Here is a 72,089-nt window from a genome sequence, read left to right on the forward strand (position 1 = left end):
TTGCACACTCTGCCGGTACTTATTTTTAAATGCACACTTGTCCTATTTTTATCTACCATTATAAATATGTGTGACTATATTAATTTCCAAGCATATGCATTCACTTCAAAGATTTCCATGCACTATTATTTCCTCACAGTATTAGCAATAATTGATTGCAAGCAAAATCTGAATAGTGTTTTTTTTCTCTCACATGTACAAAGAAATTGTTCTTATCACCCTTTTTAGGTTAGCCTTATACAACATCTTTTAAAGTACCACTTATTATGCTTAGGGAGAAGCAAATACTTTAAACTATGTTCCTGGGTTTTTTTCTCTGTAATCAAATTATGATCCAAATGTACTTCATTCAGAAATGTGATTGGTTACTTAAGCTAGCCTATGTACTTCTACTATCTTTTTAAAAAATCTTGATTTCCTGTTATTACACTCATATTTCTCCTGTGAACTTTAGACTGTAAAATAAATGCTTTGTCCTTACTTATTTTCTAGTTGATTTTCCTTCACCTGTCCTGAATATTGTCAGGAATGTTTCTAATTTAAAACCAAAAGAATCAGGGGCTGATTAGAAGACAGGAAATTGGAGGATTAAACTGTCTGGTTGAACTTCCTTTACTTATCAGCACTCAGTAACTCACCCTGGATTACAAACTCAACAGGACAATTTTTGCAACACATTGTTCCTTCTGGATGTTTACATATATACGGTGCATGTGAGGGAGTGTGTGTCTGCATGTGTGTCTACATACACAGACTATGTGTGTCTGTGTGTACATTCATGAGTATGAAGAGAAAAGAACCAGCAGCTGGTAGTTATAAGTAGATGTTTTTACGTGGAATAGTTTTTAAACCAAAGGGGTTTATACTATGAGCATGAAGGTTCATTCCAAGACTATCATCCCAGGATATTCTCAAAACTTTCTTATTAAAACATTTCTGTGAAACAAGCAAATCAGGAAATACTGATTTGGGAGAAAGCAAGAGGCACTCGTTTGGAAATAAAAAATAAATGGCCGTAGCCCTTACGCCATCCATCTCTCCTCAATTCTGCTCAAAATTCTGAATACCCATATTATTAAGTACAGAAGGTGTCCCAAAAGGAGCAAAGGAGTTAACTAAGAAGCTTCCAAAGCTGTGTTGAGATCTCCTTGGCACCTACAGAGAAAGGAAATCTAGCTTACAGCAGGTCTGACGGGTCCAGGTGAGCATATATTGTAAAATGGGTGTTTGGCAGGGAATGAGATAACAAATCAGGACCAGAGGGTAAGAATTCATCTTATCCCATTAGGCCATTTAAAACTGAAAAGAAATAATAAAAACAAACCACCGTCCTAGATTTTTACCATGCCATATATATATTTGCAGAGCGGTGTTCCAGAAACTATGCTGAGAATTCTTTTCCCTGACCTCATTCTGTTCACCTGTCTTGCCCTCAATAAGGTATCTGTTGATTTGGCTTAAGAGAGCTCTAGAATAGCATGTAACAGTTTTTCCCCAGCTTCTAATTGAAATGGTGGGTTCTACTGAGAAAAATAGAAGATGAGGAAAAGTGGAATGTATGGTTTGGCAAAATGAGTTGGTCAGTTAGACCGGTGGACCTGGTAGTGAAAACTTGGGAGCTTGTTCCAACAGTCTTTGATTTATTCACCAAATACGCATCGAGCCCCTACGAAAGGCCAGGGGGGAAGAGAATCAGCTGCTGCCTCTGCCAGCTGCCATCATTCAAGCTTCAAATGTACTAGAGAGCCAACCTCTCCGTACCTGAGGATTTCATATTAACAGATAGCATTGATTGAACATAAGCTACTGCCGGAATCTGGTTTAGGTACTCCACATATTTTTCTAATTAATCCTAACCATAAACCTATGAAGTGAGCATTACTGCCCCACTTTATAAACATACAAGGGGACCAGGACTCCAAAGAGGTTGCTCGTTGCCCAAGGACGTGCACACCTAGAAGGAGCTGCTCACACTGCAAGAGTCCACTGACTTCAGGCTGGACTTGTCACAAATGAATCGATCCTTTTGAGTGCTAGAATGTAACAGAATTCAGAACTTTCCAGGATTAGCACCATCCATTCCTATGATGGTATTGTGGGGGCACAAGCCTGTTGGCTAAAGAAATGGAGGCAGAGAAATTAGAATGGGTCGAAAGCAAGATAGGACCCAGGCCCTGTTCCAGAAGAGTTGTGGGAAACAAGTTCCTAGTTTGTAATAGAAACATCCTGAATCATCACGGACTACAGAAGCTCCTACTCTGATGCATGTGGTCATTTTAAAATACACCTTTTCATCAGAAGGATGGTTCCGGGAAACTCTGTGTGTTTTAAGTCCTTGCTGAATGTTAGGGACACTTTTTTCTGTAAGCAATTTGATTTTTATTTAGCAGATCTTTCACTTGCAATTTTAAATGAAACATACCATTTTAAAAAGGCCATCCTTCCAAAGAAAGATTCCTGGTGTTTCAATCACTCTAATAAGCAGAAATGCCTATATAGGACATTATTACTGTTTAATATTTTTCATTGCCACAGGAATTGCTAATTGAAGGTTTATTCCAACATAGTTTTCTGTAAGAGAAGACACAATGTAGAATATATATTGCCTAATGGCAAAGATCTTAATACAGTCACTACAAGTAAACATCTATTTTCCAGACAACTGCTGACTATAAACAATATGTCTCAGCCAGAGCTCTTTAATGGTGCCACATGTTAGATTTTTTATTCCTCATAATCCAAGTTCCTTTTGTGATCCTTGATGCGCACATGATATTACCCTGCTGACTGTTTGAAATGGATGATAATTGGGAATGAAGACCAGGTCAGAGGTAGGGATGCCTAATCCTGGGCAGAGCAGCCCTCCACCAAATCAGAGTGCAAAGCAGGCTCAAAGAGGGAGGACTGGCACCCAGAAGCTGAATCAGACATTCAGTAAATGTGGCTGACCCTTCTCACATCGGTAGATACCACATTATAAGCACCATCTCCCCACAATGACCAAGTGTAGACAAAATCTGTACATCATCTAGGGTATGTTCCCAGGATGGCCTGATCTTCCCCCCCACAGGCCCACGTATTCCTCCTCATCCACCCTCTCCTTCACAGATGCATAACCTCTAGTCCTGCTGATGAAATGTCTCAGCACCTGGATTTGATAAGCTCCCTTCAAATGTTGAAAAGATAAACATTGTGGGCTAAATAATTTATGGCATCTATTCATTTAAGAATCAATTAAAATCATCATAAATTGCTTTATTGTGTTTTATTTTAAGCAAAACGGCAACCTCAATTCTCATTTTTGTAACCATGTGAGAAACGACCTGGTAACAGGTGCTGTGGCCTGGACTCAGGCCCTAGTAAATAGGAGGGAGTCTTTGAGCACTTGTTAATAAGTTGCCCGACACTGAGTTACCGAGTCTTGTTGGTAGAACTGCAAAAGAAAGGGACAAGTGCAAAAATCTGAGGGGGGAGATTACCATAGGGGAACTGATAACATTTCTCAACTGAAAAGTCAAGAAATAACAAAGTCTAACTAACACAGGGAGGACACAGACACTAATATCTCCAGACCAAGCAGGTGAACTCAGTGTAAGACAATGAGACAATGGACATAGGGGACAATGGTGGGGTTGGTGACAAACCAGAAAGTGATACCTAATTACCACTAACCAACTAACCAACGGTAGCAACAAAACTGTAATAACCAAACAAAACACACCTGCCACCCCGGGCCTAAAGCTAGTGAGAGTACACCATGGATCAAAAGCTGGAATGGGAATCCAGCATCCAAGTGTTTCATTCCACAAAAATCAAAGAACTGAAATGCAAATACCCCAAAGAGAAGGATCGTGGTCCCCAAAACCATACAAGCTACACTGCAAGCTCACCCATTCACATCTGATCCTTTTTTCCTGGCAAACTTCCACAGGGGGGAGAAGGGACACAGAAGACCACATAAGTTTCTAAAATAAGGAAAGTGGTTAGCAGGAAGAGGACCTGGGAGATAGTGGAGGACGCACACGGAATGCAGAGCAGAGAGCCTGGTGGTTGCAGAGGCCCCCCTTGCTGAGCCTCACCTGTCCACTCCAATTCCCTCTACTCTGGCACCAGATTTCTCCAAGTGGCTTTAGCATCTCGAGGGGCTCCTGGGCTGTGGGTTTCAGAAGACGCTTCTTCACTAGCACACAGGCTGATGCCCATGCCCATTTTTTTCCAGCCAGCAAACTCTATCTTCCCATTAGGCTCAGGCCTTCTCCCTGAAGCCTTCCCGGATTCCCTAAGGAGAAATGAGTCACTCCCCTCACCCACCCACCTGCCTCACAGCCCTTTGCTCACAGTATCATAACACCAGTTAAATTATGTTGGGGTTAAAAAAAAAAAAATTATGTTGGGGTTTTCTTTTTTACCATCCAGGCCCATGATGTTGCTTCTTCCTTAAGAATAAGGTCTAAATAGCCACACTTCTATGTCTAACTTGTGGCAAGAACCCCCCGCCCCCAAACAGTGGTTTCATGCAGTTCAGCAGGAGCAGTTGGAGATGTGAGAGCAGCTAAGGCTCGTGGGCTTTCCAGGACTCTGCCTCCCCCCAGCATGAACCTCTAGACTACAGGAGATCGTTCAGCCAACTGCTGCCCTGCCAGGTATTTGTGGAGATTTCAGACTACCCTGCGTTGGCCACTTGCTCTGTGTAGACATCAAGCCCCCAAAGTGCTCTGCACACCTGTGAGCTAATCCTCAAAACATTCCTGTGAGATCAGTATCTTACCTCCACTTCACCTATGAGGAAACCAAGGAGGGGTGAAGAGGCCAGACAGGAGTTAAAGGAACCCTAAAGCTGTGCTTTTCACTCCGACGCTGTCATGACACCTACATGCCCAGCACTGTCACCCTCTAACTCAAGCTCCAAAAGGCTCCAGGATAATTAAATGGAGGCAAAGTTCCTCTCCATTTTACAGAGGAGAAGGCTAGAGCCCCAGAGGCTCAATTTCCCTGCAAGTCCAAATCGTCAGGAAGCCTGGGCCCAGAAGTGGGGTCTCCAGTGATCTTTCTACTAAATACCCATGGTGGCAAATCACAGTGTACGGCATTGTTTCATGAAAAGCACGCAAGCATTTTCCCCCTCTGAGGATGACAGGAGATTTTCATTGTTTTTCTTTCTGCTTTCTCTGTATTTGTTCTTCCTTCTGCGATGAACACATGTTATTTATTTATAAGATTGATAATTAACAAAGTCATACTTACAGAAGATATTAGTCTTATTCTCATCGAACTCATAAAAATAGCAGTAGCACCAGGCAAATATGCACGGATGTCAGGAGAACTTGGGCACTGAGGATGTGCATATTTTTGAGTGATGCCCATTTCTTTCATTTAATTCTGCATTTAATTAGTATTGTTAACATTCCCTTTGCGGGACATCAGGGTGGCTCAGTGATTGAGCATCTGCCTTTGGCTCGGGGTGTGATCCCAGGGTCCTGGGATCGAGTCCTACATCGGGCTCCCCGTGGGGAGCCTGGTTCCCCCTCTGCCTAGGTCTCTACCTCATGAATAAATACATAAAATCTTAAAAAAAAAATCCACTCTCTTGCTTACAACAGGTCATGTACTTTCTTCTCATTCTCCAGTGTAACAGCAGTCAAAAGCCCGGATTTCAGATTCAGGCAGACCTGAATGAATCCTGGCACTGCCTGGATAAGCTATGTGACCAGACAGTGACTGAAAACATTCTGAATAGGTTTCCTGAAACTGGGAAGTATTATCATCATAGTGCTCTTGTGAGGATTCAATGAAACAATGCGTATTACACAACCCAGACATCTGGGGGGCATCCTACTATCCTCTTGCTCACTCCGAATATCTAAATCAAAGTAAACTCTGTTGAAATTCCCTCCTAAATAATTCCTAAGTCCATCCACTTTTCTCCACCTCCACCACCCTCCCCCAGTCCAAGCAACCATCTTGTCCAGCCCACATTAACACAGCAGCATCCTAACTGGCCTCACTGCCCCTCTCTCTGCCTCCTGAAATTTATTCTTCACATTTAAGGCCAAAGGACCTTATCAAACACAAGTAATCTGTCATTTCAATGAATTACCCTGTCTCTTAAAGAAAAAATCTTTAATAAGGCCTGTATGGTTTTGACTCTCCCAGCCAGTCTAGGGCCGTTCTTCTTCCTCAACCTATTCCAGCTGGTTAGTTAACCTTTTCGTTCCTCAAAATCCCCCAAATCCCAGATCTGATACATATTCTTTTTCCTTTCCCCAAGACACAGTATTCTGCTATAATTAACATTTCTCTACTTTCCCTTCTCAGTATGAATATGGCTTTGTCAGGAAGCCTTCCCTGTCCTCAGACTGTGTCAAAGAGCTCTACTGATTTACCCTCAGAGCCCTCGAGACTTCCCTGCAGGGCACTTAGCACTGTTGATAGTTACAACATCGTGTGATGATTTGGCTACTTTCTGTTTCTGTAAACTCCATGAAAGATAATGTTTTGTTCAAATGTGTATTCATGCACCCAGAACAGTGCCTGGCACATAGTAGGTGGTAAATCAATACTTAGTAACTCAGTGAGCAAATGAATGGTATAGTGCCTGCCATAGCGAACACTAGATAATGTTAATTATTACCATAACTACTATTTTCCACATACAGAAAGGTGTTTAAAAGTGGACTAAATCTCCTTTATATGCCCTTTAAAGGAAATTCATTTCTCCTTAGTAAAATAATTAGAGAAGTAGAAACTTAAATTAAGAGCTGAGGTTGGGGCAGCCCCTGTGGCTCAACGGTTTAGCGCCACTTTCAGCCCAGTGCCTGATCCTGGAGACCTGGGATCGAGTCCCACGTCGGGCTCCCTGTATGGAGCCTACTTCTCCCTCTGCCTGTGTGTGTCTCTCTCTGTCTCTCTCTCTGTGTCTCTCATGAATAAATAAATAAAATCCTTTAAAATAAAAAAAATAAATTAAAAAAAAAAGAGCTGAGGTTTAATTTAACCTGAGGTTGAGCCTCCTTGGCTTTGTCATATACTAGGAGTGAACCTTGGCCATGTGATTTCACATCTTTGATTGTTGAGTTAATACCATTGACTCCAATGAGTTAATACCACTCATGTGATTAGCATGGTGTTCGGAATACAGCAAATATTTAGTAAATGGTTTATTATTACTCTCATTAATATATATAACCCCAAATTTTCTCTAATTAATTTGTATGCCCTTTAAAAAGCCCCTTACCCTCTCGGGTTGTCAGCTTCGTCATCTTTAAAATAATAATGTCATCCTCACATGGTTTCTATTTTAAGGATCAAGTTAATAAGCAGTAGAAAGTTTCTGTGAAAATTACAAAGTGTGATAGATACATAAGACACTGCTGGGGATCCCTGGGTGGCTTAGTGGTTTAGCACCTGCCTTTGGCCCAGGGCGTGATCCTGGAGTCCCGGGATAGAGTCCCGCATCGGGCTCCCGGCATGGAGCCTGCTTCTCCCTCCTCCTGTGTCTCTGCCTCTCTCTCTCTCTCTCTCTCTCTCTATGTCTATCATAAATGAATAAATCTTTAAAAAAAAACAAATAAGACACTGCTAGTGTCAACCTTATGAAACACAGGCTCCAACTAAATACAATCAATCAAAAATTCTCATGGGCTTTCCTTTTATCCTCTCTTCATGCCAGACTATATGGGAAGAAGGAGAGTGTAGTTCAACACACCTACTCAACAATGACTTCAAATAGTTACTAATTAATATTATATGCATGAGTCTACGTGGAAAGAAAGAATTTAACGTAGTCTAAAAACATACATTTTAGAATGAGAATGCCTATATTGAATCCCTTCTCCACAATTTCCCAACAATGAGACCTTAGGCAAATTGCTTAATCTGATCCGCTGTAAAGTGGGACAAATGATAGTACCTGCCTCACAGGTTGTTGTAAGAATTAAATTATGTGATCTGCCTAAATCATTAAGAACAGTACCTGACATATGTTAGACACATAAAAAGGGTCACCCATTATTAAGATTATTGTTTTGTTTTCATCCTCACAACCATCATCATCATGTTGATTATTACTTTTTAGGAGATCGGTGTTCAGAGGCCTAGGAAGATAGCAAGGCAGGTAAAGAATTTTTTGAGACAAAAAATTGCTCCCCTAATGTATTACATTAACTTATTGTGCCAACTCAGTTTGGTCAACAGAAATCCTTGCAAAATATTCCCATTTTACAGATTAGAAGCTGCACGGTTAAGTAAGTTACCTAAGGTTGGTTCAAAAAACTAGTAAGTGACTCATCCAGGATTTGAACTCTGATCCAAATGTTCTCATGTTCTCAATCATCTGGCTATACCACCTAATTCAATGTGTTGCTGTATTAAGGTTTGCTGTTTAAAAATTTTTAGCTATTAATCATATGATTAATATTTTTCCACATGGAGAATAATAGTCACAAAGCTATCATTAGGATCCAGGGCTCAAGGCAACATTAGTAAAGATTTGGAAAGCATAACAATTGACCCCCTTTAGGCACCCTCTCTCAGTGCTGATTCAATGGGAAGAATTGGAGATCTCTGGTTTAAAAGGACTTCTAGCTAAGAGTCTCTTTCCAATGTCCCAATACTTAAGCTACCAACAGAGACAAGATTTCTTAAAAATACTGATAACTGGGAATCCCTGGGTGGCTCAGCGGTTTAGCGCCTGCCTTTGGCCCAGGGCACGATCCTGGAGTCCTGGGATCGAGTCCCGCATCGGGCTCCCAGCATGGAGCCTGCTTCTCCCTCCTCCTGTCTCTGCCTCTCTTTCTCTATGTCTATCATAAATAAATAAATAAATCTTTAAAAAAAATACGGATAACTTGTTCAAAGAATTGACCCACTAACAATTCTGGTGGTAAGTTCCACTAACTACCCATCTATGATATTATTAAAATGTATGATTAATGGCCCACGATTAATAAAAAAATAAAATAAAAGGCCCACAAGCACATGACAATATGTAGGAAGATCTTTGTCACTTCCATGCTGTCTTTCTATTGGTTTAAAACACAAGTCTACAACACATGGATATAACCATTCCTCTATTGCCACTAATATTTCTATACTCATTTAAATAATGCAACTACTGCAAAAGAACTGAGTAGTGGTAGCAGGGAAGTTGGTGGTAATACTATGCATCCTCTGAATTGTGGTCTCTTTAATAAAATGCAAAAAGCAGGAGTGAAAAAAAGGAGAAAGCCAGTGTCCTCACATGCTTGGAATTGTAGTTTTATATATTCCATCTGCTCTGAACATTAAGGAGTCAAGACATGGGATAAGAAGATATTCTTATCACAGACCAGCAGAGTAGTAGGAAGATGTTGATACACTGGAAATCAGGCCAAGACATCAATCTGATACACAATTAGAGATCTGGGAAGGGGATTTCACCAGAATCCAGTTGGAGAGGAAGGGGGTGGGGGGCAGGAGCAATCCACATACCTTATATGTACGGGAAAAAAAATAGATCTATATAATTCTCTCCCTTATTTGAAGTTGGATAATTAAGAAGAACATACAAAAATAGAAAGCATTAAATGCTTATGAACAAGAGTAAAGAGAGACTTGGAGGAAAAAAAATCTTGAGAATCATTAAGTATAGAAACAGAAAAAAATAGAAAATTTTCTATTTTCTGAAAAGAGTAGAATGTCATTGGAAAGATAATATATGATGAAATAAAAATAGAGCATAAAATTTTAAATGAGATTGACTAAATCAGTAAGTCCAGAAAATTAACAGTATTAAGTCTACCATACAGCAGAATTAACACTATGTAAATTGACCCATTAATTTCAAAGTCAAACTTTCTTCTTTTTTATTTTTTTAAGTAATCTCTACACCCAATATGGGGCTCGAACTTAGAACCCTGAGATCAAGAGTCACATGCTCCACCAACTAAGCCAGGCAGGTCCCCCCAAAGTCAGACTTTCAATAACTTTCTTAGATACACACAAGTTACACAAAGTATGAAACTCATGTGACAGAGATGACACCTATCCCAGAACCTGATGATCCAACTCAAAGATTACGCTGGTGTTTCCAAAGAAAATAAAGCAAGTGGACAGGAAGCAATAATCAAAGACATAACAAAAACAGAAAACAAAACAAATTAAAAAAAAAAAAAAAACAACTTTCAGATCCTGAAGGGGGAAGAGATGTCATAAGACATTTATAGACTGAGCCAAATTTACTGCCTTTCAGGCAAAGATCAATGAGGGATCCATATCTAGCTCAGCCTGGTCTTCAGAGGTGGCAAAAAGATTCTACCAAATTGGATAGGAGAGGAATAAAAATTCACCAAATGCCTCATTTCACATAGAAGAGATTCTAAAATCCCATGTAATTGTTGATTCTGATAATTAGAAAAATACAAAACATGGGCACTTGGGTAGCTCAGTCTGTTAAGCATCTACCTTCGGCTAAGGTCATGATCCTAGGGTCCTGGGATTGAGCCTCATGTTGGGCTCCCTCCTCAGCTTCTCTCTCTCCCTCTCCCTGTCATTCCCCATCCTTGTGCTCTCTCTCTTTCTCTGTCAAATAAATAAATAAAACCTTTAAAAAAAAAAAAAGAAAGAAAAGAAAAGGAAAGGAAAGGAAAGGAAAGGAAAGGAAAGGAAAGGAAAGGAAAGAAAGGAAAAAGGAAAGGAAAAAGGAAAGGAAAAGGGAAAGGAAAGGAAAGGAAAGGAAAGGAAAGGAAAGGAAAGGAAAGGAAAGGAAAGGAAAGGAAAGGAAAGGAAAGGAAAGGAAAGGTAAAACAAAGCCTGGCTTGGGAAAATTAAAGTTCAGTTGAAAAGAGGATATGCACTTTCTCAATTACTAAGGAAACAAAAAACACACACAGCATTCTGTATATGCGAACAACCCCCCAAAACAAAAGAAATAACAAAAATTGAAAAAGGAACTAAGTCATGTAGAACAGAATGACAGAAGTTAGCAAAGCCATCTAAATGGCAATAAATGTATGTGGTTAAATTCTAATATTAGGAAACAAAGAGTCTCAGATTGTAGTAAAAAATTAAATCCACATATCTGCTGCCTCCAAAAGACAGACCTAAAACAAGTGTCCATATTAAAAATAAGAGGAAAGGCAAAGAATTATTTAATAGAATAAAATTAAAAACAAGAAAGATAACATTAACTTCTGGCAAAGTAGTCTTCAAGGCAAAAGTAATTAAGTAGAGAAAAGTAGATTATTTATATTATTTATATTTATAAACTAGAGAATAGCATAATGAAGCTATGGTAGTAATTAATGCATGTATGCAGCAATTAACCTAATATCAAATGATATAAAGCAAAATTGATTAGAAAAGTGAAGAGAAACTGAAAAGAACACAATTTGTATATGAAACTTTTTTTTTTTTTTGTATATGAAACTTTAACACAGATTTATCCACTTTTTTTCTAGTTCAGTTAGACCAGCCAGAAATAGTGACATGGAGAATACAAATAAATATAATTAATAATATTAAGGCTACTAAACAATGTTGACCCCTACAAACATAGAATATGCTGTCTTTAAAAGCATCTATGAAGCCTCTACTAAAATTTTTTATGTCATGCAGGTGCATGGACATGTGCACACACACACACACCCCAATCAATTCCCCAAGTGGAATTGCACAGGCTTTCTTGTCTAGCCACATGCAATGAGGCTATAATGTAAGTACAAAAATAGTCAACATCATACTTAATGACAAACAAGAAGCATTCCCATTAAAGTTAACAGTGTAAGGATGCCCCAAATTACCATTATCGCTTAATGTTATCCTGGAAGTTCTGACCAACTCAAAAGATATGACACAGAGGGACACCTGGGTGGCTCAGCGGTTGAGCATCTGCCTTTGGCTTAGGGCATGATCCCAGGTCAGGGATCGAGTCCCACACCAGGATCCCTGTGAGGAGCCTGCTTCTCCCTCCACCTGTGTCTCTGCCTCTCTCTGTGTCTCTCATGAATAAATAAATAAAATCTTTAAAAAAAGATATGACAAAGAAATACAAGATGCAACTATTGAAGGAAAACAAAACTATTATTATTTTCAGGTGATCTGATTAAATACTTAGAAAATCCAAAAGAGCCAAATGAAAAGCTGTTGCAATTAATAAAATAGATTACTAAAACTAGTATAACATTATATGCCAACTATACTTCAATTAAAAAAAGATTAGGAAAGTGATGGCTACAAGCTAATTATATACAACAATGGTCAATAAAAAGCATAATGAAAAATGACTCCATTCCCCAATAGTAACAAAAACAAAATCATAATGCACCTAGAAGAAACCCTGACAAGTCGTGTACACAACCTAAATGAATAAACCAGAAATCACTACTGAGAAGATTTTAATAAGTCTGTCCCCAGCATAGAGCTATAACGTGGTATGTCATAAACATTGAAGATACAACAGTTTTCTCCCAAATTAATTCATAGGCTCAATGCCATTCAGGTCAAAATCCTGATATATTACTCTAATGCTAACAATATATATAGCACCAATATATTACTTGTTTGTTGCTTTGTTAAAGTTTATTGGAATTTAAATAGCAAAGAATAAACAGTTTTATTTCAAAATTCTACATAAATATAAGAGATGAAGATTACTATCCTCTTCATTAGAAGAATTATTATGCCAAGTTTCAAGAATGATATTATTACCAAATAAGATATATTAGGTTTCTAATATGGAAAATACTTTGCTTGCTGAGGATAGGGACCCTTCAGAGGTATAGGAAAAGCCTGAGATCTCCTAGAGACTCAGGATCATAGGCATGGCCCAACTCAGCTAACCTTGCAACGGCCTACTGTGTTCTTTGGTACTTGGATTAAGTCATACTCATTGGAAATCTGTGACATAAGCGTAATTTTCTCCATTTTATCAATGACTTTATTGAGATACAAAGAGATTTTGTAACTTATTGAATGTATGTAGATAACAAATCAGAAGTTCAGACAGCTCTCTCTCAGATTGCAGAAGCTACAGACCTTGATACCCGGACAGCAGTTGGCCGCGGTGAGAAGCTACTGCACGCCCTGTAGCAGCAGAACTTTCTCACTGCAAGGAAGCTCAGTACTGGAATGTCGGACTTCATGCTTTGTCTCCTCGAGAGCCACACATATCAGAGTAAAAGGATCCTTAGCTAGCTAACACAGAGTCAAGGTTGGGATTGGGATCAAGTTTGGGCTAGAGTTCAAGCTAGGTTAAGGTAATTAGGTTGAATTTAGGATTACGGTTAGCATTGCAGTTGGAGCTGGATTAGCTAGGATTTGAGATAGGACTAAGGTTTCAGTTCAACTTAGTTTTAGAGTTAGGTTTAGGGGTAAGTATAAGGATGGGCAGAGAGCTAAAAGAAAATTCGGTATCCAGAAATATTTTTTCAGAACAAGTGACAATTATTGCTAAATGTGGAAGGTTGGTTAAGTTATATGAAGATTTGCCTTGAGGGCAGAGGCACCTACTTAGAGGAAAAGCAACACACAGAATTCAGATGAGGGAAACAAATTGGAGTACTAGAAGAGCCATTCATTCAGTATGACCTGTGTGAGGCATCCTGGGGACAAGACCATCCTGGGAGAAGTGCAGTGGCAGCCATCTGAAGGTAGTTCTAGAAGTGCTAAGGAATCATTTTAGAATTTTTTTTGTATATTTTTTATTGGAGTTCGATTTGCCAACATATAGCATAATACCCAGTGCTCATCCCATCAAATGCCCCCCTTAGTGCCCAACAACCCAATCACCCCACCCCCCACCCATCCCCCCTTCTACTACCTCTTGTTTGTTTCCCAGAGTTAGGAGTCTCTCATATTATGTCACCCTCTCTGATATTTCCCACTCATTTTCTCTCCTTTTCCCTTTAATCCCTTCCACTATTTTTAATTTTAGAATTTTAAAGAGGAAAGTAATATGATTCATATTTTAAACAATTGCTCTGGCAGCCGTGTGGAGGATGAATGGGAAGGAACTGAGATTCTGGGCACAGAAGCCACCAGAACACGTCATATACCCTCTCTGACCTACCATATGTCTGTAATTTCTCAATCACGCCCCTGCACAGCCTCTCTGCTGTTCCACCATCAGGACAAGTACACATTTGCCTCAGAGCCTTTGCACTCTCTTTTCCCTCTGCCTGGAATGCTTTTCCTCCAGATATCCAGAGTGTGCTCCCTTAACTCATTGAAATCTCTACCCAAATCTCATCTGATGGGTGCCTTCCCTGACCACCCGAGCTAGATTAGCTACCCCACATACACCTAATTTCCTTGCCAATTTTATTTTCCCTCCCTTGGGGTTTTCACCATTAATTTATTGTCTCTCTATCCCTACTGAAATAGAAGTTTCAGGAAGTCAGGGCATAGTCTCCCTCACTGCCATATCTCCTATATCTACAAAAGCACTTGGTACTTTGCACATGTTTGATAAATATTAGTCAAATAAATAAATTTTGTAACTATTGAATGGCTATGATATACCAGGTATCTTACAGTAGGAGACACAGACAAGAGAGCAGGTAATTAAGCTCAATGCAGTAACAGGAATGATAGAAGTTTGCAGAGGATGCTAAAAAAAGAAACCAAAACCCAGTCTGGGGACTAACAGAGATCACTTTAAGAAGAGAGGGATCTGGAGCACCTGGGCAGCTCAGTGGTTGAGCGTCTGCCTTTGGCTCAGGCGTTGATCCCGGTGTCCTGAGATCAAATCCCACATCAGGCTCCCTGCAGGGAGCTTGTTTCTCCCTCTGCCTATGTCTCTGCCTCTTTCTCTCTGTGTCTCTTATAAATAAATACATAAAATCTTTTTTAAAAAATGGAGTAGAAGAAGGGAGGGATCTGAGCAGAGCAGAGTCATAAAGACCAAATAGAAATTCACCCAGATGGAAGTGGGAACATCTCAGAGAAGTAAACAGAACCTATAGAAGCATCAAGATGAAATAGGAGTGGAAAGAGCATCCAGGGTGATCCACCCAATGTGATTAGCACAAGAGCTCAAAGACCAGGCAAGAGATGAGCTGCTGAGGCAGGTAGAGGATACGGTATGTTAAGGAACTGCTCTTCATTTTCAATTAGTATTTAATTAGTAGTAGTTTCATTGTCAGATTTCATGTTCCATCCACTTGTACCACTCAAAGTCTTTAAACCAACCTGTCAATGTTAAGGTCTGCTCTGAAAACACACAGTTGGATTTTTTTTTTTAAGTGAATATCCTTGGGGTACCTGAGTAGTGCATTCAGTTAGGAATCTAACTCTTGGTCTTGGCTCAGGTTGTGATCCCAGGGTCATGATAACTCTTGGTCTTGGCTCAGGTTGTGATCCCAGGGTCATGATCTCAGGGTCATGAGATCGAGTCCAGCATTGGGCTCCATGCTCAGCACAGAGTCTACTTAAGACTCTCTCTGCCCTCTTCCACCCCTGCTCACATTCTCTCTCTCTCTTTCCTTCAAATAAATAGATAGATCTTTAAGTGAACAGCCTTTTCTATACACCTTTCCCATCCAGAAATTGATTTTCTCTGAAAGTTCAACCCTTAATATGCTGACTTTTCCAAAAGGAAGGACACACTCCGTGCTTGGAAGGAGTCGAATCAGGAAAACTTAAACATTATCTATAGACCCCTTGCCTTTCCTGAGCAAAATCATCCCCGTTGGTTGATCCTCTGGGCACTTGTCAATATCCACAAAAATATCTCAATCAGTATTTTTGGAGAGGAGTTGGTCTACTTGATTTTACTAATTAGCTGAGAGTTAACCAAAGACCCTTTTGACTTCCACTCTGGAGACTAAGATTCCTGTAAAATAGAATAGCTTATTTCTCTTCCCAACAGGGCATTATGCTGAAATTTTATTTAATTCCTGAGGATTTGCAGAGCTCACAGTCATTTTTCTGAGCATAAGTTGGTGGCTTTCAGTTTAGAAAGAATTTAACATTTATTGAGCACTAAACTATGTACCAGGCACTGACCTGACATTTTCAAACACAAAGAACTACACTCTTAAATCCTGTTATCCCCATTTTCCTGACAAAAGAACTGAGACTTCAAAGACTTTAATAAATTTCCTTTTGTCATAAAACTATCCCAACGTGGCCCCAAATCCTATGGTCTTTCCTATGAACCTAAGCTGAAGACAAACCCCCTAAAAGTGGTTCTAAAATAGGGCATTATCAGCACATCCTTCAACACGTGCCTTGAAGCCCCAGATTCAGGTGGGGTGGGGAGCAAGCAGGTATGCTTTGAAATGCCTTCCTATGTAATTTTAATAAGGCAGATAATTTGAGAAAAAAATTCTGATTTCAAATTCTGCCCTTATGGTTGCCTATTATCCTATTATAATAATTAGGAAACAAGAGAAAAATCCACTCAATTTAGTTCAGAATAATCTGTTCCTTCCCTTTACAGCTGTCTACAGGCACTTGAGAGTTATGGCAACCCTCTCCTGTGGATCAGAATTCTGAGGAGATAAAAATACCCTAAGTTTCCCCACCTAAAAATGGGGACACTTTCTCTAGCTGACCTACTTGCCTACCCAGTTCTTTTCCTTTGAGTCCATGGCAGTGGAAGCTAAATAATCTGCCATTTTATGCTGTTCATGATATTTTTCTCAATCATCACACACAGGTGTGGTAGGCAGTCATCTACATGCTATAATCTGAGGCGCAGAGTCTAAATTCTTTTATCACAAACTATCACATGGTTGACATGCCACCTGCGGGCACAGCATGTCCCTCCCCTTATGAGTGAATTAGTTTACCAAGTCATCAGCCTTCCTTCTTGGGTCCTGGTGAAGTCCAAAGGCTGACTGAGCAAATTTGAGTGTTTGGGTTGGTTCACTCACCTGCACATACCCACCTGGCAAGGAGAAAGAAGACAAAAAGGAAAAGGAAGAAGCAATTGGGAAACAGAGGCATAAATAAGTCTCTAAACCAACCACTTCGCTTTTCAAAGACCCACTCATTGATTCTATTATTTTACCTCTGAAGCATTTTTGAAATTATTTTTTAATTAAAGTATAATTAACATAAAGTGTTATATTAGTTTCAAGTGTACAATATAATGATTCAACAATTGTATACATTTCTCAGTGCTCACCAAGATAATTATACTCTTAATCTCTTTGATCTACTTCATCCCTATCCCAACCACCTTGCCCGTACAACCACCAGTTCATTCTGGAGTTCTGATATTTAAGAGCCTAGGGTTTTTTGTTTGTCTTTTTTTTTCTCTCTGTTCATTTGTTTTGTTTCTTAAATTCCACACGTGAGTGAAATCATATGGTATTTGTCTTTCTCTGGCTGACTTCTTTCCTGAGCAACCTCTGAATCACATTTAATATCACAGAATATTGTTCTTGTTGCCCAGTGCCTGGTATCTGTGCATAGAGAAGCAGCCAGAACCTAACCGTTCAAACTTGGTGCATGCTAAGTCTGGTGATTTTTATTTCACCTAATTGTCACTTGAAATATTTTCTTCAGAGCTTCCACTCTAACTTTGGAAGGCAGCATTCTTTGGATGTGCCACAATAAGAAGTGTTTTCTCCCTTTGGAGATGAAATCAACATAGGTCACCCTATGTGAGTGTTTCATGTCTCCAGCAACCATCTCCAAAGAGCATAGACAGATGGCACAGCCATTCCCTACAAGCCCCCTGAAATCATTTCAACAACAATTCTAGTTATTTTAGAAGCATCTTTTTTGGGTTGCAAATACACCATTTAAAACCCAAATGTCTAGAGATAGTGTTGGTCTTTATTATATTAAGCCAGGTCTTGTGAAAGTATATCTTGTAGAACACTAATTCCTAATTACCTGGAGCAAAAAAAATTATGTGATTCAATAGGTTAGGATTATGCTTAACCAGGCAGATAAATAAACTTATTTACTGATTGCAGAATTTTGGTGTCTTTAATATGCTATTGTGCTTTGTGATTCTCCAAGAGCAATGTTATAATAAGCAGTATTGCTCAATCTTGCTGTGTGGCCTTGGGCAAGTTTCTTTATTTTTGATGAGTTTTCAAAATTAGGAAATTAAACTCGATCACTTCGATGGTACCTTCCATCTTCCAATTCCAAAAAACTATGACACTTTTTAACTGAAACAAAGTTTCTCCTAGAAATATTACTTATCACTCTTTACCATTATCCAATAAAAATCTCTTCTCTGCTCCCTGTGTTACCGTGGTGCATCAGGGCAGGATGGAGGCTGTGTCTTAGAGAAACTTTATAATCACTTCCAACTGGCTGAAAGAGAATGAGAGCAAGAGGAGAGAAAGGGAGAAAGAGACAGAGACAGAGGAAGACTGCTTGGACCATTATCAATTGCGATAATAATAAAAACTGTAGCTCTTTTTGTTCTTTACCCACCCCCACCCCCCAACCACTTGAGTGTTGATCTTTATCTGAAATTACAAACATTTTCTATGACAATTTGCTTCCACCCAGCACATCTGGTATCTGGCCAGAAACTGTAAATTGATGCCCCCCACTCTAGTGTCTGTCTTGGGAAGGGGGTTTGGGGGATGGGGCAGCAGAGGAACTGTGGCTACAGAGACAGACGCTGTTGAGACATTTAAAATGCACGCTCCCCTAATGGGAAACAGAGCAGACTGTGAGAGAGAAGGGGAATGAGAGAAGCAGCTCACCATGCATGGGCGGGGGCGGGGGGGGGTGGTACTGGGGTGGGCAGTGCACAGCTACCAAAGGCTCGGAACCCAGCAGGGAAGCCTGGGAGGATGGAACAGGAGTGGGATCGCCTGATAAGATAGCGATAGAAAACCAAGCGATAAAGAGAGTCTGGCCTGCAGGAGCCAGTCTGGAAGGCAAGCAAGGAATCGCCTGACATGGACAGCAAAGGGGGACAGAAGCCTGGGCAACCAGAGAGCTCCATAAGGGGGGCAGGGGAAGGACGCTGAGGTGCAGGGTGGCATGGAGGGATCCCATAGGAGCACTGTTACCTTGCCAGCTTCCAATCAAGTTGTACATCTTTTCCTTAAGGGGAAACCACTGAGGCATTCAGCCCACCGAGCTAGTGGCTGGTTGGCTAAGATGTATTTAACCTTGCTGGTGGACAGATTTTCCAGAAGAAATTTGGCTCAGGGAAAAAATTGCTGTTTATATCAAGGTGTCGTTATAGAAAAAGAAATCAGAAGGCATCCCAGGCCCAGCTTTTGTGACTGGAGAGCCTTAGGCAATTAACTAAAAGTTTTCTGTACATTCATTGAGTTGTTCAGCAAGAACTTACCAGAAAACCTATTCTGTTCCAAGCTGGAGTGAAAGGCCACATGCTAAAGGATACAATGGGAAACAAGACATAGACTATGGTCTTAAGGAACTTTGAGCAATTTCCTCATGTGCAGACTGCACCAAATTCCTGCCTTGCTTCTTCTGCAGGTTTCTTGGGAGGATCTTAGTGTCAATCGTGCACTAAAAGATCAAAAACAATACAAACAGGAAGAGATTAGTATCATCATCCATGTCATTTAAAGTCCTAATACTTTAGGTATGAAGTAACCAAAGTTCAGTTCTGCACCTTTGCTCTGAATGCCTAAATTCTCTTGATTCCCAAACGATCCTACCAAATACCACTTACCACGAAAGGAGTTAGTCTACATCTTCAAAAAATCATTAGGCATCTGACTCTGATGTCCTGTATTAATGTCCTCATTGTAACTAGGGAGGAACTAGCCTCAGGGCAATGTCCTTTAAGTCAACCTGGAACAAAAAGTATTGCTCTGTCTGGCGTGGCACTCATGTGCAAAGCCAAAGGCAATGTGGAAAGGAAAGCAGCTCTCTAACCCAAAGACTTTATGCTCAACATCCCCAGACCCACTCAAATTCAAAAGGTGTTCAAAACAGAGATTGGGAACTCTCAGCCCTGTGTGCCAGATGGTGGAACCTACCAACAGGCTCAGGAAACACCACACCCTTGGGGTTGTGCACCTGCCATCCACTTCCCCATCCCTGGGAGCTTGCCAAGGGGCCATCAGCACCCTCACCAAGCATGCTTTTACTATGATGGTGGGGCACTGGGAATTTGTTAAAGTGTCACAAAAGATCAGCCCTGGTCCACATTTACAATCATTTACACACTTCCGCCCCACTGCCTGAGGACCATGAGGATAGGTTTTTTTAAACTAAAAATTCATAACATAAAAATGGTAAAAGAGGTAAAATATATATAACATAACATAATACTTATCATCTTAACTTTTTCTAAGTGTACAATTTACTGGTAGTAAATATGTTCACGCTGTTGTGCAACTGTCACCACCATCCATCACCAAAACTTTTTCACCTAAAACTCCATTCCCATAAATAAGAACGTCCGAATTCCTCCCTCTCCCCAGTGCCTGGTAACCACCACTGACCTTCCTATCTTGATGAATTTAACTATTCTAGGTATCCCATCCAAGTGGAATCATATGATATTTTCCCTTTTGTTCTTGCTTTTTCACTTAGGATAGTGATGTCAAGATTCATCCATGTCATAGCCTACATCAGAATTCTCTTTCTTTTTGAGGCTGACAAATATTCCACTGTCTATAAATACTATATTTCTTTATCCATTTATCTGCTGATGGACATTTGGGTTGTTTGCTCCTTTTGGCTATTGTGAATAATGCTGCTATGAACACGGGTACAAATATGTGTTGAAGTCTTTGCTCTCAATGTTTTAGGATATGTATATGCCTAGAAGAGGAACTGCTAGATCATATAGTTAATTCCATTTTTAATTTCTTGATAAATCGCCCTACTGCCTTCCACCGTGGCTATACCATATTACATTCCCAACAGCGATGCACAAGGGTTCCCATTTCTTCATGTCTTTGCCAGCACTTACTATTTTGGGAATTTGGTTGGATTGGGTTAGGTTTGGTTTCTGAATAATGTGACATGTTCAATCTTTTATGACACTTAAATAATATGATGTGGTATCTCATTGTGTTTGATTTGCATTTCCCTAATGATGTGTGCTGTTGAGCATCTTTCCTTATTTTTATCGAGAATAGATTTTGAATCAGGACTTCACATCGTTTATAGAATTTCCATCACTCACTGCCACCTCTTCTAAATGAGTAGCAAGTCTCTCATGAGTTCCTCCTCTAGCTGCTCATAGTATGACTTTCCCAGTGTTACTTCTTACCACTAGCCCCAGACCTAATCACTGTTTACCAGGCTAACATCAGTATATTTGCATGCCGTAAGCTCACATAAACCAGAGGGGATGGGAAGACTCCATTGAGTCTCCAGCTCAATGCCTGGGAAGACTGGCTACTATTCTAAAAGTTGCCACCAATAATCTATCAATGAACCAATGTGTTTTCAGAGAACCTAGAGTCATTTCATTAATTCATTCATCCATTTGATAGACTTTTGTTGAGCATGTATTTTTGACCAGCACTGTCCTAGCTACTGAGAAGATAAAAGCAACTATGATATAGTCCCTGAGACTTTGGGAGAGCTTGGTAAAAGCTGAGTGAAGTGAGATCAAGCCAGAGGAACAAAGGTAACCTAGCACTGCTGTGTGCGGTGCATAATTGCCTGGTACAGCAGTTCTCCATAAAGAAATCATTTTAAAAGGAATTCTTTTATTTGCTACCTCATTCTCTTCCTATATTAATTAGGCCATAGTAATCCACATAAATAATATCTTGTCCTCGAGCAGTCTAAGCAATGAAAAGAGCATGGACTCTGGAAACAGACCCAGCATCCAAAAGCATTTCCAGGGCAGCCCAGGTGGCTCAGCGGTTTAGCGCCGCCTTCTGCCCAGGGCGTGATCCTGGAGACCTGGGATCAAGTCCCACGTCGGGCTCCCTGCATGGAGTCTGCTTCTCCCTCTGTCTGTGTCTCTGCCTCTCTGTTTCTCTCATGAATAAATAAATAAAATCTTTTAAAAAAACAAAAACAAAAAAGAAAACAAAAGCATTTCCAGTGTGACCATGAAGAAGTTATTAAACTCTCTTTGCCTCTCTTTTCTCAGAAGTTTTAAAAGGGGTTAGAGCTTATGAAATGCTTAGCACAGTGCCTGGTACATCATAAAAACCTGCCAAGTGTTAACTATTATTGTTTAGCTATTATGATTATTAGATAAACAGATCCTTTTATTACTTTAAGGGTTCTTTTTTTTTAGATTTTATTTATTTATTTATGAGAGACACAGAAAGAGAGGCAGAGACATAGGCAGAGGGAGAAGCAGGCTCCATGCAGGGAGCCCGATGCAGGACTTGATCCCGGGACCCCGGGATCACGACCTGAGCCAAAGGCAGATGCTCAACCAGTGAGCCACCCAGGCATCCCTATTTTAAGGCTTTTTGTTTTTGTTTTTGACACGAGAAGGGAGGAGGGAGCTTTAATTCATGGGTATTTTTTTCCTCCTTTGGCTATAATTGAGTCTCCTAAAAATAAAAAACAAAGGACTTCCTGAGGCCCCGTCTAGTGTTTCTATATATTTCACATGTGCTGGGTCTCATCAAGAATATAAGAATGATCCGTCCCATAGATACATATTTTTATAAATATGATTTTGGCAAATGAGTATTTCTCCTTTAGACACTCAGATCTAAGAAGCAAAATGATTTTTATAATTTCTAAAATAATAATAATAATAATAATAATAATAATTCCCAAGAATCCATTGGGTCAAATTCAGAAAGGTTGTCGCTTACTGAAGACCAACTACAGTAAATGGAAGCCCTACTTCAGGGGACCCGAACCTGGCAGGAAGTTAATAATACTTAAGGAAATCCCCAAACTGGGACAGGCTCACTGACTGTAGAGGTCCATGTTCACTGGGAAGCCTCTGTGGTAGATGCCTGTGTGTGTGTGTGTGTGTGTGTGTGTGTGTGTGTGTGTGTGCTGATTTAGGCCTCAGATTCCCAAACAGTTGTACTTGGGTTAAAATTTAGCAGCTGAGAACTTCAAATGAAAGCTTAGTCCTGGGTAACTCTGCCACGAAGCACACCTGTCTGCACCAGATTCACATTTGGGCTGCTTCACGAAACCGGCCAATTGACTTCCCTAAGAACAGCCCAGGAGTTTGGATCACAGAGGGTACAACTTGTCAGTTTTAATTCTAAGCTGCCCAGGCTTTACCCCTGGTAATAAAAACGTCCAATTCAAGAACTCAGTCCTCTGGCTTGTGACTTTCATTTGTTGGTGTTCCAAACTCTATCCAATAGAGATACCTAGAAGAAAGTGTGAGATCATTATTCTTAGCCACAGTTCTATTCGGCAGTTTCAGGGATGAGGTGAAGTCAATGGCAGGGAGGCAAATCCTTTTACAGTGCCATCATTGAACTGTTAGCACGTTTTAGTGCCACAATTCACTTGTATTGACACTAAAATAAAATTTTTAAAAGAGAGAGAGAACACCCACGCACCCCACCCCACCCCCACCCCCAGAGAGTGCCAGTGCCTCGAGTTCAATCAACTAGAAGGGGGGAATACTAAGTGTCTCCATTTGTAAAATGGTAATAATAATACTCACCACCTGCTTCTCAGAGCTGGCGTACGGATTTGTGTTCATTTCTGAGAGGGGCTTGAGATCCTTGAGTGAAAGGTGTGATGCACAGTATTATAATCTCCACCACAGGGTAACATATGGAGAGGGAAAGGAAGTGTATAGATACGTATGTTTCTGTTTAAACTCTGTGTGCAATGCTGACTTTTATCTTATTTTGCCTTTAAGCTAAACTGCATGGGTCACATTTAGAGCATATGTTGTTATCATTCGCCTTTTTTAGCTCAAGAAAATTGAGTGAATAACGGGTATTGTTTTCCTATTTGCCGTCGTTAGAGTGGTTGCACGTTTGGAAATCTCTGATAGCAGATTCTCTTGTTATGATGCTGAGCTTGTGAGGCTTCAGTTTGTGTTTCCCTCCGATCTAACATCCATGGATATTGCTGATCCGATTTTGAATATTTTGAAATTGGCAAAGTATTACTTTACAAGTAAAAAATTCTTTTCACCCTCCTTGATAAAAAGCAGACAATGAAACCATCATACTCTTCGATACCCATATGCCTCTCGCTTCACAGCCTCTTAATTGGCCTAATGTGCTTTTCAGTTTTTGCTTTTTTTTTCCTATAACGAGCTTCCACGTTAGTGATCTTATATTTTAAAGCCTTGCCGAGGACCCCTAAGTGTCCTGGGCCAGAACCTACACTCCTTCAGAGGACCTCTTTCTCAATTGGATTTTAATTAGAAACCAGGTGGTACAAACCAAAAAGGTTGGTGGTGTTCCTGGGATGTAAGATGTGAAATGGGTTTAAGTAACACTGTATTAGTCATGAGGCAGCAATGGAGTAATGTTGACATGACTTGAAAGTAGCATTGTTGAGTAAATGAATATGTGAGAAGCACTTGCTAAACTAAATGAGTTTTGCAGTTGTATGCACATTTGTGTAATCCTGTTTATTGATGCCTGAAACAATTTGCAAAATAGAAACAAATCCACGAAGAAGAAATATGTTTGGAATTATTTGTTTATATGACAATTTAAAAAAAAAACACACACAGGAATCCAACTGCCACATTTCATGCACTAAATATACCATATGTGGAAGCTTCCCCTCAGAAAATTCAGCAGCAACCTTTACTGTCTGATGCAGAACAATAAGAAACAACTCGACACCTTTTTTTAAATTTTAACCCTCCATCTCTTACTTTCTCTCTCAACTGTTTTAAACATGACAGTTTTGCAAATATTTTTTTTTTGGCCAAGCTGCGTATCAGGATACCCTACACTATTGTCTTTTGTGTTTAGAAGCTGATGAAGTAATACCATATTTCTCTTGATACAACACAAATCAGAGTAATGACTCTGATAGAAAAAAATATGTATTTGTACATTTTCCTGGGGAAAAAAATCCATGTACCTTTACAAGTAAGCTTGCAGTGGGCCAGACACGATTCTTAAGGACCTTACAAATACTAACTCATTAGTCTTCATTACAATTCCTTGATTATTATGACTATTCCAGTTGACAGATGAGGAGACTAAGGCACGAGGAAATTCAGTAACTTGCTGAAAGTCCAACAGCCAGTAAGTAGGGGAGCCAGGATGGGAAGGCAGGCAATCTAGCTCTGGCGTCTATGCCTTAACCACCACGCTGCTGCCTCTCCACAGAGTAAAGCCTCCATGTGTTGGGGACATTATTTTTTTCTTTTAGGAAGATTCAGGTTCTTGGTTTAATTTGCCATCTAGACACCAGCACTTCTTTTCTGGAGCCCAGATACTAAACACAATCTGCCTCCATGCCTGTTGGCTGCTCTGGACCCAAGGGACTCTCCCTCTCATACCCATTTCTCTGGGCCTCTGCTTTTGTGGGAGAACACTTGTTGCTGTCCGACTCACTTAAGAAGTACAAGTAGCCTCAGCCCTGCCAGCTGCAATCCCAGACTGGATCACTTCTACAGATTTGAGGTTAATCAACTGCAAATTCCATTAGCTTCATACAGAGGGAAAATAAAGAACAGACGGCTTCACGTGGGAGCCCGGAGTCAGGTGCGGCTCGTCGGGCTGGCCTGCAGGTATGAGTGGTTTCCCTCTGCCTCAAAGGAGCCATGCCTTCGGTAGATCAAACGGGGCCTGTTCCAGAAGCTACTCTGCCGCTGGAAAAGCTCTCAGAGTGGACCCTTCAGTGTACACCACAGACTTCTTTTTTCTTTTTTCTGGAAAGATGTACAGTTTGAAACCCCGGTTCGTTACGTTGCAGCTGCCGTGAGAAGGTCTCCTAGGTGCACTTGGGCCGCCAGGCCGTGTGAGGCCGACGACCGCTTTCTCTGCCACCAGACAAAACGGCTAAGAGGTAGGCTCAGCCAGGCTGCCTTGCCTGTGAGGTGGGTCCTTACTCGAGGCTTGAGGCTTCTTTTCATAAGTCCTGATGTAGAACGGCTTTAAAACACAAAATAAAAGCCATTTTCCAAAGATCACTGGTGTTTTTCAAAGGCGAACAAAAGTGGACTTGCTAGGACATATTCAAATACAAGCTGTTAGTTTCTCATTAATCTAAGTTGACCAAACAAAAGCTTCGCCGGTGGGATGAAAGAAGTATTATATAGCAGTGTTGAGTGAGTTAGCAATTTCCCTAAAAACGCGCAGTTCCAGCGGTCTGCTTGTGGGAAGCTTCCCCGCCATCAGGTGAGAGTTCAATTTCCGTTTGACTTTTGAAATGCCATATGGTCATTGTCTATGCGCGGTTCACTTTTCTTTGAATCTCTGCCCCACACCATTGGCTGGGTTACTGTTTTGCTTTTATAATTTTCCCCTGTTTAATTGTTCATCTCCTCCTACCTCGTTTCAAGGAAAATATTGTCACCATTAAAACAGAAGAAAAAAAAAAGCAATAACCCCATTGCTGGGAACCTATAAGCTAACCAACCCCCCCAGATCACAAATGGCCCCCTTTCTAATCATAGTTTGTGGTGGAATGAAAGATGCAATTGTCTGGAAGGGATGAATATGGGATCCATGCTGGCTTGGGGGTCAAAGGTCACCGCATGCAAAGGTCCCTTTCTCTCTGGCACGGCTCCCTTTGTATAGCATAGTTTGGCAGCTATCTCCTTGCACTTCGGCTACCTGCCAGTGCAGCTGGTACTGTGTCTGGTGCAGACAACAAAGCGTCACTCAGCAACCAGCAGCTCTGCATGGGGCCGCTTTTCTCAGATGACAAAGAAAGATGGGCTATACATTCTACCATCGCTGCCCATTAAAAGGACTCTTAAATTGCATTACTACAAGTTATTGTTAATTATGTAGTAGTCACTGGAGCTGTAGGAGCTTTCCGGGGAGGGAGCGAGGTTGGGCTATAGGCTGGGGGGGGAGGAGGAGGAAGTGGGGGAGGGGGTGGCCGTGGTGAGGAGGGTAGCCCAGAGCCAGGCCTGGTGGCAGGGAAAAACAGCCCCCGTGCCGCAGAAAACCCCAGCGAGCTGCATGAATAGGGCAAGCCCTTGGATCCGAAGCTGGGCTCCGAGGGTTAGCGACCCAGCCACCGAGGAAGGAATCCAGGGGCTGAAAGAATCTCTGATCCGGGCAATTTGGAAATTGTCCTGCCCACCCTCCATTCAAAAAGCCCCATCGGAGGTTTCCAGCGTTTTCATTTAAGAATAATTTTAAGCAATTTATCACTTGGCTGTAATGCATTCGCTCTGGGCTGAAATCAATAAGTCCTGCAATGCGGAGATAAGGCCTGTTTGAAGGTTGGGGAAAGAGGACCAGAGGTTGCCTATTGTCAAATAGCCAGAAAATTTAAATTAAAGTGATATGTTTACCCCATTTGGCCATCTGGGGTAGCAATACGGCTCCATTGGTGTTACCCAGGTTTTTCAGGGGTGGATTCTTGGAGAGACTTTTTATTGCTAGGGTCCAGTTCAATCCACTGTTTTAGAAATCACGTCAATATAGCCACGTGCCCCCAAACTAGGAAAAGCCTCTCAACTGCTTCTGTTGAATTCTTTTGTACGGTCCTGGGTCCGTATTTGTTTTCTCTCTCACTGTCCTTCTAATGGTTCCTAAGGCAGTGGCTGGGTTTTTAAGATCTGGTAATTCATTCGCTTGTCCCTCCCAGCCCTATAAAAACACACACAGTCTCCAAAGGGGTTGAGCGCGGGGCTTTATCAGTCTTCTTTGGCTTATTTTGAGGTTTGGGGCCATTGAAATGAGATGACGCTGCTCTCGAAACGTCTGGCAAGTTTTTCATGATGTGTACCAAACTCTAGCAGCGAGAGGATCCCAATTTGATGTAATTTCCCTGCAACACCACAGCGACACTACTTTTTGCTCCTCCCCATCCCCCACGCTCCTCCAGCCCCCTCTCCGCCCCCACACTCCAGCCTCCGCCTGCCAATCCTCTTCAGATTAAAAGAAAATCCAAGGGAAACAGGACACAATGGGGGCAGATGAAAGTCCACAGTCTTTAGTTTCTATCTTTCCTTCTTGTGTCTAATTTTCCGCTTCTTGGTTGTTCTGATCTCAGCTATTTGCAATAGTTATATATAATTTAACATTATACAAAAGTATTGTCATATCAAACATAGTGAAATGGATTCCAAAAACACCATCTGGTATTTGGGAATGCACTGTGAGTTGGGAACGTGAGAAGAGATATTCTTTGCCACTTTGCTTGGGATCCAGCCATTAGCAGTGTAATTGCCAAGAAAAGGTGACAGGCTCCAGGCTTAAAACAAGTGGGTTCCTCCCCCCACCCTCGCCTATTAACTCTTCTGAGTCCTAAACCATATTAAAAAGGACTCTGAGGACAGAGCAATTTAGAACCAAAAAAAAAAAAAAAAAAAGAGAAAAGTGATCATGGAATCTGATGACAGAGAAACATACCCACCACATTGTTGTTATTATTGTTTTATGAAGAAAGTAGAATAAGAGGAAAAAACAGGAGTCAGATACAGAGCGGTGGGCACTGGGGGATCGGGTTAATTGTGCTTGCAAGTTATGGGGTTTTTCCAGTGGATTTGCATGATGAGAGTTTTAGTGCAAAGCTTGTTTCAAAATCCTCATTAGTTTCTTCTAATCCACCTAAAAGTATAAAGACCTAGATTTGTGAAGGTCATCTGTGATGATTCAAACCTATTTAATATCAGGGAGGTTTGCACCCACTTCTCTGTATGAAAAAGAGAATAATTTTGAATTGTCTTCTCTGTCAGTTTCAAGGACTGCCACATGAGAGAAACAAAGAAATTCAGACAGCACTGTTATTACAGACCTGCACTTTGTTTAACCAATTTGGGATGAGAACAGCTAAGTAAATATATAAATAAATCCTGTGTAACGAGGCAGAGGAGTTATCCTACTGGACAGAAATGAGAGAGGGGACTTCTTAGCAGGAGATAAAAATAAGGAACAGCAGGAAAAAAAAAAAAACCCCACCACTGAAACCGCTCATAGCTATGTTCAATCTGGCATTCACAACCTGGGTCTGTATCTGTTTCCAACGACAAAAATAGTTTACAAGGGTCACAGTCATTTTTTTTTTCCACGCAGTGTGTCAGAAGTTGGGATGTGCGACCCAGAACTGCCATTCCATTACACAGAATAAAATGATATCTGGTGGGTGGATCGAACGCTTGCCAAAGAAGACACGGTGAAAGCTAACCCTCTCAGTCTAGCTCCTGTTTTTAAATATTTATATCTCTGGCAGACTTTTTTGGGGGAGAGGAAACTGAAAGCTCTTTCGCTATCTGTCATTTCAGCCAGGCAGAGGAGAGAGTCTCACAACTTGATTTCCCTCGAATTTGGCACCAGGAACAGGCGATAGCATTTCTTCGGGGCGGTGCATTTCTCTTTGTGGAAAAACCAGCCTGGACCCAGGATTTTTACAAGAGCCAACAGCGGCTTTGGGTACCCGCCTGGGGCAGGGCCAAGTTCCCATTAGCACTGCTGTCACCGTGTGGGCCTCCTTGCAGTGGGCCACTGCTGACCTTGACCGGGACCTGTCAGGACATCTCGGGGGAAGCCACAGGGACCTGGGTGGAGGGGAGCAGCCTGGCTCCCTGGCTCCTCTATCAGGAACTTGCCTTGTGATCCTCACTTTTCCTTGCCTGCCCCCCCAACCCTCCCACCCCCACCCCACCCCCCCCAACCCCCCCACCCCTGTCCCTCTCCCAAGGCAATGGGCTGCTACTTCCTCCTCTGTCTGCCGCTTCCTTAGCTCGGGGCCTGGAATATTCCAGGAAACCTCTAACATCGTGGGGCAGCCTTGCAGTGTGCAGTGCAGCTGGTTGGACAGTGGTCTTTAGAATCAGGTACACCTGTCTCTTCACGTGGCTCCGCCACCTACTTGCTGTGCAAACACGGACAAGTTCTGTGGCCTCCGCCACAAAATAGTGGGGCTCATTCTAGCAGGAGGGCTGTATGGCGTACATGACACAGTTTGTAAAGTTCACCTAGTGAACTACTCACTCTACCAAAGTTATTGTTAACATAATCAACAAATGCATACAGTCCCCATCAGGAAGCTTTTAATACCTCCCCTTTTTTTGTACTCAGCATTATGCTAAGTGCTAGGGATGCAGAGATAAAAAAGACACAGAACCTACCCTCAGGGGGTTCTCCTTTAGAAGAGACTGGTTCATCAGCTACAAAACAGCTTTCACCTTCTCCCTCTAGTCACATGCCTTTTAATTTCCAATTTTCACAAAATTTCCCTACAGCACCTTTTGGCAGTAATAACCACCACAGTTGTAATAATAGAGAATAATAATAGGAATAGGAATAATAATAGGAATGATAATATCTAGTCAACCTTTGCCATGTGCCAGGCACTATCTATATATGAGCTCATTTCACTCTTTAGATATACACTATTAGCCATGATTACGAAAGAAAAGCTGGGGAGTTAGAAAAACTAAGTAACCTGCACAGGAACGTGCAGTTGGTATTATGTAAGAATGAACGAAAAGCATAAATAATTGCCTTTTGTTTTCTTAGTGGGAATGGGTGAACTCGATTCAAGATTCTATTCTAATTCTTTTTTTAAAAGATTTTTTCATTTATTTATTTATTAGAGACAGAGAGAGAGGCAGAGGGAGAAGCAGGCTCCATGCAGGGAGCCTATGTGGAACTCCATCCTAGGACTCCAGGATCACACCCTGGGCTGAAGGTGGCGCTAAATTGCTAAGCCACCAGGGCTGCCCTCTATTCTAACAGTAAATATCTGGCCAGTTGTTTCAGACAGAGGCAGAATGAACCATAGGGACCATACAAATTATTCTTTCACCAGATAGTCTTCTAGCATCTACTAGAGGCGTTGGGTATTCTGATAGTTACAAGTAAAGAGTGATATGTTCCATTGGAGAGTTTCAGGAAATGCCATGTCTGAGCTCTATTATCTCCAGGTAGGGCTGGACCAGAAGATACTATGAGACAGGATTCGAGTGTAGGTAACAATGACCGTCCAGAAATGATAAGGAAAGGTGTTCCAGGTTGAGAGAAACACATGCACAGAAAGGTAGGAGGTAGGAATTCCAGAGGTAGGAATGGGTCAGGTGTGTACTGCAAAAAGTTCAAGGGAATAGGCCCAGGAAAGCCTTTCAGGACACGAACTTGGATCATTAGGACTGAGAGGAAAGGATGGATGTCAGAACGAGTGGTACCTTGCCAAATTTTATGTGCAAATTTGTTGCTTGATAAATATTCTTTCATGAGGACAGCATATGCTGTTACTTAATAAATATTCCTGATGGGGAAGACATGTGCTGAGCTGATGGGGGAAAAAAAATCATCTAGGGCTCAGTTTTTCTATTGGATCCCACAAAACCATTCATTCATTTAAGCATCTGAATGTTTATTAAGCAGATACTCCACACAAGACTAGGTACTGAAAACACAATGATGAGCAATACATAGTCTGTTCCTTTGAGGCATTCACAATCCCAGGGCAGAGGCAAGCGTGCAAAGTAACAGTTCCAAAAAGGTGTGTGTTGTGGGACAGGTGCAGTGTTGCCTGGGGGCAGTGAGCAAAAGCTTCAGAGAAAAAGTAAGATTAAGGTTCAAGGTTGAGATTCATATTCTTCCTTCAAGTGAAAGCACTTGGTGCTTCTGAAAAGCACCGTGCAAATGCTACTTGTCGTTTTTGTCTTTTTTTTCCCAGCCATGGCTTTGAGGTTTACCAGCCCAAGGGGAAACAAGGACTTTATTTTTAGAGCTAGAACACCTTAAAGATTATACGGCTTTCAGAATAATTGTGTAGATGTGGATGTGGGTGTGTGTGCGCGTGTGGGGACATAGTTATTGATATTAGACTGAGAAAATGTTTTATAATTTCAAACTGATGATATTTACTTCTTCAAATTCCACCATAAACAGCAATAAGTTTATTCAGATTCACTCCCAACATTTGATTCTAGACCAATAGGTGACGTTTGAAATCACAGCCCCAGTATTGTCTTATTTGGGTGTTTCGTTTCGCATACGTGGCCCTACGAAAATTCTGATTGCACTGATAAGTAGCGAAAGTGGTAACATCTGTGGGCTTTTTGTTTGTTTGTTTTTTGTTAACAGCTTGACTCACAATCTCAAGATACTCTTCATTTAATCTGGGCCAGAAGCTTGAAGGCAGGATAGCGAGACATTTCAGTTTCAAAGTTGAATCAGTAACAACACTTACGATGGTTCTCTATATTCTTTGACATAAATATGAAAATCAGACAGGAGGAGCCCAAAATTTACACTAACTCTGAAGTTGTCTATAACGTGAATCATGGAGCTCAGCTTGTCTCAGGTTTCTGCATTAGAATGTTACAATTTGATAGAAGGTTTGGTCAAAGCAACTGATTCAATGTTAACTTGACGTTTATTTGGGGTACCTTTGACTCACTCATACATTTTAGGTTAAAAATCTGAATTCCACGAAGACTCCTGCTGAGTAGTCCTAATCAGTGACGTATTTATAAGAAATTAGAATGTATGTACAGACATGTATTATTTTTTTTTAACATCAAAGGGATCTTGTGGGTATTTAAATTGTTGCCCATTTGTGATTTGTCTTCTATATTAAAATTTGGATGAGAATTACTTCTGAAATAAAACTAAATATATATATAGATATTGAAGTTTTTTTTCTGAGCTCGCACAAAAATTAGTAACCTATCAGCACAAATAATTCTGATGGTGGTCTCTAATATAAATATCATATGTATACACACAGACTTAAGTATATTCATGGATTTTTATTTCAATTATCAAAATAGTTAAAAATGTGTTACAAAATTTGCATGTAACAATGCAAATAACTTAAATTTAAATAAATTAGTCTATAAAAACACAGTTTGTTTTTGTTTTGTTTTGTTTTGTTTTTAAAAACACAGTTTGAAAACCACTGATCACCTCCTAGACTATGCAAGGTAATTTTAGGTGGGACACAAGCATTTATGTTAATAACTAGGTACTTATTTACACGTGTATTAAACATCAGCTTTTCCATTTTCTATCATATAAATTTTATTTTCCTCCTAATGATTTATAAAATCAAGGAAAGTGGGTTAATTTAAAGAAAAATATTAAGTAACCGGTAGCACAGGGGAATATAGAAAAAATTATAACAGTAGTAGATAAATGCCTGAAGCTTGCCAAATCCTAATGCAATACAATCCACTTGTCAATCCAAGAGGAGAAATAAAGAACCAGAAAGGCATTTTTGGTGGCAGATGAGGACTTGCCCCCACGTACCCTGGTTCCCAATCTAAGAAGACTATCTTATTCATGCCACAAGAGCAAAATCTACACATTCGGCCACCAGCTCTAATGGCTTTGCCATGTAACATATGTGACAAACCAAAAAGACTTTAAGTTTTAATTGACAATATAAAAACAAACCAAGGCCAAATGTCTACAATTTCTTAGGGCTTCCTGAGCACATCTGGATATTTTCAGTTGTTAAACATGGAAGATACAATTCAAACAGGCTTAAATTATAAATATAACATATAGTATATATAAAAAGTAATAATATAAAATTTTATATATAATATACATAAATCGGCCTGGGTGGCTCAGTTGATTGAGCATTCGCCTTCGGCTCAGGTCATGATCCTGGGGTCCTGGGATCAAGTCCCGCGTCAAGCTCCCTGCTCAGCAGAGAATCTGCTTCTCCCTCTCCCTCTGCCTGCTACTCTGCTTACTTGTGCTCTCTCTCTCTCTCTCTGTCAAATAAATAAAATCTTTAAAATATATATATATAAATATAATTATATATAACATGCAAAAATTAAAAAGTAATAGTGTTACTGTATTGGAAAGTCTTTAGATTTGACTGGGAGGGATTTTTGGATACTTCCAAGGATATGTCCTATTCCTCAGAGGTCTTTCTAAAGTGTTTGTATGCTGGGGGTGGGGGGAGGAGTGGTGTGACTCCAGCCACCTCAGGTGTTCACGCAGAGCCAACACCCACAAGGGTTTCTGTGTGAATTTCTCCTTGTTTAATGCCACTTTGGAAGGATATTCCTCCACTCCACTCCAGCCTGGGCCATTGCCTTCCTTTAAGAATTTACTTCCTCGTGGCTTTTTCTTAATGGGAAGGTAGCGGTGCAACGATAATCCTGCAATGTGATCTGGAAGCCAAAAAGAAAAGAGAAAACCATAATTTCGATTCCGAATTTGAGATTTGAGGTAGAGGGAAGTTAAATGGCTCTGAGAGGCGAAGGGCGGCTTTCCAATGAAGATGTTGGCTCCCCTCCTAGTTTTCTCCGTTTCTAAGTCTTCCCACGAAGCGTGCACTGTAACTCACAACTGCTCCTAAAAAAAAAAAAAAAAAAAAAGAAACTCACCTAGAAGGAAACCCTGCACAGTTCCCGTGTTTGTCCACGCAAGCGGGACTGCATTGTACTAGCACTCAAATACTCAAATAGGAGTCGTTAGGATGCGGTGCCCTCGGGCACTAAGCAGCAAGAGAAGGAGCTAGTCAGTGGCTGCCTTGGACCTTTCAAACTGGGTGATCAAAAAACATATCCCCCTACAATGCATGGAGCAGGGGCCATTCCCTTAAACAATCTCATCTAACCCTCACATCAAGCCTGTAGGGTATATGTAAGGGGTTTAGGGGCATAGGGGGGTAAACATACACCCCACTTCCCAGATAAATAAACAGAGGCTCCAAGACCCAAAAGGAATTGTCCCCTACAGACTGATGCATGACCTTGAGCCAGTCCCTTCTTCCTCCAAAATCCTGCTCCTCTGTGAAATGAGGCCCCTGGCCCTCGAAATGCCTTCCCTGCTGCCTCCACCCTCTCCAGCCTCAGAGTGTCTGCGTGGAGCCCTCCTCTTCTAGTCTGTGAGGTCCAATCCTGGGCAGATGTCTCTCACCATATGCTGGGGGTGATTTAACAAGGCCAAATGGGCAGCCCCGCGGTTAGAGGCGCTCTCCGTTACAGCCACGCGGGTTGCTGCTGCCTCCCGCCTCCCCGGCTGTCCCAGGCCTGGCCTGCTCCTTCTCCGAGGCAGCAGCCTGCAACTGCAGATGCCAAGCAGCTGAAGATATTTTTAAAGCTACAGCATCTGGCTCCTTGGCAGCCTCTACCCGCTGGTGGGCCGGGTGTTTTGGAGTTGCCTCTGGGCACTTCACATGGTTTGGCATCTGATCCATTGTCTGAGCTGCCTTTTAGAGAGAAGCTTTTATTGTGGGGTGGGGGTGGGGGAGGGGAGGGGAGGGGAGGGGAGGGTGGGGAGGCTCCCCTGAAACCAACTTTTGATTATGACCTAGGTCTCCCCTCTTGGTGGCATCAGTATGTCTCTGGATCTTTCATGGTGGAGTGTTGTTTTTTTTTTTTCCTTTTTCTTTCCTTTAAAAGAAAGTGATGAAAGAAAAAAGAAAGAACATTTCCCCTCTGCCAGAGTGGGTTTGAATAGAAAGCTGATCAGTAGCTGTGCAGCTGCGCAAATCTTGCCCACCGTGCCCACATTCTGACTAGCTCAGAACACAGCTTTCTTGGCATTCAAACTTCCCTCAGGCTTGACTATTCCTCAAATGTCTCCCCAGGGAGGTAGGGGATTTCTTTTTTCTTTTTTTTTTTTTTTCTTCTCCTGTTTTTGCAAAAGACTCTCTAAAGCTTCCTGTCTACATCCAAATACCCAATTCAAAATAATAATAATAATAAATAAGGGAAAAAGGAAAGGAAGGAAAAAAAAAAGACACTAATGCTTCATTTTCCCTGGCAAGCTGGATTAAGTTTTTTCTTTTTCTTAGAAAGGTACATTTTAGGGAACACCAGTCCCCCACACCCACCCCAGGCCTAGAAACTCAGGCTTGGGGACTTGGCCCTGTTTCAGCATACCATTTGAAGATGACTTCGAGTGAGGATTTCAAGCCTTGTGACAGGAAAATTATCTCAGTTGGGGCAACAGGCTCCTGTGTCACGGGGCTGGGCCAGGCACCAACCAGCCTGCTTCTCACCCACGACTTGGCAAGAGCACTGAGTGTGGTCTTTTCTCCAGCCAGCAGGCATGGGGAGTTCACAGGCAGTGGCTACCAATGGGCAGGGATGCCGGTAGGCAGGGATGACTACTGGGGGCCCAGGCAGGCCGGCCAGAGGATTGTTTTAAGTGACCTATCTCCTTGCCTCTTTCTGCTACATTAATACAAGACCCCAGAACTCATTACCCCCACCAGAGCCAGGGTCTGCAGCTGACGTGGACAGCCAACAGGTGAAGGAGGGAGGGGGCTGCATTGCCTCACTTATGTTCAACAGGAAGATGGCAGTGTTCTCATCTGATGACTAATAGGAAGATCGCTACCACTTGCTGAGCACTTACAGTGCTTCACACACATTAGCCTGGTTAATGCTCACCACAACCCCATGAAGGAGCTGTCACTGTCCTGCCTTTACTAATGAGGAACTGAGTACTGAGCGGTGATGTAGTTAACCCAAGACTCTGCTAATATGGGGTAGAACAAGGGTTTAGACCCAAATGCCCTACTAGCTCCATAACTCCCTCTCTTGAAGGTAAAATAAAGGTTAATAAAAATGAAGGTTGACTTAAATTCTGACTCAATATTGAAGACCAAACTCAACTATGAGCTGTTGGTGCTCTTTGGGGTCAGCCTTATTTGGAATGAGAAGGGATTTACATGAAGAATGTTCAAAGCAGAAAAGTTCAGAATACACAGCCCATTCCTAGCATTTTCACTACAATTGGTGAAGGCTACCTTCCTCCTTGTCCCTGTTAGCCAGAGGGTTTGGCCTCAAGCTGGTCAGCAGGAAGGAGCTTAGTAAAGAGGAGAAGTGTTGGGGCAGCAAGAACAGTGCCACCTAGGCTCAGGTATTTCAGAATTTTGAGTGGCTGCTGAAAATCTAATTCAAGCAGAGGCTGCTTGAATTCACTGATTTATTCAAAATACTTGAGTACCTTCTCTGCATCAGGCATTGTCCTGAGTACAGTGGATACAATAGGGAAGGGGGATTAAGGAGTACTGGGTGAGGATAGGATCCAACTTTAAATGGGGAGAGAGATCCAACTTTTTTCAGGAAAGTCGAATCTAAAAAGTTGACATTTGAGTCAGATGCTAAGGGAGGTGAGTGATAAATTGTGCATGTGTCTTGGGAAAGAGGGGGAAGAGCCAGCGTGAAGGCTAAGACAAAGCCTGCCTAGTGCACTCAAGGAACTTCAAGTAGGCCCACGTGGCTGGAACAGAGAGAATGGGGATAACACAGGGTAAGATGAGGTCAGAATGGTAATGGAGGGGGAAGAGATGTAAACACTATCTGTTTAAATAAACTTCATTTAAAGAAACATTCCTCCAAAAAAGAAAAGAAAAAGAAACATCCCCAGTGTACCTGAGTAAACAGGAACAAAATATGAGTGATGGCATTCTCCAGGAATCAGAAACACGCAGCCTGAAGGACACAGGAGAAGGCAGTTGGCCCCTACCTTGGCACGGCATGGTTCTCCAAGCCTTAAGATGTGCTTTTGTAAAATAAGATTAAACCGTAAAAATTGAGTCTTTTACCAAATGAGAAGATGAACTTGGCAACCTCCCAGGAATGCCAAAAAGGTATGCTCATAAGAAGGAAGCAGATTTAACATCCAAAACAATGCCTCTGTTACCTACTGCAGGGCCCGGAATCCCACCATTAACTGTCGAGCCCTTTGGATTCTGAAGGCAGTAAATGGAGATGAGGGGGCACCAAAGGCAAACCCCACCTATTTCTTAAAGCTGTCAAATATTGAAATATGTATCATTCTCTCTTTATTCTCTCCATACTAAGGCCTTCTTTACAATATCTTATAACTTCATGCACTTGGAATGCCCATCAAGTATTATATACTTCATTTCCTAAAGTGGTCAGAGCTATTGAGGTCAAAATTCTCACATTCAAAGCTTTTTTGGAAGGTACTACGGGTCTCCTCTGTCCTTTGTGGTTAGTGTCTTAGGACAAGTGTGCAATAGTCTAACAAACCCAAGAACAGGTACATTTTACTGCATTTTACTTTTACATTCGGGGTAGGGGGTGAGGTAAATCCAGCTCTGTCACTCACCAGCTGTGTGACTTCTCTGGGCCTCTCAGTCTTCTTATCCACACAATAAGAATCATAACTCCTGCCTCCTAGAGATGTTGTGACATTTAGGCTTTAAAGTCTATAGAGGGGATCCCTGGGTGGCGCAGCGGTTTGGCGCCTGCCTTTGGCCCAGGGCGCGATCCTGGAGACCCGGGATCGAGTCCCACGTCGGGCTCCCGGTGCATGGAGCCTGCTTCTCCCTCTGCCTGTGTCTCTGCCTCTCTCTCTCTCTGTGTGTGACTATCATAAATAAATAAAAATTTTAAAAAAATAAAGTCTATAGAGTACCCAGCATTAAAGAAAGTAGAGAAAGGAAGGAACTGGCACACTAGTGTCTGTGTCCTATCTGTGAAAGGAAGGTGCTGGATCATTCATCCAGCATATAGGCTGTGAACACCTTCTCTGTGGCAGTTGCTGCACTAGGACCCACAACTTCAATATTTGATTCTTTGGGTGCAAAAAAATGTAAACAATGGAAATCTGAGGGATTCCATGAAGGTTTCACAAAGGACTGTTTGTCAGCCCGCTATCACTCATACAGAGGTGAAGCTCATGAAATCAGTCAGGCAGAGAAAGACAAATACCATATGATTTCACTCATATGTGGAATTTAAGAAACAAAAAAGATGAATTTCAAGGCCTCTAGGGCAAGTTTTTGCCCATATTTTTTTTCCTTCCTACTTTTCATTTATTGCTTTATTGCCATGATTCTAGAAAGTATTTTAAATCAGTTATAAAATTATGACATGACCTTAAAAATGCAAGGTCCATGGTATGTCATGTGGATGGCTACTATATGGAAGACAAATACACATTATTCTATTAACACCCTCCCTTTAATGCCCAGTAGACTCCTCCCAGGACTCCTGCTCCCAGTAGACTCCTCCCAGGATCCCAGTTGTGGGGTCCCAGATCTCATTAATGAAATACAAAGCACCCACATTATTAGTGCACCTTAACTATTTATATAACATGGCAGGTATGCAAATGTTCTCTGATGATTTTTTTTTTTTATAACTTTCTGGTCTGAACATCAGTTTTTAATTTATAACTATATTGTTAGGATAAAATTGTACCGTAGGGTAGACTGCTTCATCATAGCAACCTTAACCAGCTATTTCAATGTCCTCCCTAGGAAGAGAATTTTTTTTTTTTTTTTACTTACTTGTGTATTTAGCATCAGAAGCAATATTTTCCGAAGCACATTCCAAGGAACATCAGTTACCTAAGAGTAAAGAAAGAAAGAAAGAAAAGAAAGAAGAAAGAAAGAAAGAAAGAAAGAAAGAAAGAAAGAAAGAAAGAAAGAAAGAAAGAAAGAAAGAAAGAAAGAAAAGAGTTGGTCTAGCAAGCCCAACAAAGTGAAATCGATAATTTGTCAATTCACAATAGAATTTTGGTTTGTGGTATTTCCTAAAATCATAAAACCAGTATGTTGAAGACATACATGGAGATTACACAGCAATCCCAAAAGCACTGGTGTGTGTTTGATTTCCAACAATCCCTATAAATTTGTTTGGAGGGGGTCAAAGTCATTCCCCTGCACCTGGATGAAAACTCAGACAATTCCAAGACTTTTCTGACAACTCAGACAATAACTCAACTTTGAGATGCAAACATATCAATCAATACTTCGATATTCTGGGTTGGTTGTAGCAGGTGGGTGGCATGCCTTCACACAATGGGCTTTGTCTTTCTCCCTCCATCTCTTCCCTGAGCTTGCTTATCCTGACTTCTGGACCCTCTGTAGTTAGAGCACAGGGCTGGGGAATTGGGGCAAAAGGAACGTACAGGAGAGTTCCTTCTTGATAGATACCTTCATAAGATCACTTTGAGATCTCTGGGCCTGCCAGATGTTGAGAGATGCCTTTGTCAGGTGCACTTTTGTGGGGTTTCAGAGGGTCTCCGCTAGGCCCACAGCTACCTCTTCCCCAATCTCACCCTCAGCAGCTACAGCCACTGCTGTACATCACTAATGTCCTCACTTCGAGGGTCTCCTCCACTGCAGGCTGCCCTTTGCAGTGAAAGTCTTCTTAAAGGCCCCTGTAGGAAACAAATGGGAAACTCCAAGGGGGGTCACTGAAGGGAGTTTAATAGAGGGATTGTCATAATGGGGTGGGCAGGGGAGGACGACTAACAAGAGACCGGAAGTGACCTGAAACCAGCAAGAGCAGAGTGTGTTACCGTCCCTAAGCCTAAAGGGACACATGAAGGGAAACCTAGAAGAGATGAGCACCTAACAGTGACCTTCCATAACACATCTTGCTAGCCCACCACCCAGCCAGGAAGCAGCCCAGGGCAGGAACACCCTGACCTCTCCCCTCACATACTCCCATACCCCCTGGTGCCACCTACTAGGAAAACCCAACCAGAAGTTAGAGGGCAAGGAGAGGTCAGCCTCCTGGGGCACAGAGCCCAGTATAGAAGGATGGAGAATAGAGTTAGAAGGGCAAACAGCATATCCATTCGTGACTTCAAAAAGATATCCTTAGCACCATCTCCCCTATAGACTGGCCCTCCCCTGACTCTCACTTCTCTGTTGGCCCCATTCTATCCTACTATGCCCACTCTAGGTGTTCCAGACATTTCTCCATTCCCCGAACCATATGCTCGTTCCTTCCACCTGGAATGCCCTTTCTCCACTCTTTATGTAATGAAATCTTCTTCACTCTTTACAATCCGTTTTCAGGAAAACGAATTCATTTAGGGAATTTTCCATAGATTTTTTAAAAATTTAATTAAAAAAAAATACCTTGTACTTCTTTTACACATTACTTTGTGCTTTTGAGAGTTATTCGTTGTTTTCAATTACAGTCATTTCCCTCTTCTCCTCCAGATACAAGCTCCTTGAGGGCAGGGGTTTGGTGAAAGGGCTACTTTTTCCTGGAGTCTCACATGTAGCAGAAGCTCTGGAAGAGTCTGACAAGGGATTTGCTTCCCGTGTTGGGGCCTCAGTTTCCTTAGTTAGAAGACGAAAGACTTAATGTAGCTGAGGACATGAAAGGCCTCTTTGAGCTCTCAAATTCTCTTAAATGTAAATGCTATTCCCACAGGTGAGACCCTCTTGACTTCTCTGTCAAGAAACTTCTCCCAAGTTTATACATTAACCAGAGAATACAGTAGGGGGAGAAGGTTAGGAAATCTCAGATTACTTACGAGAGGCAAAAAAAATTGCATTACAGTGGATGTATACAGTTTCACAAGGAAATGAGCAATCTCTTCTTTGATGGAATATGTGAAAGCTAAACTGGAAAGAATAATTAGATTAAATGGTGATGTAAACTGGAAAGGAAGCCTTACTTCCTGCACTGCTCCAAATGTCTTACAGGTGTCAGCAGGACCCACCGGCTCAGTAATTAGAGTGTTCTAACTGTCTCCACTTAACTATGTGCAAGTGATTGAAAACGGGAGTTTCATTGGGCCCCTGGCACCAGAGCATTTTGGTGAAATGAGCTTTGTTCTCAGTTACGAGGGATAAAATAAAAAACAGGATTCATGGTAAATGGGTGTTGTAATGGCTTATTTTTTACCCCACACAAGCCAGAGTTTGGTTTCTGCTAGTATGTGCCCAGGAGGCTGGTAACCCCAAAGAGTGCGCACCCAAGGGGTGACCAAGTGTGAAGCTGGAAGGCAAAACTCTGACCTAAGAGTCAGCAATGTTTTGTCAAGAGCTTGCTCCTCTACTGATAAGGTGTGCAATCTTTGGAAAGCCAAAGCCTGAACTATCTGATGCACAAGAGGGACACGGTGGCATTTCTGATATACAGAGGACATTTCTGACATACAGTGGAAGCATCATAAAATAATGAACAGGGGCACCTGAGTGGATCAGTCGGTTAAGCGTCCGACTCTTAGTTTCAACTCAGGTTATGATCTCAGGATTGCAAGATGGAGCCCCAAGTCAGGCTCCACTGTGGGCAGGGAGCCTGCTTAAGATTCTCTCTCTTCTTCTCCTTCTGTTCCCCACCTCCCTTGTGCTCTGTCTCAGTCTCTCTCTCTCAATAATAATAAGATAATAATAATAATAATAATAATAATAATAATAATAATAATTAATAAACAACTGAGTTTTGGAGCCAGGCAAACTTCCATTCTAACCTTGGCATGGCCATTTGCAATGTGGGTGACCTTAGCCAAGCTCATGTCCTCTCTGAGCCTCAAATGCCTTATATAAAAGCTTGAGTTTAATAAAAATCATATGACAAGCCTGCTTCAACTCCTTAATAAGTCCCCAGTAACAGAGTAGCAATAACAAAGCTCCAGTAAGTGGACAGGTCAGCCCTTCTCATATCCAGGAAGTCAGGCTTTTACTTTATCCATTCATTCATTTATTTGGCAAATATGTGCACAGTACCTACAACATGCCTGGCCCAGATTATATGGTAGTTAGCAAGGCAGCCATGGTCCCTGTCCTCATGAGCCTTGCAGACTAGGAGATGTAGGAGAGCACAGACTTCAAATAAACAGAGAAGTCTATGAAAGAAAATGCATAATCCTGCGAAAGCAACCAAGGTTGGGGCACCTGGGTGGCTCAGGTGGTTAAGCATCCGACTCTTGGTTTCAGCTCAGGTCATGATCTCAGGGTTGTGAGATCGAGGCCCGGGTCAGGCTCTGCTCTGGGAGTGGAGTCTGCTTGAGATTCTCTCCTTCCCTCTGCCTCTGCCCCTACCCACCCTCTCTCTCCCCTTCTCTAAGGAAAGAAGAAAAATAAGGGAAAGCAATTAATGCTGAGTATTATTTAGATGACAGAGCTCAAGGACGATTGCTCTGAGGCAGTGACATTTAAGCTGAGAATTAGAGAATGAGTTGGTATCATAATCATACAGGTGAAGTGCGGGTAAAATATTGCTCCAGACTGTGAAAGCAGTGTGTGTGAATCTTGGAGGTGGGAGGTGGGAGTGAAAGTAGGCCAGGACAGCTACAGCGTTGTTAACAAGGGGAAGAAGGTACAGCTCAGACTGGCAAGGTGAGCAGAGACCTGCACAAGTGGGCTTAATCCTACATGCAGAAGAATACACACACACACACACACACACACACACACACACACCGCCATACTCCTTTTATGGGACAGAGTCCCTGCCTGGGTCCCTGGTTCCATGATGACCAAGGCAAGCTCAGAGAGCAGACAGGCCTGGTCTGGATGGGAGAAGACCTGGGTCCTAACCTCACATTTGTCACCTAATCTTTGTAAAGTGTGTCTTTGGCACAGAGCTTCATTTCTGGATGTCTCCGTTTTCCTCTCCTCAAACAAGATGAATTTGGGCAAAATCACCCAACCTAAAGTTCTCAGGTTTCCAATTTCTTGCTAACTTCCTTGGGTCTCATCGATATTGGGACCATCACTTCCAGAAACAAAGAGAAGGGAACACAGGCTCTGTTTGGTCCCACCCCGCTGCCATCCCTGCAAAGTCTCAGGAGAGGTGCTTAAGAAGGAGGAAACACCAGGTCCCCACAGAGGATGTCTTGTCAGTAAGGTGAAAGCTGTCAGGGCAGAAAGACAGTGTTCCCTGACTCCTGCCAGCCTTTGGGGAGGAAAGAAGCATCCTGTTCCCCAGGAGCAGAGCCTGCAACGTGATCCCCCAGAGGTGGAGCCACTCTGAGGACACCTGGAACAAAGAGGCCTTTAGATTTTCCAGTTGGGCCTGCTTCGGTCTGTAATCCATTTAGATTCCAGGCTACCAGTCCTTAGAGTAGTCAAACCTCTAGCGATTTCTGCTGGGTGGGCACAGACTAAGTCAGGTGGAAAGTTAAGACAATTACCCAGATGATTCAAATCTTGCAAAAGGAAAAAAAGTACTGAATTCAGGGCCTGGAGGGGTTTGGCTTCCTGTAAGCATCAGCCTTACCAGATCACCATTCAGCCCTCCACGTCACTGGGCTGGGTGGTCGTATTCACCCAGGGAACCCTTACAGAACATTAGAATCTGAAATGAATGAATGCTATTCCCCCAGCAAGACTGTGGACAGTTACCGTGTGCTCACCGCATGCTAAAGGCTGCAGCAACAGTCATGATTAGCCTCTGTTGCTGAGAATCAGAAATTTATAACTTAGGCAAAGAAGACCAAGTGGCAAGTAAGAATTAGTAAGTTGCAAAATAGCCAACCTAAGTATTGTGCGACTAACTGTTAATAGGGTTTAGAGAAAGAAGCTGCCAGTAGAGCTCAGGTCAAGGAGGATGATTTGCAGAGGTAGCTGGATGTAAAAAGGAGAAACTGTTCTAGCACAAATGAAGGAAGAGGATAATCCCAACTGTGAGTTAGATAAACAAAGCAAGGAGGTAAGAAAGAACACAAAGAATTTAGAAAAAAGCCAGGAGCCACTGCTGAGAGAATGCTGAATTTTTTTTTTTTAAAGATCTAATTTATTTATTCATGAGAGACACACACAGAGAGGCAGAGACATAGAGAAACAGGCTCCATGCAGGGAGCCCCATGTGGGACTTATCTCAGAACCCCGGGATCACAACCTGAACCGAAGGCAGACGCTCAACTGCTGAGCCACCCAGGTGCCCCGAAAATGCTGAAATTGTTAAAATGCAAAAAAAATTTTAAAAATTTTTTAAAGCTTTTATTTATTTATTCATGACAGACAGAGAGAGAACCAGGATCACAGGATCACACCCCAGGCCGAAGGCAGTGCCAAACTGCTGGGCCACCCGGGCTGCCCTAAAATGCAAAATTTAAGCCAATTTGAGATTCCAGCCAGTAGTGGAATTTTGACTTAGGTACTCTGTTATGGGACAAGTTGTGTTCCCTAAAAAGATCCAGTGAAGTCCCAACACCTAGTACCTGTGAATGTGATTTTACGTGGAAATAGGGCTTTTGCAGATGTTAAACCAAGTTATGATGAGGTCATTGGGGTCAACCCTAATTCAATACATCCAGAGTCCTTGTAAGAAGAGACACATAGGGAGACACACTTGTTAAGATAGAGGCTGAGATTGGAGTGGAGCCATTGCAAGCAAGGAACGCCAACAACAGGACCAGAGCTAGGAAGAATCGCAGAAGGACCCTCACCCGCAGGTTGCAGGGTGAACATGGCCCTGCCAACGCCTTGATTCCAGAACCGTGAGGCAATACATTTTGATTGTTTGAAGCCACCTTGTCTACAGTTCTTGTCACGGCAGCTCTAAGATGCTTATTCATACTCACAGACATTCTCAGTGAAGGTGCAACCATACATCACACAGACAGTGGGAACAGATGCGAGGTGCACATGGAAAAGTGCTCTGTGCTCCCCAAGAGGAATTCCATCGCCAGACAAAGGACCTGTCCTCCCACACCCCAGGAAGACACAGGTAGAAAGGAGCGAGCAGCTGGCAATAGAAAGAATGGAGACAGTTTGGTTTGTGGTGAAAGGTATGAGCTTTAGAATGAAGGGGCGAAGACCCTGCCTCCTATGCTCTGTGAAGCCTTGATCAGGTCACTTCCTCCTCTGGGCCTCCATCTCCTCAGCTAGAAAAAGGAGATGACAACTGAACTCAGTTCATAGAAGCAAGCGATTTTTAAAGAAATGGTATCCATGTAGAGCCTGGCCCCCACCTACCTGGTCCTGGGCCTTGCCTTGGGGACCCCCCCAAATGATCACACTTCTACTCACATCTGTGTCTTTGTCCTACAAAATACACAGGTTTCAGCCTCAACCCAAACATCTCCATACATCTCCCCTTTACCCAAATGTTCCTCAGCCTCTAGGCCCACTCACGTCCCCTTGACCAGTCCAGCCTCATGAAGCTGGCCTCCTCTGAAACCTGTAATACGTAAGAGCCTTTGCCACCAGGAGACACTAAAAATCAACTTGCCTTTTTCCAATATACTCTATCTTCCCTCCAGGTTACTACCATCACCAAGAGCCAAAGAAAGGAATTTGGCCCCCTGCAATGCTCACTCAAAGCCAGACCTTTACATTCTTCATCATTTAATTTAATTTCACTTAATCCCATCCTCATAATGCGTCTCTACCTTGTCTCCTCCTGATAGAACAACCCCTGCCACGCAAGTAGGTGCTCAATAAAAGCTGTTCTACTGTGCTAATACCTTCAGTCTGCTTGGGCCAATGTGAGAAAAGAGCCAGAGAAAAGGAAGAGGACCTTTTATGTCTCCAGAAAACTATTGAGTGCTGCAGGGACTGAAGGGAAGGTGGTTCTCCTTTTGAAACAGGCTTGGGAGCCCAGAATTTCCACATGAGCCTCTGCCTAGCTCACCTTGACCCGACTCTACTTCCAACACTGCTGACCCCTGCCAAGCTAACCGTCAAGAGAATAATCTTGTTATTGGTAACCTCTTCCCAACACAGCCTCACCACAGGACAGCCTATTAGGCCGTCGGGCCTGATTAGTGCTTGTTGCAGCGCGGTCGAGTGTAACTGGATCCTGAGCCGTGTGCTAAATGCTCCATCTGGAGCTACTCTCTCTGAGCACTGATGAGGGCTGCTCCCTTCTCATCCCTAAAGGTCTTCTGAAGAATGGCTCAGGTTTCCGAAACCTACTGGAAGTGAAGATAGAGTCCACAGCACAGCAGTCCTCACTCCAACATAAAGAAACCAAGGAAATAATGGCAGAGAACTCTTCCCAGTCTCATTCTTAATATGGGCACTTGGAGAGCCAATGTATGAATGCCCTGTCCTCTCTTAGATTTGCTCGACAAATCTTTATTGAACAGCACCTGCATGGCAGGCATCGTTCCGGTACTGAGGTTGTATCAGTGATCAAAACAGAAAACAACCCCTGCCTTGTGAAGCCAGTGTTCTAGCAGGGAGAGATCTAGAAGAAGTTTAATTTTGGAAAGAGGAAATGACACAGAATGTGTTTTCGTTTGCCAGGGTTGCCGTAATAAAATACCACAAATCCGGAGCGCTAGATGACAGAAATGTATTGTCTCACCTGGAGGCTAGAAGTCTGAGATCCAGGTGTCGGCAGGGCTGGTTCCTTCTGAGGCCTCTGAGGGGAGGGTCTGTTCCAGGCCTCTGTCCTTGGCTTGCAGATGGCCGTCTTCTCTCTCTGTATCTTCACATTGTCTTCCTTCTGTTGCATCTCTGTTTACTTCTTATGTTGTCCTGTTTGGTAAGGACACCTGTCATGATGGGTCAGGGCCCTTCCTGATGACCTCACTTTAACTTGATTCCCTCTGTAAAGACCCTACCTCCAAATAAGGTCATATTCTGAGGTTCTGGGGTTAGGATTTCAACATATGAATGTGCGGGAGGGAGGTGCAATCCAACCCTCACAATGCCAGGATAATGTTCTTAGTTAGGATGATCACTAAGTTATGTAACTAACATTATAACTTAGAAATAAGTGCTCTGGAAAAAAGGAAGCAAGTAAGAAAGATAGGAGTGCCCAGACATGAGGGAGCATTATTAAATAGGGCAGTTGGGAAAGAATATTCTGGGCAGAAGGAAAATTCAGGGGCAGGACTGGAATGTTCTAGAAAAGCAGAGAGGTGAATGTGGCTGAAGGTGAGCAGATCAAAGGGAGAAGAGTAGAGGGTGAGGTCTGATGAGAGAGTGAAGAGGGGCAGATGGTATATTTAAGCCACGGCTTAAGTGGGAGGGTTGGGGAAGCACATGCCCTGGCTTTACAGGATTGCGAAGAACTGTTCTTCTCCAAGTTCTGGTGTTGGGGTAAAGAAATTGATCTTCATGGTAACGTTTCCTGTCTGCAGCTCCTACAGTGAGTGCTTGCCTCACCCTCCCCTCTGTTGACTCTGTGGCCTGAGACCATGTGCTCAGGGTGCCAGTACCGGATTCTTAGGGGGCCGCATCCTCCTTTGTCTACAGACCCATTTCTTTAGACTTCTTGACTCATGAACACCACAGGCCTTCTGTTGCACGTACCAAATTGGCCTCAGTGGACCAAAGTGTTCTAACATTTCCCCATCATGGGGCTCTCCTTGGCCCCTCATTTCTGCATCATCTCATGGTGCAAGGAGGAGCAAGCAAACAGCTAAGTAAGAACCAGAAATAATAAACACTTCAAAAATTGCTTTCCTAGGAAACTGAAGCCTATAAAAGCTTTTACTAACTATACAATAAAAGGTGGAAATAGTTACGCTCCCACATGGCCAAGTGGGATGTCATTAGAGGCAGCAGCGTTTGCTTCCAAGAGCCATCACCCAAACCCTCGGAGAGTGAGGAATTCCCTTACTTCTTTCTCCCAACCAACCCCAGTTTCTTGGACTCCCAAAGGGTAGCTGTTTATCTCAAGAATTGCTAATATTGACTGAGGGCCTGCCATGTGTCAGGCCTCTTATAAACATCTGCTCCTTCGATCTTCATGGATATGACTGTAGATATACTATTCCCATTTCACAGATGTAGAAACCGAGCCTCTGAGTGGTTGTTTTTGCTAAAGATCACACAAGAAAATCAAAGAATGGTGGGAGCAGGGCTTGAACCCAGGCTTCAAAGCCTGATTCCCCACCCTCCTACACCCCACCCCTCACCAACACATCTTGCTGTGGTTCAAAACCCAATGTGGAGAGCAGAAGTCTCTACTTGAAACTTTCTCTCACTTAACCTGCATGTGAAAAGTTTCCTTGTTATGTTTCTCCTCTCTCTGACTAGAAAACTTCTCTTGCTATGGAATCCCAATTTTCAAATATTAATATAGTATCCTACTCTTCAGTGTCCAATCTCTAGTATTACTCCTCTGTGAAGCCTTCACCCAGAGCACCTTTCCCCCGGCACAGTCTGGATATATTCTTTCTATACTTTGAAACACTAGTAAAATATGAGGATTGGAGTCAAATGGACCTGTGGACATAGCTGAACTTTGTGACATCATCCCTGAACATCATCTCCTTACGAATGCAGTGGGGATCAAAATCCCTACCTCGGAAAGTTTTCATAAGGATTAAAAAACAATACCACACAGCAAGTACCTAGCCACTAGCAATTGCTCATTGAATGTGAGCGTTTTCCCTGCTCTCTTATGGCCCTCAGAACTTTTCACGTTATAGAATCACTATTTATGACTTGCCTTTGAAGGTACACTTTCTCACTTAATTTTTTAGCTCCCATTGATGCTCTAGATTGTTTAGGATTGTTTATGGAATGAGTTTAAGTTGCAAGTTACTAACTTTTTCTGGATAGAAGGAAGGAAGGAAGGAAGGAAGGAAGGAAGGAAGGAAGGAAGGAAGGAAGGAAGGAAGGCAATCCCATGAACGCAATGGAAGGGAGGAAGAGAAGCCCCCAGATGGAGGTCCACATAACCAAGGTGGTTGAGGAGTCCCGAGGGCAAACTGACCTGTTTTCCAGAGTTGTCAGGATCTAGCCCCATCAGGATCTATATCTTTTGTATCTGCATATGTCATATGCACACAATATGTGCAGTTTTTAAAAGCTAGTAAGTGACAAAGGATAGAAAATTCAGGCAATGCATTCCTCCATGTGTTAAACCCAGATCCAAGTGAAGAGTAACTCTGTAAAGATCAAGAGGCTCCATTTTGCTCCTTACCCGTACCTCACGGTGGAAGCCCAACATAGGCAGGTAAATCCACACGAGAGGCCAGCATCAGGTCCCCCTTTCTCCCTAGTCTCAGGCGAGAACTGCAGCGCTTTGCTTCCTCTCAATCCAATGACAGCAAGTGAAGGAGAAGAAATGAAGCCCTCTGCCCCCACTACTTCTAAGTCAATTAGAACATGCTGATTTCCTTAACAGGATTATCTCTGTCCTTCCCCAGAGCCTTTTCCATTAATGAAGTGATCAATGACGTCTCTGTCACTCACACATCAGAACCCGTAACACAGAAATCATTTAATAACCAAAACAACCAATGCAGAGTTAATAATTCTTACTTTTAAAGCATCTTTATGGCCATTTTGCTTCCTCCAAAAAAGTGTTTTAACACCAATGAAAATACCTCTTTTTCTATGTGGCATCATTCCAGTATTTTATTACTAGGCTCAGGGGTGAGGCTTTATGGTTCGTTTCTAGCAACACCAGGCAGGAAAAGAAAGGCAATAGAGTTCATGGGGTGACAAAGAGTGTTCCCCAACCCCTCCCCCAGGCCATCAGAAACCTGGAAATAATGGACGAAGTAAACTAGATAATCCATAATTCATGGGGAAATTTTAATCATATGTAAGCCGATATTGAGACATGTATCTATAAAAGTATTAGTAGAGGATATTGGAAATCCCCCAAAGCCTTCGCTATGGAGTGATCTTCCTAAACCACAAATAGGATTACTTCACGACCCTGCTTAAAACTTTTCAATAGCTTCCCCTTGTTAGGAGGACAAAGTCCTACTTCCTTAACTGGGCTTCGAAAACTTGCAGGTTTTCACCCCTGCACACTTTCCTAGCCTCATCCCTGGTACCCACCTAATCCTGTCTCCGGCGTGACCCCCTACACACACCCACACATGCACATTCACAGATACACAAACACAAACACACACAAACGCATGTGCACGCTTTCTTCTACTCCTATTGATCTTTCAGGCCCTAGAGCAGATGTCACTTCTTCCAGGAAGCCCTCTAGAAATGTAGATTAGATGCCTTTCCTATGACTCCCCATAGCACTTCATGCTTCCCTATCTTATCCCTTCCACACTGTTTTGTAATCACTTATTTACCTGTCTAGTCCCCTTAACTAGATTATGAGATAAAGACTGTATGTATACTGTCTACCCCTGCAGTCCTGGCATCTAGGACAGGGTCTAGTCCACTAAATACTTGTCAAACTAAACTTAATAGAAGAGATTGAATTTAATATGACCTGGAAAATTGGCAGGCCTAGCACGTAGTAGGTGCACAGTAAACATTGGTCATATTGAATTGAATTAAACTGAATCTGACTTGGATCTTCTCAGGAAGGTAAAACAGATTGAGTGCCCTTCAGGAGGCTAGTAGATGGTTAATAGATCCAATAGCATCACCATATGTGATAGACAATGGTGTTCACCAAAAGGGAGAGGTCATAGTGGGATAAGAGAAAAAATTACCACATTTAAGGGGAAGCACTGGTTTTTTTACCCTGGTCCTGCTCAAGAGAAGAAAATCAGTAAACTAATCTCTGACTCCAGCTGGCTGTCAGACAGGGCACTCGACTGGGGCAGTGGACTCATCAGGCCTCATCATCCCTCAGGATGTTTGGCCTCATTTTCTCAGATTCACTCTTCAGGCAATATCCCATAAACTTTCCCTGCAGATTTCCCACAGGGAGACCATGGACTGACCCCAGCATTCCTTTCCTCTTGGCAGCTCCATTTCTCATTGCAAAGGACTAAATTGGCCCTGATCGTGCACTGCCCTCTTGGAAGCCAGGCTATGGCAATCTGTCCTGACCACTGCTCCATTCTGAGTCTAAGAACAAATTTACAGAACTTCACAGGCTGAGCAGTCAGTGCTCTCCCCCGGAAGACCCTGCTGTCTCATTTCTTCTAGATACAATGGGAAGCAAACCAAGAACCTGCATGACTCACTGAACAGGGGCTGAGGGAGCTGACTCTGTCCAGCAGCTGACTACGCTTGGGGAACCCAGGAGAGAAGGGACCACCTGAACCCTGGCAAAGGCAGGCAGGTAGACATTCAGGAGATTCACATGGGGCTGGACATTGTCTTTGGTGGTGGGAACCCAGCTGCTGGATGAGTATTGCAGGCAGACTCGAGTCATGGGGAGTGGCACAACTAAGCACTGAGCAGGGCTTTGGAGCAAGACCCCATTTGCGGGCAGGTGGAATAAGGAGCCTGGGACAAGAGTAACCATACTCTAATCCTGGCTTCCATTTATTAAGCACCTACAATGTTCTGACTAATGTCGTTGGTGTCTTTATAAACATTATCTAATTAAATCTTCCAACAACCCCGTGATCCAGGTACCAACAACACCTCAATTTACAATGAAAAAACCACTCTGGATACAACTACCAATACTTGGCTATTGTTTCCCTATCAAAAAATAATGACAACTTCTTGTAGTTCAATCTAATAGTCTCTGTGTCCATGATTGCTGGCCCCAGAGTCTACACAGATTGCACAGATTGGTGGAAGTGGACAGAGGGGATAGAAGTGAACTGGAAAAGGGGTCAGTATGACACAACCAGCTAGGACTTGAGGAATGATGGCCTCCATGGGGACAAGTTCAAAAATACTGTTGTCAAGCCCCCAGCATGTGTGATTGCAGGGTCTCTGGCTAAGGGGTCTGGTCCCACAGATAAGCCAGCTGTTGTTTACCAGTCAAGGCACAAGTGAAGTCGCACACTGAGCTGTCCCCTCTCCCAATACCCAGAGGCCCAAACAGCCATTCACATCGCTGTCAGCCCTTGCCGAGCCTCTTTCTGTGAACAGAAATCAGATCACATGTTGCCTGAAGTCAGATATGTGACCAGACTCAGTGCACTGTGCAAGATTTCACCAATGATGAAAATAACTTTCTCCTGCTGCATTTAACATCTGGTGTCACAGATTTTTGCTGAGAGCCATAAAATCACTAACTTGCAGAGAAAACCTCATTGTTAAAAAATACATTTATGGAGGGGTGGGCGGCAGCCAGAGCCTTGCTGTGTTCTGGGGCTGCCTCGAAGTTCATGGTGGCCCTTTGTCTCCTCAGCGGTTGATGACTTTCGCAAGCCCCAGGAGGAATCTGGGGCAGTAAAGACAGACCCAGACTAGTGACTGTCACTGACTAGCTGAGGTACCTTGGACTGGTTCCTTAACCTCTCTGATCTTCCATTTCCTTGTCTACAAAAAAAAGAAAAAGGAGAAAGAAAGAAAGAAAGAAAGAAAGAAAGAAAGAAAGAAAGAAAGAAAGAAAGAAAGAAAGAAAGAAAGAAAGAAAAGGATAAAAATAACCACCTGCCAGGGTGACTCTGTAGATTCAATGAAATAACATATGTGACAGTGCCTGGCACAAGAGTAAATGCTAGCTTCTTTCTCCTTTCTTTTCCTTTTCTTTTTTTTGCTCTCTGACATTTCCTTTCAAACCCAAGTCTGCTTGCACACTGTGGCATTTGTCAAAGACTCGTACATATAACAAGCTTGGCCCAAGCTACAGCTAACTGGGACCCCCTGCTCTGCTCGGGGTGGAGGCACTGATGTTCTTCTCCGTTTCTCCCAGGAAAATGGAAGTTCTTTGGGGAAAGAGACTGTGCTTTGGTGAAAGCACAATGCTCGGGTACTTACTGAATAGAGGAGTGAACTGTATGACATCAAGAAGCAGCAGGAAGGGAGAAGGGGTACCACCGCAAGTGATGTCAAACAGCACTTACCTAGCAAGGTCTTGGTCTGCCCAGGTCAGGGGCGAGGCCTGGAAATACAGGGATTGGGTGATTAATGGGTGAGCCTCAGGGCCCCCTCAATTTATCTGATAAGTGGGGGTTAGGATGGGAAGGCTTCCTCCTTGTAACTGTAACTATAGACTAGGATGCCTGCCTGGTGCCAGGCCAGTCTCATTTGAGACCTCCTCTCCCCCCTACTTGTCATTCTCATGGCTGCCCTCAAAATTCACCTTAAGTCTAATTCCCCTTGTGTCTACTTGTTGCTGTGGGTAGAGCGTTCAGAGGAAGCAACAAGATGTGATTGACCCCGACCTGCCCTTCCCCACAGCATGGCCTTGACCTTTGAACCCATACCAATTGGCATAAATATTTGCTCGGAGCATATTCCATCTCCTATGTCTCTCTGTCTCTCTTTGTCTCTCTGCCTCCCTACCTTAGTTTGTGTGTTTCTGTCTCTGAGTGTGTGTACACTGTCTCTCATACACCCTTGTGTTTCTGGCCCTCTCTGTTTCTCTGTCTCACCATCTCCCGACGATGTGTGTCTCTGTGTATGGGTCTCTCTCTCTCTCTCTCCCTCTCTCTCTCAGCCTGTCTCTGCCCTCCTTCCCCCTCTGCTTGCCCCTCCTCAGCCCTCCCAGCCTGCCCCTACCTGAGCCCCTCCCCCAGCTGCCTGGGGTCGCACCCAGCCCAGCAACTCTTCACATATTTTTAACTCTCACTTATTATCTCCACCGCCGCCATTTTTGGCTGCAGGCCACAGCAAACAGAATGTGAGAAAGCAAAAACTAATGAGCTTCTTCAAGAGAGGATAGGGAGCTTCTGTTATTTCATTTAGTCCTCTGAGTTTAACTTCTGGCACTTCCGTCACATCTCCAAATGGTAAGTGAAGGTTGTTACTTTTCAATTTGGTTGGGCTGTGTAGCACATTTCATCAATTAAAATGCACCCTCAGTGCAAAATCACAACAGGGCCGGCAGGAAGGGTGCTAGTGTGTGAGGGTTTTTTTTTTTTTTTTTGAAAGTTACTTTTGTTCTATGTAGTTAAGATCTGTTCAAGGCACCTTTTTGCTCCAAAAAACACTACTGTGGGTGGAGAGCAACATGTGTGCAAATGTGCGGCAGGGCAGCACCCTGACCCTGCAGGCCCCGGAGAGCCTGGACCCAGGGTGGGCCCGGGTCTCTGGGTTTAGCTCTGGCTCTGCTAACCGGCCTACCAATGTAGGGAGTGACCTGGGCAAGTCACTCAACCTGTCTGCACCCTGTTCCTGGCTCACCCATCCCTCACCGGTATGCCCCAGAAGGAATTCTCTAACTGAGAAGATCTTCAGAAGGGGAAATGAATAGGCTTCACCGACTTCCCTGATATTTATTCATTCAACAGATACTTATTAGACATTTACTGCATGCCAGGTACTAGCTGGCCTCAATATTTAGAAATGTGAAATTCGAAGACTTCAACTTTATCTCCATCCTTCCCTGCCAGATTGGGGTTGATTAATTTGAGTCACCATGAAAGCTTATCACCTCAACCTTCCATTCTTCCTACCTATAAACATTGCACAGAGGGAGAATTCGGGATGCACCTTTTACAAAATTATTGTTGTTTCCTGTATAAAAGTAATACCTTTATTATAACCAAAAAAAATGTTTATTACAGATCAAAAGAAAGAACAAAATGTTAAGTCAGTCACAATCCTTCTTCCCAAAGATCTCCATTAATTTCAAAGGAATGTGATTTTTTCAGTCAACATAAACCAGCAAGCCCACTAAAAGAGAGCTGAACCCCAGAGGAAAACCTAAATTTCATTTAACACAATAAATGAGCACCTGTCCTACACCAGACGCTATTATGGATTTACAAAATTAATAGATAGGGTCTTGCCTTTCCAGGGCTTGGGAATCGCTGATTTACTGGTAATTTTTACCCACATGTTTTAAGCTCAGATCTAAAGTCTCTAGTCCCATAACATGGGAATAGACTCCTTATCTGATTTTCACTGGGTTTTTTTTTTACTCACTCTAAAGTTCCTTCCCCCATTTTACTTTTCCCACTGCTAGTACTCCCCCTCCCCCATAGTTCACCCCTTCCCATTTTGATTCTTTCCTCCATGTTTCCCTTTCAGAAACTGTGAACACTTGGCAGCCTTAGTCTTGTGCAACGTCTAAGAGATTAGCCCTAACGTCTCAGGCAGGCTATGAACGATAGAACAGAGCAGGGTGCATGATGTGCAACATTACACTTTTAAAAGCCTCCTGCAGCTGGTGTCTTCTTATAGCCCAGGATTGGCTGCTCATAAATGCTCTGAACCAGGCAGGATGCAAAGAATATCCCAGGGCTGTTCCCAAAGTGTGTTACCTGAAACTATAGTCCCCTGCAATATTACAATATTGCAAGAGAGGGAAGGTGGTGGTCAAATAATTTGAGGAGTGCTTCTGGCCACATCCCAGTCGCAAAGCACGTGAACCCATCAAAGGCTCTGAGAAATGCCCTGAACTCACTTTAACCCAGCAATTTCCAAATATCTGACCATAGGTGTTGGAAACACTCAGGAACATCCTAAAAAACTCATGTGAGGACATAAACGGCAGCTATTGTCATTGTATAAGTTATTCATGTTAATATTATGTCAACGTACTAAAAAGGAACATTGGCTCTGGTGTTGTTAACAACATCCTTCTTGGGACGCCTGGGTTGCTCAGCGGTTGAGCCTCTGCCTTCAGCTCAGGGCCTGACCCCTGGGGTCCCGGGATCGAGTCCCACGTTGGGCTCCCTGCATGGAGCCTGCTTCTCCCTCTGCCTGTGTCTTTGCCTCTCTCTCTTTCTGTGTCTCTCATGAATAAATAAACAAAATTTAAAAAAAAATCCGTCTCTTAACACTGCCAGAGTCATTGTCATTATCTTATACAAGGTCATCACTGGCCCAGCCCCTGCCCAGTTCACTAGCCTCGGCTCCCACCCATCCCACACTTCAGTCTTCCCAGATTTGCTTGAAATGCCCCAAACACGCATGCGCCTTTAGTTGCTCCCTCACTGCGATGCTCATCGAACTTACCTGCACGGTTGGCTCCTACCCAGTTTCTAAGGCTCAAACTTCCTCAGCTGTGGCACTGTCTCTGCACCCTCCCGGAGCAGGACCCCTTTCCTTGTTTTTTCCTGGCATTCTGCATATACTCCATCCTCTGAGTGGGAGTGTTTGCTTTCCATGTCTGTCTTCTCTGCCAGGCTGAGAACTCTCAGAGGACAGGAATAGTGTTTATTCCTCTTTGTGGTCACAGGATTTAGTATAATGACTGATTCATAGAAATTTCCACACAAAGAGATGAAAATGGACCCACATCCAGAGGTCAAGCAACCCCGGTGAAAGGGGACAAAGGGAGACGTTGCTTGAAACAGGAGAAAATGCAGGCCGGGTAGCAACTGACATTTGGAAGCTTCAGCTCTAAGTGACATCCTGGTTTTAGTAGCCTCTCAACAGCATTGGCAAGATCCAGCCGTGTGGGTGGTCTGTAGGGGGGCAAGGGGGCGGGGGGGGGCGGGGGGGTTGGACTGGAGAACAGATTCCCAGGAAACTGAACTTCAGACATAGTACCAGGAGGTCAGGATGGGGTAAGCCCTAGAGAAAACAGGGGAACTCAGATGCAAATCTCAGCCATTGGGAACCAGTCATTGGGTTGATTGGACTAACAGCCCAGCCCAGATTAAACTCCTTTTAAATGGGGAAAGGATTGAATCCAGATTCAGAGGCTTGGCTGAGCCCACAGGTGTAGATTAAGTGGCTGCACCTGGAGGATTAGTGGACTACAGGGACAGGAAGCCAAGCCGATCATTAAGGCTTCCTGGTGCCTCTCTACATGGCCTTGCTCAGGTTTGCCTCTGCCGGGGCGCTATAACCTCAGGCTCCCCCTGCCCCCACTATCGATTCCTACATTCCGATCCCCTTTCCAGAAAAGCAGCTTCAACCTACTTTCAAAAGCGTTTGTACCCTAGAGTTTACATCCCAGAATCAGACTCATGGAGTTGTCATCCCAAGACCTGTTCACCACAACATACTCAAGGCCGGGTTGGGAGCTTCAGTGACCGATATATCCAAATAGTTTTCGAGTAAAATGAAGATAGGTAATAAATATAAGCGGATTCTTTCCAAAAAAAATCTGTTTGTTTCCTTTTAATGGCTGAAGACAAAATCTCCCAAGTATCTATTACCAGTCAGAATAGTTAAGGGAAAAATACAAAAGATTCGGATCAAGCTAAGAGAATTAGAGATGTAGTTTATATTATTCAAGAGATTCTAAAAATGGGGGAAACAGATTCTAATTAAATCTGAAAGTCTCAAATCCTATCTAGATCGCACTGTGAAGGGAGAAGCTGACCACATTGGTTCAGAATGATCTTGTTGGCAGTGCACGTAACTGTGAGGAATCTCCTCCAGCAAAACATGGGAAGAGGCCCAAAAGGTCAAAAGTTTTACACTTTCCATGAAAAGTCTAAAGGATGAAAGGGACTTTCTGTTTTGTTTGGGGGATTTTAGTGATGGGAGAGTTTGGCTTTGGTTTTGTTTTACTTAATCAGTCTGGACACCAGAGATCAATGAGAGGAAGAGATAGAAACGCTGGATGTGTGGGGACCAGACAGAAGGGTGGACAAATGGATGGATGGTGGATGGATGGATGAGTGGGTGACCAGGTAACATTTTGGAAATGTGGATAAAGGTTCTCACTCGGGCACTTGCTTGGTGTTTTCCCCAAAAGGCCACATATAGTTCCTCAAAGTCCTTGTGCTTGGTGGGATGGTTGGGACAAGAACCATATGCAGCTCAAGCATGCGCTAGGATCACTCTGTCCTTTGAGAGTCTAATAACATTGCCGAGACACGACCTCCACTCCACTCCACTCCTCATCAAATCTCACCGTCGCCCCAAGATTGCTATGGATTCTACGGCTTTTGTTTTTGATCTCTTGTTACTCAGACTTTCTGTTCCTGCTACATCTAGAAAGCACGTGTGTTTCCCCTCCTGTGTCTGTCCTCATCTCTCTGTTCTAACTCAAACCCACAGTTTCACCTTTTTCCTTGATTTACCCCCCAAAACCACTCCCAAACAGTTTACTGAGAATATAGGAGAACCTTGATAGAACCACACAGAGGATGGCATAGGAAGAGTCACCATCAGGCGCTCGGGTGATCAGATGGTCCTGTTCCCCTAATCTCGCAGCCATACCTGCAGGGAGAAGTTTGTCGCTTGCTTTCCTTCTCCTCAGAATCTCTGGCCTCCTGTGACTGTTGGCTTCCACTCTCTTCCTAGATTCCTCTCATATTTTTCTTCTCTGTCTGCTCCCAACCCTGCACATCCCTGTCTATTTCTGATCCATTGGGGTTTCTCTTCACGTCCTGGCCCACGGCTCTCCCTGGCTGTGCCACAGAGGCTCCTTATGAGCCAACACACCCATGAAGGTGCGTCTGAGACAAAGGCTTTTCTCTCCGTGACAAGGATGGTATTTGTCTCAAAGTAGCAATTCTCCCCCTCCACCCACCACCACACTTCTACCCTAGCAATAATCCTCAGACACACAGCCCCCTTATTAGCTCCGTTCTGAATCAGGGGCCCAACGTCTGCTCCTGACCTCAGTCCGTAACCTGGCCCAGTGCAGCCCACCCTCGCTCCTCTCCTACAGTTGCTCCCTCAAGTCCCCTTGGCACCTGGGTTTCTTAAAAACCAATTATCTTAAAACACGAAGAGTACACAGGACCAGGTAATGCTGAAGCCATTTGACTTATTTTGCCTTATTTAAGGTCACAGCAACCCTATTAGATGGGCAATATGCCCATTTTACCCATGAAGATATTGAGGCTCAGAGAGGTCAAATAATTTTTCCAAAGTCACACGGTTTTCCTCCTTCCAATTCATTTTCCCACCTGTAGCCAAAATGATTTTTCATATCTGTGACCACAGTTACTTTTCTAAAAGGGAAATGTCACCCATAGTTAAGAATCTCCCATGGTTTGCCTCAGGAAACAGACTGAGGGTTGCTGGAGGGAATGGAGGTAGAGGTCTGGGGTATCTGGGTGACGGGCATTACGGAGGGCATGTGATGTACCGAGCACCGAGTGTTACACACAACTGATGAATCACTAAATTCTGCCCCTGAGACTAACAATACTATATGCTAACTAAATTGGATTTAAATTTAAATTTTTTTTAAATAAAATAAAAGGGAAATGTCACTCTCTTGCTTAAAACTCTTCAACAGTTACCTACTGTCCTAGGGAAAAATTTATCCTGGGTCCCAGGTTTCTCCAAGCCACCCTCTCCTTGCTTCTGCTTACCCTCTTAGACTCTAGGCTCTAGCCACACTGGATAAGATGTTGTTCTCCAAAAATATCTCCTGTTCTTTGTAGCCATTTTGTCTGTCTGTCATTATCTCCCTACTAGAATGAAAGCTTCTTGGGAGAAGGAACTTGCTTTTGCTCCTCACTGCTATAACCTTATTATCTGCAACAATGCCTGGCACACAGTAGGTCTTCACGTCAGCCAAATTACTCTCTCAGCCTTAACCTCCAGACCCAATCTCAGGTGTCACTTCCCCCAAGAAGTCTTCCTGACTTTGCAACCAGGTTTCAATTCTCCTTTTCTTTTCCCTCACATCACTTCGCGGATATGTCTGTCATAGCACTGAGGAGGCTCTATTGTGATTTGTGCTTTTCTCTGCACACACTCACTGACTTTTGCACTAGAAAGTAGACTCAAGAGCATGGCTCTGTCTGGTTTATCACGGTGATATCCACAGTGATATATACAAACATACAAGCTGGAAGTCAAACGGGAACACATGTCTCCAGAGCCAGTGTGTGGAGCCACCACAAAGATGCTACTCTTGAAATTGCTACGACAGCATAGACTGAATACGTAGAGGGAGAGAGAACATGTTGCCTTAGCTATGGAAAACATTTGCTTTTGTTGTGTCACTGGCCTAAGACAATGCCTGGCATTTAGTAAACTTCAAATAAGAATGGAAGAAATGATTGAGAATGAAGCAGGTGTTGGGACTGGTGTGTCCTCCCACCAATAGCTTTTCTGTTTGGATGCTATTCATCAACCCTCTCCTATGGTAACACTTTGACCAATATGGTAGAACTAGAAAAGTGACATCCAAGACATTGGGGTTTAGGAATAACTAGTAGCATAAGTGAGCATCAATGATGGACCTTTCTAGCCAGCTGTCCCACCAGCCCTTGCCCAACTAAGAATTTGCCTCCAAAGAAACTGTAAGGTGTGTTTCAGGAGGCTCCAAGAGAGCCCAGCCTTTCTGCCCTCCCGTCAACATGGTCTTCTTGGAGCTCTGGCCGGTCACTTTCCCTCAAGGCCCATCTCACATCCTACTGCCTTCTGGATATAATATCCTATCAGGTTCACTCAAAAGAAAAATACCTTCTTCTCCATCTTAAGGATCTTTTGGGAGCTCCCTTGTAGTTATTAGCTGAGATCACATCATCTTGTTTCCTGTGAAATGTATATATTCTGCTGATACCCAGGCTGCGTAGACACTAACGGATCACCTTGACTCACTGAATATATCCAGAACTTCTACTTCCTAGCACATGACAGGATCCAGGCCACATGTGTGGGTGAACTTCCCCCTGCTCTACCAACCACCCCTTAAAACTCAACCTTTTAGGCTTTAGAAATTCAATGTAATTCAACAAATAATTATTGGGGTTACATCTGATAGCCCCAGACTGTACCAGGTGGTAGGAAGGGACTAGCTTCACTCCATACCATCCACACAGCAGCAGCCTTGGGAGGTGGAAATTATCAACCTCATTTTACAGAAGAGGGAATTAAGGCTTCCCAAGGTTAAGCAGCTTTCCCAAAGACACATCCATTGGTGGGTTAGGGCATGAGGATTCAAAGCCTAAAGATTCTAGAAGGCACATCCTTTCTACTTCATCTGTTTACCAGAGTATTTTCCTTATCTTTTTGACCAAAAAGAAATTTTTTTTCTATTTTTTATATAATAGAAACATATAATAAATTATTTATCTTATGCTATATAATACATAGTAATCAAGGTTATTATAAATTATTCCAGAAAGATCCTATTTAACTGCACAATTTATATGGAGGCATGCGCGAAGAGGGAGAAAATGCAGTGGTGTTAAGTACCTGGCAGAGAGTATAACACAGAAACTCAGGATGAGTGAATTTTGATGGGTGTCAAGAAGAGTGGGAAGGACAAGACTGGATGTTTATTAAGTTTCTATAACATGGCAGGGGCTTTTCATGAGTTTTCTCATTCAGTCCCCATGACAAATCTGTGAGGTTGGCCCATGATGAGATAATAGTATAACTGGGTGTTATACTATATGTTGGCAAATTGAATTTAAATAAAATATTTTTAACATTGGGGGTCACCTGGGTGGCTCAGTGGTTGACCATCTGCCTCTGGCTCAGGTCATGATCCTGGGGTCTTGGGATTGAGTCCTGCATCAGGCTCCCTGCCCAGTGGGGAGCCTGCTTCTCCCTCTGCCTGTGTCTCTACCTCTCTCTGTGTCTCTCACGAATGAATAAATAAAATCTTTAAAAAAGAAAAGAAACAGACTCAGAGAACTAAGTCAATTGCTCAGGTTCCTAGAGCAAAATGATAGAGCTTAGATTTGAGCCCAGGTCTTTCTGACTCCAGAGTTGACTCTCCTTCCTTTGTCCCGGGTTGTTTCTCACAAACAGGGCTCTCCACAGGGGACCTTGAGCACAAGTAACATAAAAATAGGAATGGAGGGAGGCAGGTGAAAGTGAAATCGAATTAAAGGAGGTACCATTAGGGCAGGCCGGGTGGCTCAGCGGTTTAGTGCCGCCTTCGGCCCGGGGTGTGATCCTGGAGACCTGGGATCGCTGCATGGAGCCTGTGTCTCTGCCTCTCTCTCTCTCTCTCTCTCTCTCTCTCTCTCTCTCTCTGTGTGTGTGTGTCATGAATAAATAAATAAAATCTTTTAAAAAATAATAATAAGGGAGGTACCATGGAGGGAGTTTATTTCTCAAATAACTTGGGGCTCCTGCCCAACGCAGGACAAGATCTTCAGGCTGGAAGCCCTGGTTCTCAGTCCTGCCCAGCTGAGTTCTCACCACCTAAGATGCCACAGAGCCCTGTCAGGCTTCCATTTCCTCTTCCAGAAAGGTAGTCTGTGGGACAAGGTGATTGAAGGTCTTAATAGTCTACAAAGAGTAACAGCAAAATATAACGGATTTTATTTATCACATCATTATTGTCCAAAGTCCTTCCTGGGAAGATAAGTGTGTCCAGGCTGCAGTGTTTGCCCAAAGAGTACTTCTTTCACTGTGTTATTTATCTATATGGGCCCAGGTAAAAATTGGCTCAGGCCTTGAGAGTTGGCTAAGGACAAAGTCTGTAAGCACACTGGTATGATGTCCTGTGGGTGGGGGAGCCGGTATAGACGCTCAAGGAAGACCTTTTCATTCGGCCAACACGAAGCTACCAAGGCCCTGCCCGTAGAGCCTGGCAAATGATTATGTAAGTAACACACTCCTGTTCCGTTCACTGAGTCTCCTGGGGCACCAGGGCGGGCTTAACAGGGAGGTCCCACGGTCAGGTTTGTATTACTCCAGCCTCTGAATCATAGACAAGACCTGAGGCAGAGACCGGTTAGAAGATCCACTGCCACAATGCAGGAGAGACCTGACGAGGCCCTGAACAAAGTCAGGGCCAGCGGGGACGTGGACAGACAGACACCCCTGGGAGGTAGAGAGGGATCGAGGGGACACAGGATAGGAAGGCATCCCTCTGGCCGGCATTGGCAGGCAGAAGAGCAAGTAGTACTGACCACAATGCTCAAGGCTTGAGGCCCTCTTGGTCCGCCTGCCCAGGGAAGCAAGATGCCAAGGGGCACAGGTGTTCCAAGGCGGCCTTGCCCCCACCCCCCCGGATCGCACAAACAGACCTCCTGCCTTCCTGCCTCCTCAATGTCCAGCGTCTCCAGGGAGACCTGGCCTCCAATCCAGGGTGCTCAAGGCAGAGAGGCCTGCAGGGTGCAGGGGTCCAAGAGCGGTGAGGGCCCCTTGTGAGCATTATTATTCGGACTCTACCAAGTCCCGGGAGGGCTGTGGTCCCTCCCGTGGGCCCAGCTTCTGGGATCTCCGCACACCCTGCACCCATTTGCTACCATCTGTTTCCCATCGATGCAGAGCACAGGCTCATGCGTGTGGTCACAATCACACAGAAAAATCACTCTGCCAACAAATATGAAAAATGCTCGATTTCATCCTCTCCCTCTCTTTCCCTCTTTTTAACTGACTTATGAAATGGCCATCGAAAATATTGACCCTTTCTCTAAGTGCCTCCCAACCCCAAGGAAAATATAATGGCATCGGGTTCCCCTTGATACCCGTACTTTATTGAAAGGGAAGGGGACTTCACTGCACATGTACAACGGCCAAACCAAAATAGGAAATATGAGCAAAGTGGTTGCATCCTTTTGCAATCAACTATTATAAAAGCTGGCCATCCCCTGTTCAATAAGAAAACATGGAGTTTCCACCAGGCCCAGTTTTATTTTACATAATTGTAACCATCTCGCATGTCAATTAAGATAGAATGTTACCTTTGGGATGGGATCAATTAGGGCCCTGAAGATTGAATTTGGAATCATGATTAGTCTGTTTTACATTTTGCATTCATTTTCCAAAATATACAATTGTCTGATTCAGCCCAATTTTTAAAAACATATTGTAAACTTATTTATTTTTTTAAGCCAAAACAGACGTGGGAGGCCTGCTAGTAACAGGAACCCTAGCAAAATGGAGGATGGGGTGGTGGGGTTGCTATTTGATTAGAGTCGATTCTTAAATTTCCATAGCAAGAAAATATTGAATGTGGTGTAATGGTTGCTGGATTTTCTTAAGAACTGAAATCATTACGCTCTGGCTACGATCCAAGTTCTTCCTTTTTTTTTTTAGGTTACAATTTGAAACGGTGCAGAACACGCTATAGTGTTGTAGTCATTCATGTAATGTCATTGAATCGAGCTTCTGGAAATAGACAAAGGACTTTGTGTCCCAAAATGTTCTTCTGGCGGAAAATTGATAGCAGCATGAGATATGCTATTACTGGGTTTGGTTCTGCCTCCAAATTTGTGCTGACTAAAGTGATTTCATGAGAGAGAGAGAGAGAGAGGGAGCGAGAGTGAGAGAGAGAGAGAGAGAAAGAAAGAAAATGGGTAAATGAGCTTGCCACTGTGTGGGGAAGCTAAATGCTTAAAATAAATGCCATACCGAGGAAAGGCACACATTTCCCAGCAGAGATGTGCAAGTTTTTTCAGGGGTCACTAACATAATGTGAACCTCTTTGCTTGCTTTTCTTGTTGTTTCCCGAATGGAGATGATGAACAGGCAAATGCATGACACGAAACTCCTGGGTAATTCCCCGAAGCCCTCCCCTCCCGTCCCTGCCCTCCACAGTGTTGTCCCGTTCATTGTCACCCCTCGTCTGGAGCTTTTGCCAGATTCATCAGGACGACAAGCGAGTCCAGTTTCACCAACCAGGGATGCAGCCTGAATGCAAATCAGGACTCAGCCAGGACACATGGTGTTGGGCAGGAGCCCAGGCCCAGCCCATTCTTTGCCCCCTCATGCCTTTCCAAGATTTGCCATCTTCATTGCTACAGTCCCTTTCAGAAGGAAAAGCTAGAACTGTTTGTGCATGATGTGAAAGATATGTCAATAAAACTCCTTTCCACATAAATAGCACATCAAAATATTACCAAATAATGCTGGTGACTTTGCCAGCAGGCAGAGGACTCCATCTGGAGATAATATCTTCCAACTGAGAGGCGTCCAAGGTGCCCTTTCCTGGGCAACGGGCTAGTTGACCATTCCCAGGCTAAATCCTGTCGTCTCTGCACATGCAGGCTCTCAGCGATCCCCTTCCTCTTGGGTCATGCCCAGGCCACCCACATCTGGATCTGGGAGTTATCTGCTCCCGTCCAAAATGAACCCACTGATCCTCTTTCCTCAGGGATGGCAACAGCATGATCTTTTTCTGACTACACCCCAATAATATGCAAGCATCCTCCAGGGGTGCCCATAAGCCCAATTCCGAATTCTAAGGGGGCACAGAGTTGGCTGGCTACACCAATACTCTCTGCTCATGTGCTTCTGTCAATCCAGTGACCACAGCAAAGCTCACTTTTGGGTCAGCTCCCCAAGGCGTCAGAAGTGATAGCTTCTGGACAAAGTTCTCTCACTTTCCCCTAACTCATGGGTCTCTCCCTTCTCTTAATGCCTTTGTAATTAGAGTCTGAGCCACACAGACATGCTTTCCATTGTTCTCCTCAGTTATTCAACAAATGTTTACTGAGCATTTATCATGTGCAAAAACCAGTAAGGCAACAGGAGTAAACAAAATATCAATAGGGGTCCCCTCTATGTATCTCCACATACAGTTGACCCTTGAACAAAGTAGACTTGAGCTGCACAGGTCCATTTATAAGCAATTTTTTACACACAATATTTTCTCTTACGATTGTCATAGTAACATTTTCATTTCTCTAGCTTACTTCATTGTAAGAATACGGTGTGTGATACATACAGCATCCGCAATGTGTACTAACCTACCGTTTCTATTACTGGTAAGACTTCCTGTCCATAGTAAGCTGGTACTACTTATGTCTGGGGGGAGTTGAAAGTTATACGTAGATTTTTTACTCTGTGGGGGTTGGCACCCCTAACCATCACGTTGTTTAAGAGTCCACTGTGTCCGTGTGAATCCCAGCTACTTTATTAAAGTCTGACAATTTCTGAGGATCCTTAGGGAGGTTTGTATTTATTTATAGTCATCCAGGCTCCCTTTGTAAGTGCCATCTCTACCTAGACCCACGTCCACCAGGTCATGAAAGAAGTCATTTCTACTTATTTAAAACTTCACACAAAGCTTTTGTGAGTTTTGTGAGTAGGTTTTTGGGAGAATTTGCTGGGCTTGTGCAAGAAACAGGAGGGAGTGGTGTTGCAGCAACACAATGTCATGTTACACATTAAACGTAAAACGTTGGACCATCTTACCAGCCAAAGATTTCAAAAAGGGACTCCACTTTTTTATAACTCATTCATTTCCTTCCCACCAGCTCAGCCTCATCCTTCATGATTCTCTACCCCTTTGTACTCTTCTCTTTTTTCTCTTCTCAGGAGAAAAAAATAAAAGCAAAACAAAACTCGTTTTCTGGATGCAACTGTTTGAACCGTTCCCCTTTTCTTGGGGAAGGGAGGTGTTGGGCTTACAACAACACTCACACCCTTTATCTCTAATACCCTTAGTGAGTCATCAAGGTTCTTTTCCTAAAGAAAGTTTTCCTCCCTAAGAAAAATATCTATACCAACTGTTAAGATAATAGTTTTTCCTTATTATACAACAAGGTGTGACACCATTCAATTCAGTGTCACTTGCCATTTTCAGAATACATTCTGTGTCCTTAGCACCACATTGAGCCCCCAAGCATACGAATTCACTGAACCCCTACCATGACTGACTATGATGGAGAAACTGAGGCTGAGAGCAGTTTCATTGTCCAGGGCCACCCAGATCTGTCTGATGGTAGGAACTAGTCTCTTAACCAATAAGCAAATAACTCTCCCTCACACAATGTAGCAAAATTAATTATTTGCAAGGTTCTATGAGAGTACAAAGATAAATAAGGCATGATCCCAGCACCAAGTGGGTTACAGTATAAACAGGAAGTGTTACAGTATCTTGGAGACAGAGAGACCTGGAATACAAATCCTCCCTATGTCATGACTTTGTTGAATGACACCGAGCAAGTGACTCAACCTCTCTTAGCCTTAGTGTCCTCAAATATAAAATGGACATGGTAATAGTATATACCTCATTAGATTGTTTTAGGGACTCAGTGAGATAAGGCATGGAAAGGACTCAGCATAGTGCTCCGTGTATGAGGAACCCCAAATAAACGCTATCTTTCATTATTAAACAGAACATATTTTATGTGGATTTAGCATTTTTTAGCATTTTTAAGCATTTCTTAATGAGAATCTTCCTGCTTCTAAATACCCTTCCTGGGATCCCTGGGTGGCGCAGTGGTTTGGCGCCTGCCTTTGGCCCAGGGCGCGATCCTGGAGATCCGGAATCGAATCCCACGTCAGGCTCCCGGTACATGGAGCCTGCTTCTCCCTCTGCCTGTGTCTCTGCCTCTCTCTCTCTCTCTGTGACTATCATAAATAAATAAAAATGTAAAAAAAAATAAAAATAAAAAAAAATAAATACCCTTCCTAAATATCATTTAGACAGTTACTTACTGTCTTATCACATGACATACCATAATTCATCTCACTCTTCCCTCACTTCATTTATCTATTGGGAAATAATATTATTTCTCTTCTCAATGTGCTTGACATCTTTATACACTTAGGTTGTTATGTCTTTATTTATATTTGCCACAAGTATTTTTCCAGATGTTTGTCTGCCCTTTAATTTTGTTTAAAATATTTTCTGACATACAGTTATTAATTAGTTTTTAGGTAAATTTTATCTTAGTTTTCCTTTATGATTCCTTCCATTACTTTTAAGTTTAAAAAATCCTTCCTACACAGAGACTTCACCAACATTTTTTTCTAGCATAGGATACATTTTTCAATATAAAGTAATTCATAAACCAAATAGATTCTGAAATGTAATGTTGGTAGTTTCATCTACTCATGAGCAATCTCAATATCCCATGACTTGAAGGAAATTGTAACAGTGTCAATAATAATTTTTTATAACATCATCTGGGAAATAAAAATCAAATTTGAGGGGCGCCTGGGTGGCTCACTCAGTAAAGCATTCAACTCTTGGTTTTGGCTCAGGTCGTGATCGCAGGGTCATGAGATCAAACTCCATGTTGGGCTCCATGCTCTGTGGGGAGTCTGCTTGAGATTCTCTCTCTCCTTCTCCCTCTGTCCCTCCCCCACCCCTCCCCCACTTGCAGGCTCTCGTACTCTCTCTCTTCTTCTCTCTCTCAAATAAATAAATAGATCTTTTTTAAAAAATCAGATTTGAGCCACTCATCCTGAGCAAGTTAGTCCACTTCCATTCTTGAGTAGAGTGATTTCTAAAATCTAAGAAGTTGCACAGATCTCCAGAAATGCTTTCATGAACATTAAAGCTCTACTTAGCATGGCTCTGGCCTTCAGAGAGCTCTCTGTTTTCCATGAAATCCTGAATAATTTGGAGAGAAGACTTTGGAGTGAGGCTGACTCAGGTTCAAAGCTCAGCCCTCCTCTCAACCCTATAATTGTCTGAACATGTTCTAGACAAGTCCTCTGAGCCTCTGTATCCTCATTTACAAAATGGAAGAAAATAATGGAACTGACTTCAGAGATCTACTGTGAACATTGACAAAAAAAATGCACGCATGTACATTTCTTAGCACACCTGACAAATAAGTGACCAGAAAAATGTCAGCTATGTTTCGATTTTCCCCACCCCAACATGGCCATGGTTGTCCTCAAAGTCTAGTTGACCAGCACAGACTGTGGAATAAGATTCCTCAGAACACTACAGCAGGAGGCTTCACACTTTAGGAGAACTATAGCCTTAGAGCAGACTGGGGTGGCAGTAAGCCGGAGATTCTGGGTCCAACTCATAGTGGATCAGTTTCCTGGGATGGCCATAACAAAGTGCCACAAACTCGATGACTTCAAACAACAGAAATGTATTCTCTCATAGGCCAGAAGTCTAAAAGTCAAAGTGACTGCCGATCTGGGGGCTCTGAGGGAGAAACAGTCCAGTGCCTCTCTCCCAGCTTCTGGTGGCTGCCAGCAACCCTAATCCTCCTTGACTAGTAGACACATCACTATCCGTGTTTTGATCTTCACATCACCTTCTCGCCATGTCTGTCTCTTCCTCTTGCACTGACACTTGTCATTGGCCTACCTGGGTCATCCAGGGTTATCTAATCTTGAGATCCTTAACTTCATTACAACTGCAAAGACCATTTTTCTGAATAAGATCACATACACAGGTGCTGAATAGTTATATATTTTTGGGAGGGGTCACCATTCAATCTGCTTTACAGAGGGTCCTCCCCATTAAGTGAAAGAGATGGGGTACAAGGAGGTAATATTCAGTAATACCTCAGACTATCTCCTTGAAAACCAAATGACCATGACAGCATTTTAATCATCTCCTTTACACATCCAAATCAATAGAAAATGGCAGATATTAAAATGCATTAAAGCCAGAAGGATAAAAATGGTTATCTGCTTACTAGGTCAAAAAGTATATTCTTAGAGGAATCTGTGGTCACCTGCTGAAAATTGCAAACATGAGAGTCAGGTATTTCTCTCAGTTTATTTTGAAAAGGCAACCCCAGCCTGAGAAGGATTTCTTTATTCTTTCTGCTGCTGCTATTTCTATTGATTGGAAAGGAAGATCCCAGGCAGGAAAGTGTCAAGGTGATCGGAATAGTGCCTTGAAAATGCCAATGCTTTGTAAGTGCTAAAGATAAAACATGACAAACAGAGAGGAACAAGCCCCTCTATTACTCTCCCTAAAGGTATCTTCTGCCAAATGAAATAAATTGTTTATGTTGTCTGCACCATGTTTATATATCTTTACTTCCTCTTTCTGGTGAGTGTTTTGCAAATTGATTAAGGTTGTTATAACTGTGGTTCCTCAATTTCAAGCTCCATTTTCCTTTTTCCAGGTCAACTTTAAGTGAACTTTAAGAGATTCCTCCTTGTTGGCAATTTGTAATGCAAATGTAATGCAAAAAAATGTGACTTTAAAAAGAAATGTTAGAGGAGAAATTTAATGACTTCATATCTCTGGTGTTATTTGAGAATAGAAAAGGAATTTCCAAGTCCAAAAAAATAACCAGATCTAGCTGTTGGTTCATATAAATTGTTCTGTCTTTCCTAAGTATATAAAGAATGAGCACTTAACATTCCTTACGTGTGCTAATTTAAATTTGTTTGAACAAGTCTTTGAACCCATTCTTTTTTTTTTTTTTTCAACAAACTGTACTGAATGCCTACACTGTGTGCTATTTCAAGTACTATTTAGGGGGTATAGTGGGAGAGTCAGACACATGCCTAGTGTTACCCAACCTAGAAGACCCAATCTCTTCTAGATCTCCCACTGTGATGGAATCTTCACTACCCTTCTAGAGTAGCTCGTGCCATTGTTGAAGCTTCCTAGTGTCTACAGGAAGTGGAAACTGGTGAAAATGCAGATTCCTGGAGCCACCCCCAAAATTCTGACTCAGCCAGAGACACACAATATTAATATACACCCTGGATGACTTGTGCAGGGGCTTCCCAGGTGGTCTGCAGACTGTGTGTTGAAAACTAGCTACCCAGGTGAACACTGCCTGGGTGGCTCAGCAGTTAGGCGCCTGCCTTTGGCTCAGGTCGTGATCCCCGGATCCGGGATAGAGTCCCGCATCGGGCTCTCTGCGAGGAGCCTGCTTCTCCCTCTGCCTGTGTCTCTGCCTCTCCTCTCAATCTGTGTCTCTCATGAATAAATAAATAAATCTTTAAAAAAAAAAAAAAGAAAGAAAGAAAGAAAAGAAAACTAGCTACCTAGTAAAAAGGGAGTACGAGCCATGCTGCCAAACCTGACTTTTTGTTTAAGGCTTACACAGGACGGAGCCTCCTGCTGGTTAATTACAGGGCTACAATGGGTCTCTTAGATAATCTCCCTGGAATTTCTACCCACTGTCAAACTTCTACCCTTTGGAGTCACACAGAAAAAAATCTTATCTTAGTTCATTTTCTCATCAGCTGTTTATTGAGTGCCAGTTGTATGCCATGCATGGTTCTCAGTGCAGGGGCTACATCAAAGAATGAAACAGTCAAAAACCCCACTAGAAGCTTCCACTGGGGTGGGGGAATGATCCCCCCACTCTCCTCCTCTCAATTCAGATACACACGTATGCATCCATTTCACAAACACAGATTGGACCAGACATGATGGGGGTGCTAAGGTTCAGAAGTAGACACTAGTCTCCCCTTCCAAGGAGCCTGTAGTCCAAAGTGAAAGATGAGTGAAACCCCATAAGGCAACTTAATGAGTGCAAAGATGAAAGAGTCTGCAGGTGTTATAAGAACCTAGGAGCAAACAAGGAGAGGTTCCCAGAGGAAATGACAGTAGACCTAAGCCTTGAAGGTCAAGTAGAGTTCACAGCAGGCACAGCATATCTACATGAGAGAAGATGGCTAAAAGGAACTCAAAGTGACTGAAGCAATATGGGGGGCGGGGAGAGATGGAGGGGTAAAGCACAGAAGTAGGCAGGGACCCCAACAGTGAAGACTAGGTTTTTATCCTGAAGGCCATGGGAAGCCGCTGACATGTGTCCCAAAAAAATGGGGTAAAGTACTCTGATTTGTGTTTTTAGAAAGATCTCTCTGGGTTCAGTGCAAGGAATGGAGTTAAAGAAGAGAGAGCAGAATCATAAAGTGAATTAAGAAGAACTTATTCTCACAGAACAGGCCAGAGCATTAAGAGCCTCAATACACAAAGGCACCATGTATATGTTGAAGAGGGAGCCACAGAGTTGAGAGATATTTAAGAAATGTAATTGGGAACACTTGATGACCAATTAGGTGTCAGGCATATGGAGGAGAATGAGTCCCTAAAATAGTGTGATGGCAATTACACTCCCCAAATTTCTCTTCATTAGCCTTTCCCCAAGATTAATAACCCAGTTTTCAACCCATTTTGCATCACTCTGGTTCCTCCCAATCTTTATTGCTATCCACAATAAGTGAACTGAATTAATGGGATGCTTGACCATGGTCTCTGTGGAACATACTCAAGTGGAAACCACCTACTTACATACCCCAGCCAA

General features: G+C 42.8%; 1 long non-coding RNA gene across 1 annotated transcript; it reads right to left on the reverse strand.

The window, feature by feature from the left end:
- Positions 1 to 33,669: 33,669 nt before the first annotated feature.
- Positions 33,670 to 35,140, reverse strand: LOC140624784 (uncharacterized). Its single transcript, XR_012024233.1, has 2 exons — positions 34,830 to 35,140; positions 33,670 to 34,262 (listed from the first exon to the last, which is right to left on the reverse strand). It is a non-coding gene; the product is annotated as an uncharacterized lncRNA (long non-coding RNA).
- Between the last annotated feature and the right edge of the window lie 36,949 nt (positions 35,141 to 72,089).

This window comes from Canis lupus, chromosome 3, assembly GCF_048164855.1.
Source record: "Canis lupus baileyi chromosome 3, mCanLup2.hap1, whole genome shotgun sequence".
NCBI lineage: Eukaryota > Metazoa > Chordata > Mammalia > Carnivora > Canidae > Canis > Canis lupus.